Here is a 72089-nt window from a genome sequence, read left to right on the forward strand (position 1 = left end):
GGTTTTCAACTGTCTTTGTCTCTCTGCTCTGTCGCTACTTAGCACTTTGAAAAACTTGCAACATACGCAAAGCTCTAACTCTATGCATGAGGATTGTTAAGAGGTTTATTCTAAAACTCTGGAAGTTCCATTTAGCCTCCAAGACCTGGTTGACTGAACTCATAAGCATTCTACATGTGGAAAGACTGAGATACAAGTTATCCTGCACCGTTCTGAAATTTTCTGGGATACAAAATCCAGTATTAGATCATATGAATGCCCAATGATGCTCCCTTTATTCAACCACCTTACTTAAGTGTCTTACAGATAAGATGATCAGCTGTACAATTGAGCAGGTGTCACCGAAAAGAACTTTACTCATTATTTTATATTTTGCTATTAGTTATTTTTTTCTGTAAATGTTCAGGTACACATTGTCTTAATGTCCTTTGATATAATTGAACTTAAAAATCTTTATAAAGAAAGTGTTAAAAAAATTAATGTGGCCCTTCTGCTTCAGTATGTTTTCAATTATTAAGATAAGGACATTTGAGAAAAAATAAGAAAAAAAAACACTGGCAACTCCAGTGAATGAATGTTCATCAAAAAGCTGATACCTAAAAGGAAACATTGTCTTAGCTTCTGAACTGCTAAATTATTCAGAGGAAAAAGGAAATAAAAACAGGTTTGGGAATACCCAGGATGTTAGCTCTTGTCATGGCCAAACTTTAGGAGAGAGTAGGTAATGTTACAAAACTTTCCCTCAGTAATCAACGGCTACAGACTCTTTTTAAGGTGCCATTGACAATTGTAAAAAAAAAAAAAAAATATTTAAAATTAAATAGCAAAGGTTGTTCAATGAGTTTTTTATATATATACTGTATATATACTGTATATATGATTACTATATGGAACAGAAAAGTAAGGGGAGTGAGCCAAAAACCCTTCTGAGACAACTGCTCAGTCTTCTATAAAGCTTCTGTTTAACATAAAATACTTACATGGAGATTTACTAACCTTCTGGATAGTTTTTTTCATTACTGTGACACTTTTTATTGTAGTAATATAACAAACCTCAGCATCACATTTAGCAGCAAATAAGACAAGAGGTAAGTTTGCTTATAAAAATAACATTTAAATGGTTCAGCCCGGGCTGTACCTCTTAAGTACTAAGGTGGATTGATAGTATTTTGTTATTTTGTCAGTCCCACCAAGGAGTAAATGCATGGCTGTATCTTGATCCTCACTGTCCCCTGACCTAAGCGACAACTTAAGTCCACCTTAAGTGTGCAATGCATGTAAGATGCCCTCAAATTTCTCATAAAATGTAAATTTCTAAATATAATTGAACAAGTCTGTGTTAACAGCAAAACTGTTTAGTTTTTTTTTTCTGCTACAGAAATAAATAATAAATAATGACTATACAAACATTTTAAAACCGTTTTGTCATTTGTTTTATGGTATTTGAAAACTACGAATAAAATAAAAATGATACAGACAATATTCAATATTAAATATTGAAGCTTTCTTTTCTCACAAGAATTTTAGAAACAAAAACAGCTAGAATAAAGATTTCATTTTAAATCTTAATACTTTTAAATAGATCAAAGTTAGAGCTTATATGGAAGTTGCCCAACAGACATAATTTGAAAGGCATTGCCACATGTCCTGGTAAGAGTTTTGCCAAAATGTCATCATGTCAGTATTTCAGCAAACAGCTGTAGCTACATATGCTCGTCACAGACAGGGGAATATGTCCAGTGCGTCTTTACCCATCATAAACAGATGAGCAAACATTGTGAAGTGCATTCAGGATGTCTGGTTTCAAGTTTCAGCAGCTCTCATCCTGACTGGCAGTGGAGCTGAGTGGAGGGTTGGGGCACAGCACGGTGTTGGTGTTGTTGGAAGAGAAGGATGAAGGGGAGGAAGACAGCTGGTCATTAGTCGGCAGGCTGTCCTGGCTGTGGAGGACATTACAGGTTCGTCTGAGCCGAGGTCTCAGCCGGCCTCTGACTTCACCACCACCGACATCCCTCTGGTCCAGCAGGAAGGCAAGGGACTCTGCGATGTGATTCAGCGTTTGATCCATGTGTGTTATCTGTGAGATTTTCAAAAAAATATTGATAAAATGAAATATTTAGAACTAGATGGGTTGTTTTTGTTTCCATCACAAGATTACATTCAAGCATCCTAGGAATAAATGCCACATACCGGTAATTTTATTGCCAGAATGATATGCCAGTATGCAACAGTTTAATTGGTTAAATTAATTTATCTAAATGTGTCTAATTTATCAAAAGGTTAACTAAGAAATCAAATGATAAAAAAATAACACTCTTTTTGATACGTATTCAATGACAATATCCAAGTATCAATAAAGCTTAAAATTATGGATTGCACAATATATTCAGCATTTTTTTGTATGTTTTAGAGAAAATGTTAAATACAGCACATAATAAGACAGAGCATTTACTCTGGTAATAAACAAGAAACTTCATAACTTAAGGAATTCTAGAAAAATCTGATTTATGAATTATTTGTCAAGTATTGCTTTATTAAGTGTGTGTCCGTTAACTCTTGTAAGAGGAATTGTGGGTAGTGAATTCAATTCATATTTGTAAAATATCTACAATATTCAAGTTTGTTACTTGAATTCATAATAAAAAAGAGTAAACACACATTTCATATTTTATTATAACAAATGACGGAGAAAAAAAGCAACTGTTGGCATATCCAAAACCACTTTCAATTGTGTTTAACATTTAATAAGTTAATTGTGTTGTCAACATTCTCTCAAGAGGACATTCACAAGTTGTTCTTTCATAAAAGCCCTCAACCTATGAATACAAAATGAACATTGTCTGATTTAAATACAAGACTTTTATCTAAAAACAATAAATAAAAATGTGCAAACCACTTGAAGTAAAAGGAGGGTTGTAAATTTCTACTAATATTACACAGTTCTTACCTTGTCCTCCATCCTGTTGAGCCTTGATCCAATGGAGTTGTTTCCTTTATCTCTGGTGCGATCTTCAGAGGTTGACATTAGGCAATGAAATGTAAAAAAAAAAATAAATAAATAAATAAATAAATAAATAAAAAAAAAGAGAACATTAAGTGAAATGTTTTTTTTGACAGTTAATATAATCCATTTTCAGGTAGAAGTGTAGTGATTTATTACCTGAACCCGTCTGGAACAAAGTCATTTTCCCCAAAGACTGATCTAGTCTGAGAGAAACAATAGAGAGCTAACGTCAGAAGAATATTTATAGATTCCCTCTGTGTTTCCTCTGTCACCCTCACACTCTGCCGTGTTCCAAGATATTTTCGGAAAGGATTGTTTTTCTTGATATACTTGCAAAAAGATATACAGTACATCATAAACACATTTCATTACTCAAGGGAACTAATTAATTTAAGCTCATTTTACTTAAAGAGTATACCTTCTCTGAAGCTCCTTGATCCGCACCATGAGGTTGAGGTGACCCTGAGAGTACTGTTCAATCACATCTCGCACATCATATGGCTTACGGGCTTGCTAAAAAACAAAAACATAAAAACATTGACTAAATTATTGATTAAATGGCATTTAAAACCTATACTTTACAGGTTGATTAGTTTGGTTTCAGTTTTTAATTTTTTTTTAAAACAGCACTGTAAAAGTTTTAGTCTTTTTTTGCTGCCGAGACTGGTGTGCATTTACTACGTTGGGGACATTTCCAGCCCACACACTAAAGATTAATTCTGTACACACATCATTTTTTTTTATCAGTTTTGCTTTAATTGGCCAGTGTGGACGAAACCCTGCAAGAGCTCATTTACAATTTGCTGCTGATGAGTTCTTGTGATCAGAAAAATGCTGGTCATTGCTGTTTGATGTGTGGGCCCTGTAAACTGCTCACACAACTACATCGGTAATAGGGTTTTAAGTACTAAGATACAATAATGTGTTTGCTGCATTGTAGCTATAGAATAAGGCATTGCAAAATTAGGCCGAATATATGGAAGCAGCTTTGTTTAATTCAACTCTGCTTCTGAGAGATGAGACTTCACAATAAACCAGATAAATCACTAGTTTTGAGTTCAGTATTTCAAACTGATACAATTTGCAGTTATCTCAACATACACTTTAAGCTCTTTTTTTAATGCCAATCAAGTATGAGTATGAAGCATTCACAAAGTAGTTTATTTTGTAGACATTGCATTTACATTCTTCTGATGAGCACCTTAATGTTCTTTGTAAATTCAAGTTAGAAAAACAGATTCTTAATTAGTCAGCAACTGATGTTTCTCCAGGATTAGTTGACCTGAACTCAGTTCATGGCTATGATCCTAACGCCTTTATTCAATCATTTCATCACACGTGCTGCTCAAAATTAGATGTACTGGCTCTGGTTAATCAGTCATGTTTATCAAAAACAGAACAGTTCTTGAATAAATTATAATATTTCTAGTTTTAAGAAGAACATGTGTTAAAACTAAATTACAGAGTAGTTTTTATCATTTTCACTTTGAAGAACTTATAATACCTCTTTCAATAAGATTATATAAACTTTGGAAGTGCTTACAGTACTTTGGTTCCTAATCATTGTCATCCTTCACAGTTGTAAAGTATTAAGACATCAGCATTATTCTAAAAAACATGAAACCCTCTTCATATTTTCCCGACCTCTGTTTTTAATCTGGTTGGCTCCTGCATAGGGAATATTGTCACCCAGTGCTTGTTTTGTCTCACCTACACTACTTTTAGATCCCTTTTCACATGTGTCAACAAAAAGCCCTTGAAAACATTCTGCTGGTTAAAATCTCTACTGCAAGAAAACAACAAACAAAACAACCTACATCTCTCCTGTTTTTATTTTTTTACACTTGTCATCTGTTCATTTAAGAATTTGAAAATTCAGATTTTATCTTTCAGGATCACGCAAGGACAACACCTTTTCTATATTAATGAATAAAGTCATATACTTTTACTTCAGTTCTTAGGTCCTCAATACAAAATCTACTCGTAACCCCAAAGACCAGGTAAAGAAGTCACTGATATTGCTCTTTTCAGACGATTGACCTTCCCGTGTTCTAATATCTAGAGCCTGGACTCATTTAAAATAGCTGCTGAAAATATTATTTTTTCAAATAATAAACTAAAATAGGCCTTTTGGAAATCTCACAATGCTTTTTTAACTATCCGTTTACTTTGTAGACCTATTTTGGTAAAAAAATAAAATAAAAATAAATTATATATATATATATATATATATATATATATATATATATATATATATATATATATATATATATATATAAAACTTCTCTAATTATAAGGTATTCCATTATGATAAAAAAGGATACCAAGAGTTAAAAAGAAACATAGTATAGTAATTAAAAAAATATGCTCTTACCTGAAAATTTCTCTTAGCCACAAAATAACGCATTTTCTGTATGACACGAATGGCTTTTCGGTGTGATTCCGTCAATCTGTGACAACATGTTATAAAAAAGTTTAGCTTCTTAGTTCTGATATCTCAACACACCTTGTGAGTGGATGCATCACACAAAAAGTTCCTGAACAAAACATTAAATTAAAGCAGGATCCTTTGTGTTTTTCCTTTGATTTTCTTCAGGGAAATAGGTATCACGAAAAAGCAAAGAAAAGATGAACGTTATGCCAAAACTCATCAGGTTAGAGAAAAATATCAAGCATGCTCTTCTTCCCTGTACAGTCTACATCAAAGCTTCTCCCTCATTACCTTGCTTCCTTTTGGTGTTACCAAGGTGATGAACAGTGAGAACAAAGCCAAGTGAAAAACAGTAAAAAGCCCACAGTGATTATGATGCAGTTAGCCTGCATTATTAGGTTGTGGGAATTATTGAAAAGCTGTTACCCATCAGTATTCATTACTCTGTAAAAGCAGTCAGTTAGGATGTGTGGTGGGAGAGCTGCGCATGTTTTGTTGAGTTGCATTTGCTGTAGAACAAGGTCTTTAAGAGCTTCATTATGGACTTTGAAAAGGCTGGATTTTCACATCTGACTATCATAACATTTGGTCAAATTAACATAGTGAACTGTCAATAATTTAATCTTTGAGCTATTATAGAAACCATTTCCATCATAAAAAGAATATGGGTTATTGATATAATGAAAGCCCAGGCAGTGAATCCAATTTTCTATTAATTTAGTAGGGAGATATTGAAATGCTTTCAAAGTGCTGTCTGAATAGTAAAGGCATTTCTTTCTAATGAATGTTGTGATATGAACTTATTAAGCCAACATTAAGAACATTGTCATCCTTAAAGAAATAGTTCAACATTATGTTCAATAGATCTCCACAAACTTGCAGAGATTATGTTATGGATTGCCTAAAACACCTTATTCTTGTGATAAATGTGAAAATGAAATAAGAACTCATTTCTTTGTATTTATTTCATGTCTGCCAACAGGTTATGAGTTGGTTTTGTCTTTAAATAACCCCCCACAGTCTAATCAACTCCAGTCATTAGAGTTCGTCTTACATGCTGAGGTCTAATGGAACACTCAATTTTAAAAGTGTATATTTAATGATCAATGATAAAAGGAAATATCCATATTTTAAAAAATTTTAGGAAATTACATAGCTTCATTTTTTTAGGTAAAATTATACAAAAAGGTATATGTTTAAAGGCAACTAGGGATATACGATCATGACAAGTGCCTAGCCTTAACTAAAATAAAAATATTAAATAATATTTAATATTATATACAATGCTTCTTGAGAACAAATTGAATACTAGGTATACTCCAAAGTAGAATAAGCATCAAATACCTCTGCATCTTATATTATTTAGGTTATTAATGTAGCATCTAATTCTGACAATCAGTGTCGCACCACAAACAGGCTGTAGTGCATGGAAATAGTTCATATATGTTCTGATACGTCAGGATATAAAAGGTTGCTTTTACCTTTATGTTATTGTCTCATCATTTTTTATTTCATTAAATTTAGAGATCAACTGAGTATCTGGGAAACTGCTCATTTCTCTCAGAGAAAGAAAGAGAAAGAGTTCCCTCAGGTGGTTCAGATTATTAACAGATTTTATCACAAATGTCATCAGTTTAGCTTTCGGTTTCAAGCTTCTGGTATTCTAAGGTAAGTGAAGGATCTACAAATAGTGTGAGATTAAGCAAAAATTATTCTGTCACTGCTGGGATACATAACACACAGACATATCAGTTATGTATGAGTGGCACATATGTAACATATAAATTATTTGAGAGAGCTGTGGTGCTGATGCGACAACATTTTTTTGACTTATCTAAAAAAATTCACAGCAACCTGGCTTATCTAGTGATCAAGCGATGTCTGTTACAGTGTCAAATGCACTGCAACAAACAGACGACTAGAGATGCTGGAGCCTTAGATTCCTATGACAATGTGTCTTCTTCAGCATTGAAGCAAAAAAGGCAGCTATACAATAGTTTGACAAGGATGTTACAGTACATCACTAGGGGCAACAGTTATGTATACATCTTCCTTTTGCTTACTTAGATACAAAGAAAATGGGGATTTATCTATAGGCCATGCTTCACACAACACAGGCTTTTGATCATGATGCCATAGTTCATGAGATCAAAAACTGAATTGCTTTCATCTTTTTCAAGGAACAATGAAAGAGGGTTAACTAAATTACTGCAGATGGAACATCAAGATTGAATGAAAAAGTAAGGCTTTATAACTACAACAAGAAAGTTGAAACCTTGACAGAGCTATAAATTGCTACTTGACTGAATTAAACATTAATTTACTGAACACTGTCAAAACTCAGTCACAATTACCTCCCAAGACCACAATAAAATAAAGTATCATAAGTTAGAAGTTATGGGAAACTTTTCAGTTTTCTCTGATGTGGTTGCAACACATGTGAACAAATTATGGCTGTGTTTTTTTTTTAATATATATCATAGCCTTGTAAGAAGATGATATAAAGCTTTGCTTAGAACATTGCAAAATACAGACAAAAATATTAACGTGAAATAGTACAACAACTACTACTACTACTACTACTACTACTACTACTACTAATAATAATAATAATAATAATAATAATAACAATTATATTCCTGTGACATTGGAATCTCATATGAATCTAACGAGAAATTTGATTCTGAGTTCTAATTTATTAAATTTTATTTCTTGCACTTTTCTTGACTTTGAGTTATTTTACTTTGAGTATATGCCTGTGTATTTTGTTTTGTTTTTAGAAAAAGAAATGCTAAATTTCTCAGTAGCCCAGAAGTCTTTAATTTCAAAATAATGATATACTGCAATATTAATTGTAATAAATGTGATTTCTTTTTAGATCAATGCATTGCAAGAATTCTTGAAATTTCTGTAACAGACATAGCAAAGCTTTTCTTCTTATGTACAGTACTAAGCTTACATAATAGGGACATTTTGGAAATGTATGTTGGAACTAAAAAGAACCCAATAAGGATTTCATTTTCACTGTGTTCTCTCACCACAATTACTAGAAATAGTAGTTTGCCTCATAATGATTCAATTTAGCATGGGATTTGATGTGGCGTTTCTCTGCGAGAACAGCTGGTTACGTATTTTGGAGCCAGCAGAGCACAGTTATCGTGCCAACAACACGGCTGCGTGCAGTTCTCACTCTGCATCATTACACCACCATTTAGAATGTGAATCCCACGGGTCAGAACTGTCGCTCCATTTGTTTCACTTACGGTGCATCTACATTATACTGCCTTTACTTAACACTCACTTCCTTATATCAGTGGCAGTCTCTAGCTGTGTAAGTGCCTCAGAAAACACAAGGGATTCTCTCTACCACACAATCATGAGCCCTTTGGGGTTGGCATAATGCAAAGGTTAATTACAAATAGCATAGAAAATCAAATACAAGCAGACCATCTTTTGCCAGTTCATGCTTAAGATTCACTCACACATAAACACTGATTAACACTGTGTGGTTTGATCTAATGCAATAACATTGTAACAGAGCGATGGCAACTCACTGTGATACTGTGCTGGCTGGAGCCAAATCACTTTCTCGCTCAAACTCCAGCTCTAGGTCGTCAGCAAAGCTGCAGTTTCTTGGGAGTGGAATGGCCATAAGACTGGGACCTCTTTTTACTGTAAATTCACAAAAAACAAGTTAACTGTTTTTAATGGGGCAACATCTTCTGTACTAGCTTTGTTTAGCTTTGAAAGCAGATCAAATACAGGTGTATTTATAAACATTTTTCAGTATTTTTTTGATATTTTGTTAAGAGATCTTTGCATGATGTGCTACTTGAAATTACATAAAATTAGTGTGTATTTGCAAAAAAGGTACATAAAGGCAACAAGAACAAAAATGAAAGACAAAGAAAAACATTTACAGCACATTCGTAAAATCCCAAATGATCTGGGAAGGGACCTGTTCATTGTGGCAAAATTACGACTACATGTGACCTTGCGTGTTTAGAGCAGAGTTCTGCTTTGCATTATTCCAGAACTGCCACTGAGAAATAAGATCTAATTCAAAAAGCAAAACAAGGCAGTGACAACTCTAACCTCCGTTTGTCTTACACTCTTGTCACACTAATGCATATCTCTCTTGTGTTTCAATGACATAGGATGGGTCCTATCTTTAAACAATAAATCACCTGGATAATGCCTTTATTTAGCCAGAAAGATCTCACTGACATACAGCATCTCAAAAGAGGAAGTCCTGGACATAAATTTAAATAATTTCAGTGAAGACCGAAAACAACTTTCCAGCTTTGCTTCCCTACAGTTTCGACATTATAGCACACAATCTTATCACCAGCTAATAAGTAAAAACTAAAATAAAATCCAATGTTTTTGGTAATGTGGAAGCATTTTTCCGCAATAATAACATTATTTGATCTCGTTCTATGCCATGCATACTCTCTGTCTGCATTAATAAATATTCATTCTCCATAGAAAGCAGATACTTAAAAAAGCTCCAACTGACACATCAACTTTCTGATTAAATGCCGCTCGGAATTATTTGACAATGTGAGGCCCCACATAAACTGTCTCAGGTCCATTAAACTTGCATCTTAAAATGATCAAGTATGAAAAAAATTAAAATATATATAACATAGTGTCATTTGGCAGCATTTGGCATCTGCTGCATCAGGATGCAGCAATTTATGTAAACTTTGCTACTGATATCCCAATATACATGCACTATAAAAAACAAGTGCACATTAGACATAGCAAGAATGCTTAGATGTAACAACTTCATGTTCCATAAGATCTGTTCTTCTTGTCTGCTCTTCTGCCTTCTTTTTTCTGTATTTAAGATGTTGAAAATTGACAACGTTTTAGCTGAAAAGATTTCAGACAGATTTTCAGCTCCACATCTGCATTGAGCATTTTAAGAAAAAGGGGGTTGAATTACATTTATAACTCATATCTGAACAAATTGTAAGAGTTGTCAGATGTACTGAAGAACCCATACTGCATATCAATAAGTTTAGAATCCCATCAGTGCTGATCAATCAGTATGTTCTGCTACAATATGTAACATTACAGGGAAGTTTTAGGTGTAACAGACTGTGATAGCCTGTAATACTACTATTACTACTAATGATAACAATAAATATTAACAGTCATCAAGAAAAGTCTCAAATAATAAAAATAACATACAAACGTGTTATGTAGGTATAATAATGATATATTTTATAGCTACCATTCAAAAACGTAAAACGGCTGCTTATTTAAAAATGTCTATAGAGTGTCTGTGGCGTTAAAGAAAAGTTGTGTTTTTGATCTTCTGCTGACTGGTTTCCTCAGTAATTTGATTTTCTGACTGGATCTGCTGGGGATACTTTATTGTTCTGGACTTCTCCTCAGGGTTCTTCCAGAATGGTTGTGTGTAGGAACTAATCTGGCATGTCAAATGAGGTATTTGATGGAGTCCATGATATCATATATCCCATCAAGATATCTAGGTTCTGTTAATTAAAATCTGTCCTATCTTATGAATGTCTCGCACTAAGTTGGATGCACTGTTCTACTGCTCCATCTTAATTTTAAGAACAAACTTGATGCTATAGAAAGGGGAAAGCATTTTTATTTCCCATAGACCCTCTATTTACCATGAAATAATGCTGAAAATTGATCTTTTTCATCTCATATATCTCTCATTTGAAAGAAGAAGTCGTTGAGAGCTGTACTTATACAACTAATTCAATAACAAAATATGATAAACATTAGCTCAATTAATCTATTGATTTAGATACCAAATATTTTCCAAATACCAGCACAAAATACAAGTGTGTAATATTTAAAGTAAGTTATTGGATGAAAGAACAAATTTAACAGTGACTATGTTTAACTGTGTAAAAATCATCATGTTTGTATGATGCCTTCACTCTCCTTGGCCTTTTGCCATGCTGCACCACATCTCTGCAGCAGCCCAGAAGGAAAAAACTACACACACAAACACTGACTCTTAAGTGGTTCTTTCTATTTTTTCCCTTTTTCTGCATGTTTCACGGCCACCACAGTTTGGGAGTAGGTGGACAGCATTCAGCTACTTTCAATTTCCCATTTGCACTCTGAGATGACACCAAATCATGCATACTAGACCTTATGTCAACCTCAGTATTCAGATCAAAAGCTTCTCTGCAAATAGTCATTACAGAAATCTTTTCAGCAAAAAAAAAAAAATATTCATTTCATGCAATATTTTTTGTCTTTTCCAGCAATTTAATGTAGAATGTAAAATTCTAAGAATGTTTGGAGTCAAAGAGTAAACAACAAAGTCAATTTTTTAAAGCTTATTTTCATCCTAAACACTAAGTCTGTCAGTATGTCTTAAGGGTTCAGTACTTATGAGAAACCCTACTGAGAGTAAAGCACGTCTTTCTCTTTGATGAAGCCTAACATAACAGTTTTATCACAATAATTGGTCATGTGGGGTTGTCATTTTTGTGGGAAATAGAAACACAAAATAGTTAAGTATTAATTAATGCAGAGCTCTGACTGTTGCTGAGGAAGGCTGCAAAGAAACACATTGATTATTCAACTAAAAGCAACCACACCAGTTGGAGAAGTGTGACTCAACAGGTTCATGATTTTGATGTGTGAAGAATAAAATGGTGTGAAGTGCCTCTGCTTTAGCTGGGTTTGAAATGGAAAGGTCCCAATTGTGCTGAAAGCTAAAACAAATGTAACTTGACATGCTCTTTTCTCTTGACAAGCAAATTTTTACTCTCATTTACAGAGTCAAGAAAAACCGCATACTCTGCTTGTCAAGGGGTTGTGTTAGAGTCCTTAACATGCAGAGTTTTTTAATTATTAGAAACAAAGACAAACATTATGGGTCAAGTGAACCCACCAACCCATGTCTTCACAGAGATGTCATTGATGATGATGAATGTGAAAGAAAATACAAAAAGTTACCTGGGGGTGATGAGCTGAACTGCAGAGATGACAAAGATGTCCATGACTGCTGGCAGTCTAAGGCACACACAAACATGAGCATAACTGCAACTGTATTGCTTAAAAATATAGCATTTGCAACACTGTTCTATCTTTCTATTAGTGGTATAAATAAGAAAAGGGAAAGCAGTCAAAGCCAAAAGAAGAGGACACATGCAGAACATAGACACTAACAGCAGCTCACCACGTCCTCCAAGTGGCTGGCTTCCTGCCAAATGAGATACACAAACATAACAGCAGAAGTGTGAAGAAAGACAAAAAGTAAGAGAATGGAACAATCAGAACTACATTTAGCAAAAATAAATAAATAAAAATAAAAAATCAAGTGATACAGAAAAAGGACAAAAGGTGCCTCAACTCTCTGCTTGATTAATTCTCTTTAGTTATAGAAATAAAAGAAAAATTTCTACCAATGATAAAATACATTTTTCATCACTATTTCCTGAACCAAATTTTACACCAAAATAACCTTAGATGGAAATATTAATGAGGTAAATATAAACAGAATATATTACTGCACTCATCTAATAACATATAAAGTTTCACCATTTACTGCTTTATTCATATAATCTTTTGAATTGAGCACCAGTTTGATATCTTGACAACTGACAGAATGTGAAATTAGAGATATGTATGTTGCTATTAAACAAAAAAGCCTATGCAAAATACCCTAAACGGGTATTGCTAGCAGAGAACCATGGGAAGCTGATGCACATGTCATCATCCAGTCAGCATCCATCCTCACACAGCAGTGGTAATTTAGAAAATCCATTAAAGTTAAAAGCAGCATGCTATAGATGTTAGACATAGAGCCTGACCTCTTGCATCAATTTGGCTTCTTATCAAAGACAGTGATTCACTGTGAACATTCAGCCAGCATATACATCTGTACAACAGGGAATATTAAATTCTACTGTTTCACAGAGAACTGAGTGCAAAGCAAAAACCATTTGCAGTTTCACGCCGGTGTTGGTACCACAGTCAGACATCTAAGCAGCTTTTCATGTTAGCGCCTGGTATAAAAGAAAAAGGTCACCAGCTAGACACCACAAAGAGCATCATCCAATTAGGTGTTACATGCTATGGACGTGCTAAAAGTATCCATATTTATCTGCTTTTGAAACAGACAGTCCCCTCTAATATCTTATTTTATTCCACTGTGAAGAGACCCATCCATTAATTCCCTGTATGTGGGTTTGTGAATAATAAAGGTGATGTTTCCCTTTTTCCTTTTGGATCTTTTTAAAAGAGAGAAGAAATTCTTCAAAACATGATAAGAATGTCCATCCATACATCTGTTTCATAATCAAAGAACTGGAAAAAAAGAAATCACTTCAAAAAGTCATTCAAAGTGAACAGTGTCTAGCGAACTATGTCTCGAACTTTGCAACTTTGTCTCGAACTCTTTTAAAACATATAATGCTTGAGCTACAAAAAAATACAGCAGCAATATAGAAATCCAGAATTGAATGTCAAAGAAGAAGGGGGAAAACATTTCACTTTCAAAACTGCAGCAAATGGAATTAGGTTAGTGTCTAAATGCCAAAAATGATGTAAATAAAGAAAAGGTGATGAAATTCAGATATAAACATGTCTCTCTAGTGAAAGGGAGACTACAAAATAAAACATTAGTGTTTGTGTATAAAAGACATGTCATATGAAGTGTAAATTATGTATGAAAAACAGTATTTATAAATAAAAAACTGTTCTTTTTCATATTATTCAATTTATTTAGCTTTTTTATATATATATATTATTTAATGGAATAGCATAAAGAATTAAAACTGTTTCTGTAGCAGATTTAAGCTTCGTAGGGTCATTGTGAAACTTGAATATATCCTGACTACCTCAGAGCAAAGGCAGGGTACACTGACGGAGGCAAACAACAATGCACAGCATGCAGATGATTTATGACTTTTGTAAAGAATTAATGAGATTTGTATTTATGCTCTTAGAGATATTCAAATTAATATTCAAATTAAGTACCTGATCCTCAGTAATTATTATAGTAAGAAGAGTCCAAATAATATTGTGAAGCATAATTTGTGGAACCGTACGCCTATGATTTGTTTAAAATGTTCAACGTTTTGATAGAAAAAATAAAACTACATTTAATGGTATTTGAAATTGTTCATAATTCCCTCCACATCGACTAAAGCCCCAGTTGCACATGAACAAAATAGCCCTAAAAAATTATGCTTCCAACGTCATGCTTCATTGGGGGTTTCTTGGTGTAAATTGTGCACAAACATAAAAAAAAAAAAAGGTCAAAAAGTCCAACCTCGGTATTATCAGATCGTTACACATTTTCCCACATCTTGGTTTTATTTTTACATCACAAAACAGGCTATTTTAATAGATGTGTGTGTATATTACAATGAAAATAAATACAATTAAATTAATATTATTTGTCAAAACATTACGTTTCCAGTAGTAAATTGCCTGAAGTAAATATTCAATATTCTAAACTTGAATAGGGGTCCAACAATTTATTTTAGTGCTGTGGTGTAATCTTTATGTTTTCTATGTCCCGTTTAAGTACCTGTGCCAACAGTGCTGTAAACATCTGAACTTAGCTCCCTTCCGCTGTCAAAGACAGAGTCACAGGTGATGCTGGGGACAGTGGGAGAAGATGGACCATTGTCCTTGTCAGTACTCTTCAGCTTCCTCCTCATCTTCACCTGCACAAGTAAAAAATGTGTTTCTCTGACATTTAAATGACATAACCCCAAAACAATGTTGACCTTGTGTCAAAAAATAAGCTATTTTGCTTATGCTTATGTATTGGTGACATTTTTGACCCCTGGAACAAAAACACTCCCCACGGTAGTAACATTTAATATATATATATATATATATATATATATATATATATATATATAGATATATATATATATATATCTATATATATATATATATATATATATATATATATATATATAGAAGATCACCCATAACATTAAAGCCATTGACATATATGGTGAGTCTGATATATCTTGTTGCTTAGTCAACACTTCTTTTTCTTTCACTTAAACATTTTTGAAGATAGGTCACACCTCTGACTTTTACAGTACTCGCCTACAGCAGTTGTAGTCCCCTACCTGTCCCTCTCAGCAGGACATCAATGAGACATGTGAAACTGCTTAATAGCTTAGTCTGATGGGATCTAATGACAGAAGCTGTAAGTAACACATTCACTGAGAACCCACCCAGGCGCCCCCAGGCAAAAAAGATCTATAGAACCAAACACTTTATGACCCATCCAGATGTTCTTTTGACACGTCATTGCTAGTCAGAGAAATTTTGGTCACTAAAGGAAGAAAAAGCAAGAAAAATCATCAGCATTTGGCTTATATATAAGTGAATATACAGTTGTGAATGTCAAATTATTTTGTAAGAAAAAAAGCAAAGTATCAAGGCATACAAAGACAAGTTGAAGGTTATTGAGTGAGTTGGTGTCAATAGTTTTCTTCACCTAAATAAAAAAAAACCATTTTGTATCTACTCAGTGTATCTCTATCTGACAATAAGAACTGCTTGATGAACTTAAATAAGTAATTAAGACAAAAAAGCAAAACCAGAACAATCCTATATGACATGTTTTCTCTCTTTTTGAAACCTATACAAACATTGCTCTCTTACATGCACCTACCTCAAGAAAAAGAATTAGATGTCACAAGTCATCAGCATAATCCAGTATGACTTTTTTTTAATCCAAGCCACAAGAAATGGAATGTATGACACAGTTTGAAGAGTATCAAGGGATTTGAATTACTCAGTATTTTTATTCAACCCCCTGAAGTCTATGTAATGTAGTTGGTGATGGTGCTCTACTTGCTGTCCTATTTCTTTATCTTATTTCACAGCACAGAATAATATTCATGAAGTAAAATAAAAATATTCAGCAAAAAAAAAGATACACCTTCACAATTGAACTGGTCTTAATTTACAATCCACAGCATTCCAGGGTTATTCCCTTCAAACTGCATTATTTGCCTTTGTGTATCTGAAATTATGGTAGGAAGTGAAGAGGAGTGAAATCCTTAAAATGATTACTAACCGATTTTTTTTGCTTGGGGCTGGAAAGAGAGGAGGCAGGAATGTTGGATTTCTTTCTCAAAAACAGCTTGAATGTAGCAGAATCAAAGTTATCCACAGCAAAACATCTCCACGATGTCTGCAGAGACATGGAAATAGAAATGTATTGGAATGATGGATACACTTCATCCTTGACCATATTTTAAAAAAGACAGAAAAAGATGCAGAAAAGTTTGCTCTCAGTAAAAAAAAAAGTTGGGCTGTGAGACCATTCAGTCTCCCAGGTTTTCTGAGGTTTCCTTTGATTTTTTTTTTTTTTTTAAATACCTGTATGAGACAGGCAGCTGCAGGAATCTGCCTGTTGAAGTGTTTCTGTCTTTGCTTTTGCTGCACCTTCAGGGCAAAGCCAGAACCTAAAATTCCCTGTGAACAACAACAGAGTGGAGATTTTTTTTTTCTTTTTGCTTATTAATTTCATTTTAATCCCACAAATATGAGCATGAATGTGGGCCAAAAACATGAAATGTTTATTGGAAAAACATCACGTGTCACAATTCATTCGTGGCTGTTTTCACGTTTATTGCGCTGTTCATTAGTCTCGATGTTTGCAGTTTTCTGGAGCGCAACGCAAAGCTCAACGTCATTCACAGGTAATATATTAACAAAGACACAGCAGGACAGATCATCTGGGAGATGATGGACAGGAAGAGTCTGACTAAAACTAACTGGATATCAGACAAATTCTGGGGTTTATGTCTGCTTATTTCCAAGCCCCAAAACCACAAACTGCGACTCATTAAACCTGCAAGCGACTTTAGAAAAAAAACAAGCCCAAAGCCGCTTATAATAATCGGACTTGGCGAGCGAAACTCAAAATACTTCCTGTTTTTCCAGCAACAAAATGAGCATCTCCTTTTTCCCTCTGTCGTTTATGTTTCTGTCGCTGCTGATAACTGTCGCATAGAAACAGCGGTCACTCATAGAGGAAATAAAATAAAATTACAAAAGATAATAGTAACGCAAAGTAATTTCGATAAGTAACTGTAGTCTGACTACTGGATTTGAAATAGCAACGCGTTAGATTACTCATTACTGAAAAAAGTGGACCGACGTCAGTAACCAATGTCAGCAAAGCGTTACTGACATCACTGATTGTGAAGATATACCTCTTTGCTTTTACCAGCCATATTACACTGTGCAATACTTTGATCATTTCTTTTCTTTAGTCAATATTAAGTCATATGATACTGATTTGCACATAGGAATGATTTCTAAATACCGACATATTTCTGTTAGTTTCTTTGCCTTTTATAGCTTTTTGCATATTATATTCTTCATGTGTTTAATACTTAATCCATGTGTTATTAAAAACTTTTTACCCAAGTCTTAATTTGTGGATTAATTTGCTCAATTCTTTTTTTAAGAGTGAATAGCTTGGAGTGTTCAATAATTATTTCAGTTGCTGAACAGAAATTGCTCTTAAAATTCCTGGGATTTAGAAACATGGCTGTGCCATATAATTAATTTCTGGTCATAATGGGTCAGCAACCAGTCAGTCACAAATGCCTGAGCTATTGATTAGTTTCAGCTTATTTACTGTTCTTGTTCAATATTAGTCTACTTCAATAGACCTTTGTTCATTTTGTACTAAATAAAAAAAAGGAAATGTGTGTTTACATGCAATATCTCAAAAGCACAGGCTCCAATTTTCAACCATAAGTTCCCATAATGAATGTCAATACACTTTTCCCCCAGGTAAATTTCTTCTGATCAGTGTTATAGAGAGCAAACAGAGAAATGTTTGGGAGCAAAGCTGGCTTGATTGACATGCCTGGGAGTCTATAATTTAGTGACTTATGAGTCACAGAGAGACAAAACACCTGTGAACTTCAGTTGCATGTAAATTATTTTGACTCATGGCTTTTATCTTGCTGTCATCTGTCGGTAGAATAGGCAATCCATCTCTGACAGACAGTTACACTGTTGTTAGTTATGTTAGCTGTGTTGTCTGTTGTACTCAATTTTCTTTTCTCCATAATTATGGCTTATGGCTTACAATAATTTAACTACCAAACTCTCACAATGAAGATATCCATAATTTGCATTTTCACAAAACAACAAATCATACTGAGTGCATCCACTTACTGCAGGCAGAGCAAAAAAAGATATGGCAAACACAGAGAAGCAGGAGGCAATGGTCTTTCCAATCCAGGTTTGAGGCACTTTGTCTCCGTAGCCAATTGTAGTCACAGTCACCTTTAAAATAGAAAAATAGAAGAAAAAAATGTTTGTCCACTATAAATACAAGAGATGTTTGTTATAAAACCACTAATACAATCATACAATCATGCAAGTAAATTCATTGCAGTTCTTATGTGCCTGTTCTTCACAGGTGTTCAGTTGTGTGACAAACCATGTGACATGTAACGTGCGACAAAGTGGTTCAGTTTTTGTTTTCCTCTTGCCCCTTATACATATTCCTGATTTATTTAATGTGTGTAATTGGTGTGTTGCCAATTTGGAATAAGATCAGTAAGATTTCAGATGATTGAGATAGATTTGAGAGCCTAAAAAATGCTAAACAATAAAATTCATAAGAAGATCCTGGAACTGCCAGCTGATGCTGTTTTCCGTTCACCTGTTTTGACCCTTTGACTGTAGTCCTAGTGTGACTACACTACCTCACACTAGGACATTAGGTTTCCTATGTGAAGATTAAAAGAACAGCTTATATTAGTTGCCGATTGTCACAATACCATGGTTGACCTACAGTGCACCGCCCATGGATTCCCTTGACATTTTTTCACATTCTGTGAAGATCAAAAACTTCAGTCTCTTATCTTTTGATTGTATACGATAAACTAACTCCCACAAAAAAGTGCATAATTGTGCATTTTAGTCCATTCTTCAAAACAACTCAAGCTGACTTGAATGGCAGAAGGTACACATCAATTCACATGTCTTGCAACATGTTCTCAGTTAGATTTAGACTTGGCTTTCTTATTCAAATACATAAATATAGATTGATATGAACCATTTCATTCTGGCTCTGGCTTCATGTCCAGGGCCATTGTCCTGCTTATATGAGAACGTCTGTCCCAGTTTCAAGTGTTCCACAGCCTCTAATACCTGGTAGCTAAGTCATCATATTCAGCTCTGAGAAATTTGTCCAGTACTATATGCTGACATGATCATGTCCCACAATTATAACATTATGTTTAGGGTGACCTGTAAACTTAGTTTACTCCACACACATGACTTGCAAATAAGCCAAAAAAGTTAAATTTTTCTGCCATCTGACCAGACTACAGTATTTGTTTGTGGCTTTGTTTTAATAATGGATTTGTTATTTGTTGGGTCAACATTCATAAGATATTTTGATGATGATCAAACGTTTTTGGTTGTTACATCACATTTTTTTTAAATATTGAAGGGTCAAAACACTGCATGAATGCTCTGTAAATATGCTGTACCTTTTCTCTCTCAACAATCACGTTGTTGGCTAGATCAGAAGCACACATCTAGTTCAAGGCGATAATTATAACACCTGAATATCCTTCCTCCTTAAAATATCTATGCTTTTAGTACATCTATGAATTATTTAAATTGATTTTAAGAGGCAATAGTCCTGTCCTATCTTCATTATAATGCTTATGTTCTCCTATTCAATAAAATATTTCATTATTTAGGCATACATGGAGCATTTACACATGTCATGAAGAGATTTTTTGTTTTTGACTGCTTCCATAACAATGTCTGTGAATTGAACTGGATTTATTAGCTGTCTGTCAGCAGTTCTTCCATAGCTGACTAAGGCAGTGTGCTGAATAAACTGCCTCTTGATATTTGGGAGCTGTAACACAGTAATCTGCTGGGAAATACCCCCACCCGTTGGCCAGTACAGTAGGTAACAATGCAGACTTTGGACACAAGCCACTAGAGAGACACTGCAGTCAAGCAGTTTGCATGGGAAATTCCCCTGCTGCTTACATCTGGCAACAACCAAATAAAATAATAATGGATAATATTGTAATAACTGTCAAAAACATAATCATGGCCGACTTAAACATAACTAGGTCACTGAAGTAATAGCTTGCCAATAATGTAAAATGCTTTTTGAACAAGTAACATACTAACATGTCAATACACCTGCAAGTTATAGCTGTACATTATATAACTTTTTTATAAAAAAATATATATATATATATATATTTTAGATATTTGTTGAAATTGTCACTGTGTCATGAGAGTAATCTATGAGATAGATAATCTGTGAAAAACAAATGTTTTATTGCATTTAAAATGTAATTCACTTTATTCCATTTAAATGGGCCAAATTATTACATCATGTGCAGTTATTACATTAAAGGTTTTTGTTACATTAATGGTTACAACACATACCTCTTCATCAAAATTTCCAGGATGAGAAAAAGTTGGTTTCAGTAGATTTCTCATAATTGTAAAAGCACAACTTACTTGTTACTTGGTTTGCAGCCATAATAGATAGATGCCTATATTTTAAAAGGAATAAAGAAGCAAGAGTGGAATCTATAACACCTGTGGTGACCTGATTTCAATGGCTTTCCAACCATTACAAAGATACTCAATTGTCAATTTTGTAAAGGGTTAAATTAGATGGCTTCATGTTATCTACAGGTTGCTCTTTGATTTTAAACTGTTTTTTTTCTCACTGACCATAAAGACATAAATACAAAATATAAAATATTGTATTGATGGTCAAAAGGCAAAAAACAGGAATAGTTTATAGGCCTTAGGCCAAAACCTGTCAAGGTCTAGCATGGGTATTGAATTATTAACACTCCTTTTATGTTGTATGGCTTTGCTTGTTTGTGTAGCTTACAGTCACTTCCTGAAGAACTGCAGAATAACTTATTTTTGAGGAAAATACTCAAAACAATTCTTGCTCTTTGTAATAAATCCCCAGTCTTCCTGACCACAATGTTGAACTTTTACCTCGTTGGTTCTCTCTCACATGTTTCTGCTGTAGAAGAACCAAAAACAAAACCATTGTGTGTGAAAATGGATAAAATAAAAATCAATCAACCAAAACTTTTATTTATGTAAGAAAGGTTATCGACTCAATTGAACATGTGTGTGCTTTTAAAAGAGTCCCTTAAGTTTTTAGAAAGCTGAAGTTCATCCCATGTTCTCTTCACTATTTGTGTTAGTCCCTGCATTAGCAGCCCACTGGATCTACCCACGAGTTTACACACTCCTACTTCAACAACAAAACCACAGAGAGAACACAGACTGTGTTTGACCTCTCACAGTTGAAGAAATACAGCCCCAGGGTAGTCAAGGGTTCTTTAAAAAGAACAATATTTTTAAAATATGATCATAATCAAAGATTAGAAGTAAATCTATTATTCAACAATATAAGTGAAGCCATTCCCAGCTATCAGGTATTTTCCATATGAAATTAGACATTCAACTACTCTTCAATCTGCCTTTAGCACCTAGAGCAATCCTGAACTAGTGAGAAAGAAGCAGAAAATACAATTCATTGAGCAATAAAAAGCAAATTTTAATGGGGAATTACCAAAAAATAAAAGAATGCCTCACTGCAGCAAAGTGACATAATCTGTTAGGCACATATTTAGCAACTTGGCATTTTATCTGCTTGCTCTGCAATGTGAATCGCACAAGTAACCAGCTTGTTTATGCAAAAACTAAAATGTTATCCACACTGCAATAAATCATAATTTGGACAGTGGACACTGTAAAGATGCAGCTTCAATATTTCTTCAAGTGGTTAGTTAATGTGTGTCTTTTTAAATGAGATAATAATGCAGATGAATTTTACATTATGACAGGAGCTATTAGTAAATGAATTACATTACTTTGCTGCTGCTTATCTTTATTTAAATCAACCCATTTAACTATGGGTCATATAGAAAAATGCCTCAATAAAGATTAGCAGTTTCTATGTTTAAACTGTTGTAAATGTTAAAAGGTGTTACAAATCAATGCAGTCCTAATTACAACATTTGATCAAACATTGTATAAATATAAACGAGTTTAAAATGTAGCTCTCTGTGTTCCATTATCTTGTTTTTTACACTGAGTGAATATGCACCAGAGATGAGACTCTGACTCAGTAGAGTCACATGACTATTGTAATGATGAGATGGTGTTTGCAAATTGAAGACTCTGTGATTAAGCAGGTGATGATCTCCTATGAACAACACCCTGCTGCCGGGTTTAGAACTGGCAGACAAGAAGTGTAACATGGGAGCACAAAATCTCCAACAGATGAGTAACTTAAATAACATTACAAATGTTGAAAATACACTTTGAAAAACAGTGCTTCATGTGTTTACTTCTTGTAACAAGTGTCTGATAACATTGTCTTGATCGTTTTAAATAGTAATGTGAAAGGCTGAATTTCATATTTATGTACTCTTAATTGATGTGATCATCAAAACTGCCATAATCGATCAAAAAAATTGTTTTATGACAAAAGTGACTAAAACCAAGGAAAAACCTTACATCTCACATTGTAGTTGGAAACTTTAGTCCACTATGTTAAAGTTATTTTTTATGCACATTTCTCTTTTGGTTCCATAGTAGCAATTCAATCAGGTTGAGATCCTAAGTTTAGTTGGGCCATTGCAACATCTTGATATGTTCAAGCTACAACAAAGCTGAAACCTTGGCTTCTGCAGACTGGTAAAATACTATTAATTTGATTCAGATGTGTTGAGCCAGAGATAACTGCAAAACATTCTAGAAACTGGTTCATTAGGCCAGTGGAGTGATAAATTCCAGCCATAGAGTCTTTTGATGTTTTTTTCTTTTAATACTACATTGTCTGACTTTGCCGTAAATTTGCTGAGACATCCACAGAAATTTTTTTTTTAAATCTCCAAAATGATGAAATAGCCTAAAAGCATTTCTTAGATTTATGGACAACAACAATTGTTGGTCACCTTAGTTGATGATCAAATAATCACATGCATTAACTCAGCTACTTTTCTTCATATGTACCACAGGGGAGTGATTAAGTTTTCCCATAATTATAGACATATACAAACAGTCATAATCAGTAGAGGTAGTCTTACCACTCCCCACCACAACGCATCTGCATAGTTTCCAAAACCAGTGGAACCTGTGCTATCAGCTGCATCCTTTTCTGCCAGGTAGACAAAGTACGAGGAGAAGATCAGGCTCAGAAACCCAATGTACAGAGTGGTGATCAGCTCCTGAAATACACATGAAGCAAAACAATAGTTATTTCAATCTTAAACCAAATATCTTTTGAAGGTAAACTACTCTCTGATAGTTATCACTTCCCAGAGGTGTCAGTTTTATCAATCTTATCTGTTTATGGTCTTTCATATACAAGTGTTATTCAAATGGCATATGGATTTGAATATTCATGTAAACATGGTATGTGAATAAGATTAAAATATCTCTCTATCCCATGTGCTCTCTTAATTCATTCATCAATTAAAAAACTGCCCTTTCAAAAGGGCATTTTATTCACTTGCCAACCATTAAACATCAGACTAAAAATCATCTTAGATTTTTAGACAGTCATTCTGTCCTGATGACAGAATAACATCAGGACAGATGCCATTCTATTGTTATTGAATATTGTTATTCAATATTACCTTGAATAACACTTAATAGACAAAACTTCTCCCAACTATTACGTCCATACTTTTACAAATAAGGCAATAACACCCTCTCACAGTGAAATTTAGTGTCTGCCTTGGGAACTTTTTAAAATTGAAATATTAGTTGTTGGGTGTACGATAGCATGGTTTTGAAAAATATTTTTGAGAGGCTGCTAAAAATGTTAACCTCATGCAATGGGCTGCTGGAGTCTCAACTTTCTATAAGCTTGCGATTTGGCCAGGTTACGAGAAACTTTCAAATTAATGCTTTATTTATGACAATCACATTTTGTTTTTATCTCAACCTACCTACAGTCAAGGAAAAATATACAGGACGGCTACTGTATATGTTCTGTATATAAGTTTGAATATGTTCTGGTATTATGCCAACTTAATGGTGCAGAACTTAGTTCTGCTGCAGAAAGACGAAAGATAAAACTGTTATTGTTCTAAGCTGGGTTGTTTTGAGGTTTGCTTATTGTGTTCCTGACTCTCCTTCTTTGTTTGATTTGATCAGTCTGATGCATAACTTGTCCCTAGTTATTCCTCGTTACTCTTGTATAATTCTGTTTTTATGTCTAGCTATTCTTTAGTGTTAGATTTATTTCCTAGTCCCCTGTGTACTGTCGGCTGCTCTTTCTTCTCACATCTCCAACCTGTTAGCTAATCAGTCCAGGTCTTTTGTTCCAGCGGTCACCCTTGCAGTTTTTAAACCCCTCTCTTGCTAACACTCCTTGCTGGTTCCTCCTGTAATACCCTGTTGTCCCCCCCCCCCACATTTCTTCCTGTTAGCATTTTTCTTGGATTTTTGATTTTTCTTCTGCTCTAACTTCCAGTGCTCCTTTGTAAGTTTTTCATCATTTTCTTTCATAATAGAACAGTCACCATGACCCATGCTCCCAGCCCCTGCCTGCATTTTGGAGTTCACCAACAAACGCATCATGATAAAAACAATGCTTTCAAATTCAAATATATACACAGCTTTATGAAGAAGATTCTTCCATTCGTTGCTTTATTGTCACACATAAATGATTATTTGATTTATTAAATTAAATGTATTAAAGGCCTTACATCAAACTTATTGCTACCCTTGCTACCCTTCAATATGGTGCTACCCTTGGCATGTGAGTGTAAACCACTACTAGAGAATAAGAAATGTAAAGTTAAATGTTTTATAGAATCCAAACGAGGTTTCTCAGAATGATCTCATTTTATTAATTCACCAGGGAGGAAAACTTGTGCATTTGTTTGTACCGCCATCATTTCCATCAATGAACTGAATAACTGAGCCTCCTTGCACTCTTAAAAACAGAAAACTTTCCACAACTGTTTTTTCGAGCTGTTGTACTGCAGCTTGAAAAAACAAACAAAAAAACTGTGGAAGGTACCCCACACGACCAATATTGCTCATTGAGTGGATAAGTATTTACTACCACTGCTTGCAACAGCAGAAAATAGGAACCAAATGAAAAGAGGGAATAGTAGAAACACAATATCTACCCCTGCAGCTTTGCTTCATGCCCTCAATTAGCCAGAAACTTTGAGCACTCCTCTCTCCCCATGTGCTGCATTGAAAAAAAAAACTTAAGCCATATTCACAATAAACAACTAACTACAATCTGCCCAGGAGGCAAAACTCTTGTATATCGTTGATGCATAATCACTTACTATGCAATTTAACATCTGCTTTAAAAATCATGCTCCTCAGTAGTAATTATTTAGAATGACTTCCTGTTGAGTAAAACTATTCCATTTGCGTTAGATGGAGTAGTTTTATCTGGGTAACAACACAAACCCAGATAAAACTCTTCTTGTCATAAAAACAAACCAAAAAAACATGTAAAAAATTAATGGATTAAAGTATTGAACAGATTTCTAACCATTATTCAATGTGTAGTTACCATTTTCACCTGGCAACCTCTACTGAACAACACACATTTCCATATGCTAGAGACCAAACTAGACTTAAACCATAAAAATTATATTTGCAAGCAAGAAAAACATTATAATGTTATTGTCAGTCTAGAAACTGCAGCTTTCAACACCAACATGGCAAATAAATTGTAAGATTGTGTTGCAAGGTATTAGTATTCATAAAATAGTACAGGAAGAGTGCAGAACTCAGCCGACTTCTACGACATATCCAATCACACACTGCATTGTGGTTTTTGGAGGTTACATGGGGCTTTGGAATATCATACAGTTATGTTACTCTTAAAAAGGTAATTTGAAATGAAATTATGAGTAAAGTGCAATTCTCACAGAGACAACACCTTCACAAGACACAGATGGACTGCTGATGCCTTTAATCAGAACTGAGTTTTACAAGGCCTCTCAGAGAGTCACTCTCGTAATCACACTCCTCTATTAGACTCCACTGGTGTTTATGTGTGAAGGCTGAGCCCTATTATTGGGTCCAGCTCATATATGTGAGAGTAATTTGATGCTGAAGCCCTCAAATTTCCTTTTCCACAGCCTTGAGTCCATGGCAAACATGGGTTGGATAGTGAATAGCTTCTGTCTGTGGAGAACATGTTTTGAATTAAATGTCCATGTTTTGTGTGACCATCAGGTTTCAGCTGTTTTCAAAAGAAAGGAGGAAAACTGTGATGGATTTATATGGTAATTAAACAAAAATATATAAAAATTGTCATTAATATGAATTATGTGCAATATTAATGGCATGTGAAGTCCTTCAGTGCCTAATGAAAGTATTCATACTGATTTACCTTTTATTTACATTTTGTCACATTATAATCATAGACTTAAATGTATTTTATTCATATTTTTATGATACACCAACACAAGGTGCATGATGTTGAAAAAGTCTCTTTAAATTTTTTTTTTTTACAAAATGAAATCTAAAGTGTGCCTGTCTACATTTTCATTAATCCAGAAACACATTTTGTTGCAGTTGTAGCTGCAAGTCTTTTGTGTCTTGATCAGCATTTCATATGTAAAGGCAAAATTTTCTGTCTTCACAAAATAGTTCAAGCTTAGACACATCAATACTATTTACAAATATCAACTTTCAAGATCTGTCACAGATTCGGAATTAAATTGAGGTCTTGACAATGACTGGTTAATTCTAACATAAATATGCGCTGATCTGATCCATCCATTGTAGCACTGGTGAATGGCTAAGTGTTGTAGCTGTTGTCCTGCTGCAGGGTAAGTTTCCATCTTAGGCTCAAGTCTTCTGCAGCTTCTAATAGGTTTTCTTCCTGGACTGTCTTGTATTTACCTCCATCCATCTTCCCATTAACTTTGGCCAGATTCCTTGTCCCTGGTGAGTAAAAAGCTTTGCTGTACCATGATGCTTACATTACCATGTTTTACCATAGTCATGTCATGTTCAGACTAATAAACGACTAATAATATATGTTGCTAAATTATCATGGACCTTGGTTGTTTCTTTGATTAATGTGCTTCTTGCCATGTATGTCACTTAGATGACAAACATACTTGATGTCAATGTCTTGTACCCTTGCCACTAAGATATACAATTTAAATTTTAATATGATGGATTCAACAGTGCTCAAAACTTGAAATATTGTTTTATAATGTAATACTACTTTAAACTTCACTCCATTTGTTTCTGATTTGTCTGGTGTGTTCTTCATCTTTATGAACATCTTTGTTTGCCAATGTTTGCTCAATTTTTCCCAACCAAAATGCTCATCTGTATAAATACACCTGCTGCGCTCTTCCCTTCGTTCACCTTGAACCAGCCACCAGCAAGTTCCAGGAGGAGAAAGGCTGTTGTACTCCAATTATCGCACCAGTCAATTTAAGGATGCTTATTTGTTCCCCGAAAAATGATTAAAAAATAAAATAAAAATTAAAAAATAAAATGGCAAATTGGACGTTATGCTGCTAGCAACAACTCATAGGTGGAAGTGAGAACGCTGCCCAACACAAATAATGACCCAGCCGGAACACAGTATCCTAAATAATTAAACATGATTTAACGAAGCTTTGAGGCAGATAAATATTCTTTGAGAAATTTTACTAATCAAGTAAGTCAAGGTACTCAAATCATTCGAGGAAACATTACAGCCCTAGTATCCATGAATGCAAACCCTAAGTGAACCCAGGTTGACCCTCATACCTAGGCAGATCTCCATCACTCCTCAGCAGTACCACTAACTGTGGCACAGAGCCATCCTTCTTGTAACATTTTCTGAAGGATGATTATTTTGAAAGTATAACTTGAATAACATGAGTATATAAATAAGATTAATAGACAGTGTGCTTTTGCTTTATCGTACATTGGCTTCATATGCATTTGCTTTGTATTTATACTGTTTTAATAAGTAACTTTTAACAACCTATAAAAATGCACCAGATGAAGTTATTACTCAAGATTAATAGAAAAGTACAACAATGTACTTATTAGATCACCATCTGGCATTGTCAATTTTAAAAGTATACTCTTTGTGAACATCTTGTTTTATCTGTTTAAACGTTTTTACAAAGCTGTCAACATCACCAATCACTGTTTGGAAAAGGTCTCTGATATTTGCCCTGCACCAATATTAACTGCCTTCATATCTAAGGTCAGCAGCTGTCGATAATCCTCAGCAGCTATAAGTGATATATTCATCATGAAGGCAAGGAAGAACAGCAGGTGGCCCTGAATGAGTAAAATTCCTGACACCCTGCTCATCACTCATCACTTTCATATGGACATTAAAGGCAGCTACCATGGCCACTGGGGATAATCACAGCCACCTCTGTGTCTCGGTTAAATGACACCCTGGAGAAAGACATAATCCTTTCCAGCTAATGTGTCTATAAAACTAAAAACCCAACCATGTTCATAATTGAGCTTTTTCTTGTACTTCTCTGCTCTGAATACTGTTTTGACCGTATGATGTATATTCACGTGAAGACCATCTATTTCATTGCACAGTGAGAAAAATAATACATGATGTGGAGAGGCTATTACTCCCCAGATGGTGAGTCCCCAGTTTATTTATAATAGTCTGAAACCCCAGTGACAGGAATGACTGTGGACTTGAAATATACAACACATTTAGAGCTGTGATTTTGTACCTGCCGATGGATGAAGACAACTGAGCCCAGGAGACGCCAGGTTCCTCCCTGCCTGTCAACATGCAGCATTCGCAGGATCTGCAGGAAGCGAATCCCTCTGGAAAAATGCAACACTTTTTACCTGCTGACAATATATGTTTGCCAAATACAAGTAGACATCCCAGTGCAGACAATAGAATGGAAGTAATAATAAATGTTACATAAAGTAAGCTGCTGATGAAATGCACCAAATGATTTTAAGGTTAGGGTCATGTGGAGGACAGCTGCCACTCTGACCTGGGGCTCTACAGTACATTGCCTTGCAAAGCTATTCCTACAACATAATCTTGCCCACAGTTTGTCAAGTTACAACCACAAACTTTTCGGTAATGATGTAGGATTTTATGTTATAGACCAATGTAAAGAAGAGCCAAATTGTAAAGTGAAAGGAAGGTTTTACCTGATACTCATTTTTTACAAGTAAAAATCTGAAAATTGTGGTGTATTTGTGTTCAGTTAACAGACAGGTCAGAGATAACATTCTGAAGACGTGCAAAGAATGTTTCGGTTTTAAAATAATAGCCCAGATTTCAAAGATCTTGCAGAGCATTGTCAAATCCATCATCTTAAAAGAGTATGGCACAATTTCAAACCAAGACTTTAACTGAAAGACCAGACAAAACGACCAGCAGTTGAAAAGCCAATAAGAACAGTGGATGTAGCTCCACATGTCCATAGTTCAGGTGGAAGAATCTGTTGACAGTACAAATATTGGTCATGGATGCCACAAATCGGATTTTAAATTCAGAGTGGCAAGAAGAAAAGAGTTTTTGAAAGAAAACCGATAGAACTCCTGTTAGCAGCTTGAAATACTGTTTGACAAATAGAGGAAGCACAGCCAGGATGCAGAACACCAAGCACAGAGTGCTCTGCTCAGATTTTCTGGTTTTTATATGCTATATGAAGCTGAAAACTGACAATGCACATTGCCCTGAACACATCATCCCTACAATAAAACATGGTAGTGGCAGGATCATCCAGTGAGTAAGCTTTTCTTCAGAATAAACAAAGAAACTGATCAGATTGGAAGGCAGATCAAGCAAAATACAACAGTGGCAAGTTTTGAAATAATGGGAAAATACTTCAGCCTCTTGATATGCAAATCTGATTGGGACATGAATGCTAGATTATCTTCAAAGTATTGACTTTAAAGTATTGGGGAGCTGCATATAGTTGCATTCCAGACTGCTCAGATTTATATTTGTTAACAGGCTTGTTCTTTTTTATTCACTTCACAAATTTGTTACTTTGTGTTGATCTGTTGCATAAGAATCCTTCGAAATACTTTCCAGTATGTGGATGTAATCTGAAAAACCTGAAAAAGTTTTGGGGAAATGAATACTTTTGCAAGGCATGCCTGCACACAATAGGACTAAAGTATTTACAAGTATGGTATAAATTAACAAGGTAAGTTTATACCTTGTTGATTTATACCAAGGTAGAAGAGAGTTTAGGGTCTTGGCTGGGACTCAAAACTGGGACTCTAAAGAGTTTATGTCTTACATTTTCTACCTGAACACACAGAATTACTTACCTTACAGCAGAGGTGGCGAAAACCTGGCCTTTCGAGCCCACTGACAACACAACTATTGAAGCAACAACCACTATCAGATCTGTGATAATGAAGCACATGAATCTCTGTTTAAATTTGGCATAGTTAGGGACATGAACATATTGGAGTTGTTCATCAATAAGACAATAGAGGTTTATTTTAGGATAGAAACATATTAGAAAAGGAAAACACTTGGCTTTTTTTAAATTCAAAGTAATTATATTAATCAGGTAAAATGTGAAGGTGTGAGTAATAATAATATTCACAGTGGCACATTTGAGAATGAGCACCTGGAGGCACAAATCTCAACAATAGAATCTAAACATAAGAAAATATTGCAATGACAGTTTTAATTTCATGCCGAATTTGTCTTAACTATCGCATTTTAGGAAGAGGCTCAGGCTACATTGCTGGTTATTGTTTAAAAATTACAAGAGTGGGTGAGGAGTGACATGTCTGCTTGTGTGCATGGGTAGAGAAATACAAGTGTATGGGGATTGTGTTTTCACCTATAATAGATATTGGCTTCCTGGCAAAGCGTAGTCGGCCCCAGATGCCAACATATTTACTGCGGCAGCCTGCGGACCAAACGCGGACGAAATATTCCACACCGAAGAACACCACAAGGACGATCTCCTGTTAGACAAATGAGGCAGAGAGACAGAAGGACAGAAAAACAAACATCAGATGTTGTTACAGGTTACTTGGTGCAACAGCACCTGAACAGCTGTTCAGGTTTGTGCCTCCTTTGCTTTAAAACAAATATGCTTAAATTATAAATGTGAGCACTCTGCAAAGCTTTTCACAGTGTCTTAATCTTGTCAACACAATTAATTAAGGATTATTGATTCTCCCTCAGAAGAGACGCCATTTGTTAATGTTTCATTTGTGTCACCTCATTGATGAGTTCTGACTCGGCTGCAGTGCACTTGTGCCTGATTAATATGTGATTAAGACATACTTGTTCAAAGAATTTATCTGTATTGTGTTGTTTTTAAAGAAGGGTTCTTCAGATTGTTATTCTTCTGATTTTTCTATCAAATTATTACCGTTGAAGATTGTGATTTCCCGATGTAAACAGGCATAGATTTTTATAAAAGATGGATGGAGCAACAGAATATGACCTAATTATTGAGTATACCTCTGCAGATAAGCAATTTGTTTATGTTTAACTGGCACCAAATTATGGAATTGTCCTTTGATTCATCTGCTGTCTATATGTAGCTAATTTTGATTTACTGGTGCATAATATCTAGTGGCTGCTTGGTCATTTTTAAAGGTGACATCTATGGTTAGGTGCCATGGAAAAAGGCTTAGCACTGTATTTAAACAGTGCAAATATGTATATATATTGACAAATCAGGAACAAATTTATTTTGGAGCAACCTGTATAAAACAAGCAGGCCTAGTTCATATCTGGTAACATGCAACCTATTCCATTCAAACCAGTTATTTCAATTTCAATCCAATTAATTAAAGAATTCATAATATACACTCTAATTTGATCTAGTTCAGTTCTGGATCAACTTTTATCTGACCTGGATTGGTTTAGTTCTAATACTTAATAACAAGGAATATAAGTGTTAAACTATAAAATATCTTAACCTTGGCCATAGTTGATTAAGAGCTTTTATGGCATTGAGGACAAAATAATATTTTTAGTAATTGCACCTTATAGATAGTAACCTGCACATTCAAGGTAAGGAGAACACATTCACATTCTAAAACAAGATGGTTCTCTCACTAAGACTTCAAACTTAAAGTTACGCTCCCCAGACCCAATTTCTTCATTTTTGCGATATGTTAGAGAGCATTATTCTGCTCAAAAAATCCATGAAAATCTCTTTCAGTGTGAAGACCCGGACAGGTCTCTAGCTGTGCAGAAACATATGCAAAAATTGTGATGCCCTTATATGATTAACTTATTTGGTGATTTAAGCTGAAGAAGCTAACGTGTTGGATCAGATCACATGGGCCAGCTTTCTCTCCCCATGTGCCGCAGTGAACTTTGACTTTGTCAGGTCACCATTGTATCTTTGTTGAGCTACATTTGATACTGAACGCTACAGACTGGAAACACCTCACAAGATTTACCTTCTTGTTTTAGAATGTGTTTTAGTTTTGGAGCTGCTCTAACCAGCTATCTCTGGTTGGTCCTATTGGTCTAAGCAACGCTACGATATGTTAGTATCTAGGCCTGACCACACATTACTCTTGGACTTGAAGTAGAATATATAGGTTTTTTTCTTCTGTAGGCAAATGATTAACAAGATGTCCTAAACATTCAGGTGGATAATTTATCTGAGAAATTAAGATTACAGCGGCTTTCTGTTGTACAATCTTACTAACTGCATATTTCAAGTCCTTCCCAGATGACTTTATTGGATAGAAGTAACTTTCTAATTGCTGGTCTTCTCTCAAAACTATTGTCCAAAAGTCTTCACCTTGCTGATGCACACAGCTCCACCTGCTGCCAGTGCTGAGCAAGCTCTGCGTTGGTGGAAACATGATTCATTAGTGCCCTCCTCAGGTGGAAATTAATTATTCTGTTTGATGGACACTTAAAATCTTAAGCCCTTTCCCTACTGCAATTTAACATCTGATGTTGAACGTTTTGATATTTCTAGGAACTGTTTCTTTCAAGGAAATATTCTTTGCAACATTCCTGTCATATATTAGAACACTTTGGTGCAAAACGGCAGATTTTCATTTTTTCCCTAAGCATAGCTAAAATAAAAGGATGATTGAAAATGACAAAAATTAAAAGACAAACCCCTGCATATTTTTCCCTAATTAGATTGGAAGGTCTTTTCAGTAATGGAAAAATATAGGTAGTCTGTCCTTTTTATTCAATAACAATGTTATGATTTTTTTTTTTTTTTAATCTTGCATAGAATGAACATGAATCTAATCATTCTACACAGTCTAAAAACTTAACCCACAAAGTTTGGAAAACATGTTTGTGTCACTTACAAATATTACTTCTATACTTCAATGTAATTCCACCTGTTCATTTTTTTTAAATTCATGGTGATTGAATACATTCAACACAACGGTCTTCAACTATTTTATTTTCATCCCAGTTTATCGCCACCTTACAATAAAGAAGGACCAAGAGATGAGTCCAGTGAGTAGAAATTAATGATCTTTTGTAAAATGCAGTTTCATCCAGCTATGTCTTAATATTTGACAGCCATAAGGAAAAAGAACTGAGAGAAAGTCAATAGCCTCTTCGATTTCTTTTTTATGATGACACTATCTACAGCGTGAATGATGGGAGAACACTAAAGGGTTCTGACAAATGATGTTTCCGTGTTGAACTGCACATTTTTCTCAGCAGTGTTCTTATAGTGCTTTCTTTATCAGAGTCAATGAATATAAAATAGCACCGTTTGAAAAGAAAATTGGATGAATAATATGTTTAATTGTACTCCCGGAAGCTAATGTTCAACCTACTGCTTCATTTTCTAATTTAATCACTGGTGGTTTTTACGTCGCGGTTGAAAAATAAGCTGCCTTTCCAAAGAAAAAGCAACAAACCAACAGTGAGGGATAAAAAATATGCACAAACCGTTTTAAGTGTTAAAGTCATGTATCATCTTCTTTTCAATTCATTCTAATGTGCTGATTGATTTTTTTCTCTTTTTTTATTAGTTAAAGTACAAATATAATTAAATCTTACAGATTTAAGTGAGTCAAAGGAAGCTAATGTGTAATCACAAATTGCCAAATTAGTCAGACCAAACAGTGACGTTTTAGCTGTATCTTCATCTGTATTTTATGAGTTTTTTTCCATAATTTAACACAGAAGGTTCAGAAGGAAAATGTTCTGCAAGTGTGTGATGAGCTATATAGAGGAATACCTTTGAACTGGAAATGTTGCTTACAGCAGAAGAAAGACAAAGGCCAAATATTTTCTTTGCTTTCTTTGCAAGTTACGACTTAAAAGCAGCAGCAGTTTTTGAAAAAAAGGTTAGCAACTCAAAAATCTCAAACCCATTTATTAAATTAGTGACAAGATTTTAGATAGAACCAAAACACATACAACATCATTTAGTCATAATTGAAAGTCAAATTGTATATTTTAATAATGTAAGTTACTTCAGATTGTTTTGAAGTTTATTTTAGGCTTCCTGTGTATTTAACATCCTAATAGTTGCCATAGGAACCTATATCATTAAAGTTCCCCGTCTTATTTTATGGCAGTTTTATAGATACTGTATATGGGGAACTATGTTGCATAAAGACATGTCTGATTTCCAAAATCATAACTTAAGATGTCGATATGAAATTGTCTTCAAGTGTGTTAAAGTAACAAACATAATCTCCACACAAACTGAGAAATAGGTGATCTAAGCTATGCGGCTAACTTTTGTAATGACTGAATTTCAACTCACATTCAATTGAAATTATTTTACAGCTGTGTGAAAAAAGTCAGCTTGAGGGGACATCTTGCTGAAAAGACTGTGAAGACTGACCCATTTATATGATTTCAGAGGAAATCTATTTGACAGATATACAACACTGGTGCCCAAGCTACACTAATGCCCTGTGAAGCCAGTTTCATAGATAATCGAGGAAGTTGGAGCGGAAGTCACTGCACATGTTTGCTGCAAGGAATCTAGTAGATTTTCTGACCTCATTTTAATCACCATACCATCAGGGATGTGTTGTGTGTTCCTTTGTATTTTGGGCAAATCATAGTCTGATGTTCATCCACGGCAAAATATACAGCCATGCTAGTGATTTCACTGTAGTGATCAAGTTGGAATAAGTCGTGCAATTAAAAAAATCTCAAAGTCATGTATCATATTCTTTTCAATTCATTCTAATGTGCTGATTGATTTTTTTTCTATTTTTTTATTAAAGTACAAATATAGTGCATTTAAGTTTGTGTTTGTGATTTGCTAAATGTGGACATAAAATAAAGTTTTAGAATGTGCCAGAGAATTCTTCAGAATTCCATTAAAAGACAGATATTTGAGAATAAAGATATAACAATTAAAGAGACTAAAATCAATACATCTTTCTAACCTCTAAGTCACATAATGATCACAGGCCCACCTTTTACTGCTCCTGCTCTTCCTTTTCTCTCATTACAGAAGCCACAAGGAGAACAATAAATCTAGGATTCCTCCCAAAGTCATTTCCCCCACACAGAGTCTAAGTCCCAGGGTTCCTCACGGCAACATCTTTGACCCAAATCAATCATCATTTTACATGCAAACTTTGTTTATACTCCCACTTATGTAATTTCTTAGAAGACAAGGAAATCAGCAATGGGTAAAAAATATATCTTTATTACTAATTAAAATTTGAAGTGAAACATCTTATATCTCACCAAGGCACTGGGAGTATAGCTCAGAATTACAATTCACTGTGAAATTTGACTAATTTATTTAAATGGCCCATATTTTGCATCCTAAAAAGTGAAAAAAAAAAAATCTTTGGAGCAGACTGCCAAGCATCTGACCAAAGGCACATCAGCACATCAGCCAGAGCTGCATCTCAAAGCACAGGACAGTGTGGTCTCTGTTAACCTTGAGTGTGAAGGAAGAAAGAAGGAAGACAAAAAGAAAGGCTTATGTCGCAGAGGAGGAACGAATGAAAGGGGCGGGGGGTCAGAGAAAATCTCCCAACTAGAAAGCACCAAGTACTAAACAGTCCCCCTGGGTCAGAGAACGAAACAGATGAATGTCTGGGATTTCTAGAGGTTCAGTCGTAAATATTAATTATTCATTATCTGAGTCGAGAAGAAGAATAGGAAGATTAAACATCTCCTGGGGGGAAACCTAAGGTGGAAAATATTTTTGCAAAGGAAATGTCTATTTCTCAATTGTGTGATAATGATAAAATTAACAATTCTTCATTTTAATTACAGATCCCATTCACACAATTAGTTTTACTGTTTTCCTCATGAAGCTGATAATATATTTCTAGGATCTGGCACTCTAATATAACATCTCATGAAGCACTCGTTCTCGTCTCATCCAAATATTCTCAATCCAAGGTGAACTTGTCACGTGCAGCACTCTTTATTTCTACACACAGCAAATCCTCAGCTCCTTTTTATTCCTTGAATGGGTTTTCTTTCATCTGAGTTAGAGGGACTCCGCCACCACCCAACAATTCTCTGGCTGAGAAGATTGGGGTTAAGTTTATCCCTTTAAATATTGATTTTAGAGGAGTTGCGTTAGCTCTGTTAAGCCAGCAGGACACACTGAAATAGTTTTTAAAAATCCGTTATGCAGTTCCATTTAAACAGTTTTATTTGAGTCACATTTTTGAACCTGTATGCAATAATATTACTTTTAAGGACATGAGATTTGACTTTTGTGATTTTTTTATATTAAGCATTTAACCAATTCATTGACAGATTTTATATTATCACAATTACAAAATCAATTTGCACCAACACAATTTGTAAGTTGATATTCTTCCTTCCAGATTGGCTTTAGTTTTTGATTCATGCAGTGCAGTTGACAGACCTTCACACTCTAAGTGTGTATTTTTTGTCGCTGTATGCCATGGTATTTCAATAAGATGGAATGTTATGAATAGTTCATTTATTTCAATAGCTTATTGATTTACATGAAACACATCATATAGATTAATTGCACACTGATGTTTCCATGGCTTTGTTTCCATTGATTTACAATGATTTTCCACATACAGTTAATGGGAAAAAAAACATTTAATATTCAAATATTACCTATTAACAACCCAGTAACAGAAGTCCAAAATGAACTTCATCTTAGCTCAACTGAGCAAATAATACTTACAAAAACTAATACTGAAATTTACATCCAAGGAATAGGTAGTTATTATTTTTTGTGAGGAAGAAGAGTCAGTTTTCTACCTGCCACTGGCATACTCCACATTGGAATTTAGCTTTATTCAATCCCAGAGGAAGTGTTCATATTTACATCATATTCATCCACACATATTTTTTATTTAGTTGATTAATCCTATCCAGAGTGTAAAGCAGGATAAACTCCAAGCAATGAGAAGACAAACAACCGTCAACACATGCATAATGGCAATCTGAATAATCAAATAGTAGTCTTCGATTGTGGGTGGAAGCCGGAAAACCTCGAGAAAAGCCCACAAATTTACAAACAAAAGATATAAACTCCACACTGAAAGGCAAGTTCTTTCACAGAATGTTAAAATCTCTGTCCTTGCAGAGATTTTAACATTCACCTTCAAGCTCTGCTTCAGGAGGGTTATTCTTTGCTCTACAACACAGCCTTACATAGCATTTAGTTAGCGGTGATGCTAATCATCTAGATGAAATTCACAAAGCTCGATGATAACGATGATATTGGTGGATGTGCAGATCGAAAGGAAATCCTTCTTTGATTTTATCACTGATTGAATCAAAAATAGCTACTATGTGCACTATCATCACTCCAGAGAAAATAAACTTGCTGAGCCAGTATAATATGATGTTTTTGTCACCTTTGTTTTAAATGCCAATGATTACTGCTTTTTAGGGCATTTTTAACTTAGAGTATTCCATGTAAGTTGAGTTTATCACAGTTTGTAATGTTGTCAAAAATAGTTTAACACTCAGATGGAGATTGCACATGAAGGATTTGTTGCCAAGACAAAAGTGATATTTTTATGTTATGACTGTTGTGTTTTTATGGTTATGGGTTGTTATTAGAAGCATCTTCATGTTTTGACATTGCATTTACATTACAGCCTTATATTCTTCCTCCTTTATGTTTCATTGGCACTTGACTTGCAGTTTCATCTTGCTGTATTTTTCTATTAGGAATGTCAGAATATTTGAATCTAAACTTACCATCCAGAAGAGAGTTGTGTAAGCCAGAGCTTGGAATTGGTCGATGGTAGAGAGGACACTGAGGATCAGACAGGCCAGAACTATGAGGAACCTGTATAGATCAAAGCAGAAAATGTCTTGATTGAAATGTTGTTTATGTTAGAAGTCACTTCCTATATTCCTGTGGGAGCTGAGTCTATAATTAAGCTGAACTGAACCTTCTACACCAATAAAAAACACTTCTCAAATCAAAGCTCTATGTTGCTTGCAGTCTGTCAGGCAAACATGAATCTCCTCAATCCCTGCTCATATTTATGTCAACGTTTCAGATTCTGATCAAAAGTGAAAAGCCTTAACTCAACTTTGGTGTTTAGTTCAAGTATCTGACAAAAAACTGATGAAACTGTGCGCTATAAGGACAACTGAACTTTTAGAAAATGTATGCATTTAAATGCAATGAACATGCAGAATGTGTCGCATGTTAATATGCTGAATTTTACAACCCACTTACACTATCTCTAAGTACTAAATTACTCTTTGACCAAAATCCCTCTCGAGTTGAAAAGTGCTTCAAATGTGACAACAAAAAGATGTTCAAAACCCTTCAAGCTACTTATAAGAAAAAAAAATGCAATTCTTCAAGTAGAGGCTTGAAGCTGCTTTGACACTTCACCACAGAAAGAAGTAGCATCAATATAAATCCAGTTCTGACTCTTAGAGATTACAAATTTAGGGATGAACTGGATTTCACGAGTCTTTTATGAACATGTTTTTGAGATCTGAATAAAAAGAGCAGTTTGTTTTTGAAATTCAGATGTAGTAACTTGCAACCCAAAATAAAAGTCAGAATACAGTCTGCTACCCTGTGTATATCATTTTTCAGAGCTGTTCATAAAAGTCAATATGAGGGATCCTTTTCAATTCCAATCGAAGAAGAGGAAGTCGGGCAAGCAGGGTGAACTGCAATATAACTCACGAGCCCATCTCAACTTATCTCCTTGCTCTCATGTGTTTCAACCCATCAAGTAGGGCCAGAGTTCCTGTTTTCATTTCATTTGCTTCAGTTTTGTCTCTGTTATCACGGCTCAATTTGGATGAAGGTGTTTCAGCGGTTCAGCTATTTACCAGGTAAAATAGGAAATGAACTTTTTATGAAATTTTGCAGAAAGGTTGACATTGAAGGAAGGACAAACTCATTATTCTGCTGGCAAGAGGTGGTGAGAAATGTGAGGATAAAAGCTTGAACGAAAGTGAATGAAATAGGAGATCGTGAATAAATCCAAAGGCTTGTTTTATACTTGTGATTCATTGACCTAAATAGAAAGCAGCATGCAGTTAACATGGAATTAGAAGTAAATGTAATTTGCATAACAGCCGACAAGAAACAATTTGCCAGATGCTTTTCTTCGTCTATTATTGACAAGAGTGTAAAAGAAATTACTGTAATGACATCATCAATTCTTTTTTATACCCATCTAATCTTTGTCAAGGTCACAAGGAAGCTGGAGCCTATCCTAGCTTTAGGGTTTCCACACATCCCTTAAAATGTGGAATCATCCAATACTTAATGATGTGTGTCCCATATTTCTGAGTTATCATAAACACAGGATCTTCTTGGACATCATCTTTATCATATCAACACGTGGCGTAGCTAAATACACTGACTTTTTAGATACACCTCACTTAGACTCTCTTTTGCCTTCAAAAGTGCCTGAATCCTTTATGGCACAGATTCAACAAAGTGTCAGAAGCATTCCACAGAGATTTTAGTACATATTGACTCGATAGCAAAATGCAGCAACTGCAGATTGGTTGCTTGCATATCCCTGATAGGAATGTTCTGTTTCACCACATTCCTAAGGTGTTCTATTGGATTGAGATTTGTTGACTGTGGATGTCATTGGAGTACAGTGAACTCACTGTCATGTTCAAGAAGCTGGCTTAAGGCCATATAAGCTTAGACGTGGAAGTAGTCATTAGAAAATTGTCTGATCTGTCTGACTTTTTAGGCAGACCTAAGAAGACACTGTTGCAGTAAACAATGCAACTAAAGAATTGATTCTTTGGTTAATTGACTGTGTTCTTCTAATTCTGAAACTGAACACAAAGGCAGATATTTCCCAACATTAATTTATTAGTAAGTAATACTACCAGGTCATAATCACAAGCAGGTTTCTTTTTCACAAAGTAAAACAAATATGTGCAGTACATATTTGCAAAGTGGTTATATAATATATTTGCAATCTAATAGACTTCCCTGCCTTTTTAAATCTGCAGCAGTGAACTAGAAACATGCATCACTCAGCAATTACTTGACAGGTCAGAACTTTTTTAAATTTATTCTTACCCCCTTCCTCTTTCATCATTTCAATACCTGCTTTGTTTGTGGAATAAAAAAGGCTGGAATTTTAAGCATTGCATTGCATCTTATCTGCATGTAATTAGTGCAATCATCTCTTAGAATCAAGGGTAGAAATTGAGAACATCACATTTTAAAAACAGAGGATGTAGTGTATTGCTGTGTTGAAAAACCCCAAAAGAATTGATAGGGTAATTCTAAAAATAAAAACAAAATCTTCATGAACCCAAATTTCAACATAGAAAATGTAGCACAACCCAGAGTTTACTCCATGCTGCAGTCTTGGTAGTGTTAAACCCAAAAAAGAGATTACTAAGCTATGGTTGATATGGAAACAGACAAGTAAATTTACAGAATTGAACGTGAGCGTGAATTTTTTATGTATAATTTTTGCTACTGTTTTAGTTGCTGCCTGTTTTAATACTTGGTCAAAATTGACCCTATTCAGTGTTTACAGTAAGCGTTGGACCTCTTGTAATCGTTGCTCCTTCAGACTGGGGTCTTAGGAAGTAACAGTTTTTAACATTATCTTCAGGCAAAATAAATCCTGTATGAATGAAACTCAGTGAAGAGTTCCATTGTAAAAAATGAAACACTCAGCCAGGTTTCACCCTGATGTAGCTAAAAAGCTATAAGCTAATGGAACATTATCAGATTCTGTGGATCATGTTACTTTCAGATGAATATCTCATACTGCTATAAGATTCAGGATTAATAAAGAGACTATGTAGATTGCCTCTTTGATCCCCATTACTCCTGTTAACCCATACAGTAGATAATGGTAATTTACTGAACAAGTAGAATAATCACCATCTCAATGAGTTGCTGCTCTCCAGAGCAGAGAACATGTGGCTGTTAAAACACTGCTGAGTTTGGAAATGATAACATTAACTAGATTTACTGCAGAGTCACTCTGTGTTATCACTGCAGAGCAGACAGACATGGATCCCATACATAACTGTGAGCATCCAAATTGTAACATTTACATTATCCTCTCAGTGCACCTGGATGATATCTGTGAGCAAACCTTAAAATGGTGACAGCTGCGGACTGAATCTTCACAATTAAGACTGAAATATCAAGGTAAAAAGTCACAAATGTCAAAATGCCTGGTGAATTACAGCGAGTCAAACCAAGGGAACAGCTTTAAGATGTGTGAAACGCCGTTAGTTGAAGGTATAGCTAAAATAAATTTCAGGAAATTGGCACCAAATAAGAAAAGGCAACAGAAAGGCTTAGAAAAGAAAACAATGGAAAAGACAATGAATTCAGAAAAGCTTCAATGCAGAACAATGGAGAAGTAGACAATTCAACTTTGTGTCCATCTCGTGACACATGGTGATACTTCAAAGTCAAGGAATTTTACCCAACACCAATTTTTTACCTGTTTTTTTTTTTTCATTTAAACACTTCCAGTATGTCAAATTCAGAAAATGCATAAACTTTTGCAACTGTAATAGTGTATGCTTAAACCAAAAAGTGATACTTGCATAAAGCATGACATTTTATGACATCAATAAGAATTTGGTCCTTTGTCTTGTCTTTGAAGATTTAAACTTTTACTAAAGAATCATAAGTAATCACAAAGTTAATCCTATTTGAGTAGACCTGATGGAAAGTATGTGTAGCAACAGTTTTGTTTTCACCACGAAGACCCTTATCACTTCTTGCTACTGCTTCCCGTTTATTGAAGTCCAGCCAGGAATCCAAATGCCCCCCCTCTGAGCCAACACATACACACACAGTCAAAAACGTGCACACCACACGTCAACACAGATAAAAGACCGAGGAGGGATCTGCTCAGGGCTGCTGGATAACACCACTAAAGCAGATGGTCCTGTCTGAAATGACTAAACATGGAGACAAAACAACACAGTAAAAATGACACTGGAGTCCCCTAAATTCTGTCCCCAGGATGTTGCATATGTAAATGAAAGTCTGTTTGTCTTCTGGAAAGTGAAAAGTAAAATAGCTGTGATAAATATTTAATCACTCGTCAATGCATGTTTGTGTCACTATATGTGTGACAGAAGCAGTGGAAAAAAAGAGACTCGACAGCAGAAGGAAATCTCCAAATAGTCATTTTGATACGGCAATAGCTATTTTTTCAGTGAAGCCCTATCTAATTTATTTTATGTCATTTGCAATGACGATAAACATAAACAGTAAAACAATCCTGAGCTTTGATTGTTGCTTCACTATTTATTTAGCAAAGACTTTCTAACTTGTCTTTACCTCACCACTAACTGCTCCATCATACTACAATTCCTTTACCTCAAGGCCCTTAGAAAATACAGCCTCTGTCTCTTTTTAGCACCCAAGAGCTTGGTGTAGCAACGGACAAAATAATACATTGGCTCAGCAGCACAGGCTCCACTGAACTCTAAACAAAAGCTCAAAGCATTCCACCTATCTATTATTGATGGACAGGTTCACTTGCGCTCTGTTGTACTATGTGTGTAGAAAAGCATAAAGTAAGAACTGGGAGTTGACCATGTCACTAGCTACTATTATGTTTATTCCATCAAGAAATAATTACTAAATTGATTTAAGGCTTTAACATAGATGGTGTAAGTCTTTGTCAAATTATCAGTCCAAAGTGCAGTCAGTATGTAAATAATAGGCGAAAGAATGTTGTTATTGTGGTTCACTGAAAATGTGAGCATCTGTTGAGTTAAATTGCAGATATTTTGGGGGTTAAGTTTGACAAGGTGTGGAACAGCTGGAGCACCTTGAATTTGAAAAGAGAAAATCACACAATTGCAGTAAACAATAAAATAAAATACTAACAGTAAGTCAAAGTGTGTCTTTAATGAAGACGGATAACACTGTGATCTCTTAGTCTTTTTGTTAAATCATTGATGCATGTCTGAACTTCCTCCCTCTGACTGTTTGTCAGAATAAGTGGTTTAGTTTAACAGAGCTGAGTCTGGAAAACACTTTGAGATATCCGTTTTCTTTTAACTCTCCCAGCTGACGCATCTACGCCCAGCATGTGGGGTGCATCCATGCTGCTGCTGACCAAAACATCCCATTTAGCTGTTTGTGACTCGCACAGAAACACAAAGAAAAAGTTTTGCTGAAACAAAAAGAGAACAAAATATGTATAACCATTCTATGTTGCAGTGTTGCAATGGATTTGATCTGTTCCATGAAGCTAAATATGTACTTGTACATATTTACATATTTTATGTACATATATTGTACATAAAACATGTTATTCATAATATTTACCATAATGGAACAGATCTAAAGCCCAAGGTATACTGTATCACCAAACCTTTGTATATTCAAGTGCAAACACACAAGAAACATTCTGATAAGGTTTTGGGTCACTTTGATGTTTGAGTTCTGGGTCAATGACAAGAGCATGGTTGTTCATAGCTGCTGTTCTATCAAATATTTGCAAAACAAAGTTCTGTACTGAGCCCCAGATACCTGCAGGAAGATTTCATATCACAAAACTGTATGCTGATCAGTCACACTCAGAATGTCCAGTACCTCTGATTATGATCTAGCTACAATTTATATAATAAGTATTTGCACAGTGCCTTGCTAAAATGTTTTTACCATTTGAATTTTACCACATTTTTATCACAAAATATTCTCAGACTCTATGCAACTTTGGTGTATTTTATTGGAATTTTAAATGATACACATGCAAATTAGTCTATGATTGGGATGTAAATCGAAAGTAATGCAATGCCTCAAAATGGTTTTACTAATAAAAGCAAAAATGAAGGAAGCTAAATACAGTGAAATCCTGAGAGAAATGTTCAAGTATGGGAATAACTTTAGAATGGGACAGAGGTTCACCTTTTAGCAGAACAACCACCTTAAACATATAACTATAACAGCAAATAACTTTAGATGGGAACATGTTCATAGTCAGAATGGCTTAGTCAAAGTCCACATCTCCATCCAGTTGAGAAGTCATTCAAAATTTATGTTTCCAGATATTCTAAATCTGTTTAAATGAACTTCAACTGTATTGCAAAGAAGAAAGGGTAACAATTTAGTCTAGACCTATGCAAAGCAGGGAGTTTCATAAAATAAGTCAAAAGACTTGAATTTTTATTGTTGAAATGGGACTCTAAATAATATTGATTCAAATGCATGCTATACTTTATTCATAAAAAACCTTTTAAGAACCATGTGTCTCCATATTTCTTTATCTATTTATCTTATTATTTTACAGTTATACAGTATTTTGTGTTGAGTTATCATATAAAATTCCAAAAAGATGTATTAAAGTTTGAGGTGAGAAATTGACAAAATGTGGAAAAGTTCAAGATATATAAATGCTTTTGCAAGGTCCCACATGAGGTTTCATATGTTTCCACAGAAAATGTGAATTCAATTGTATTGTCCCTCAAACCAAAGCTGCATTTTCCCGTAATGTCAATTGAAGGGGCCATGAAATATATCCTTTATTTAACTCTGACCTTGTTTCTATCCACAGCCGGCTAACACAAACACATTTGGAAATATGAGACGTAGAAATCAGCCATGTAGACCTTCCATCACCACTTTTAGCACAAATGTACAATTTCATGCTACAACCTGCTGCATCACTCTCACCAACCTTTTACAGTCTCTCACACTGCTAAGCGTCTACAATCAATACAAAAGCCATTGACATCATATTTGTTTTAGGGGGTGCAGGGAAAGGCCAATTTCATTAAACCCTTAGGCCAATAAAGTCATAACATTAGTGAAACAAGAACTTTCCAGTAACATGGCAAAGAATGCTGTGATGAAGACAGTAGATGAGCTGCAGCAAACAAAAACATTGGACCCCAATAATGTAATTAAACTAGTCAGTAAGCACAGTTTTTCTAAACATAAGCAGATTATACAAACACAGAATTGAAAACTAACAACTATATGCAACAAAAGCGGGAAGACTGTTTCTCAAGAAATATCATTTAAAAATCCAGTAATTCAAGGTCTCTCTTGAACAAAGACAGTGTTTAACCATATAATTCCCTTACTGAAATGCTCTGTGAACTTGCCGTTTAAATATGCTGGAGTTGCATTGCGTTTGCTCATGTTCCCTTTGAGTCACTCAGATTCTAACCCGCTCCGACAGGCCGCGTTCCTCTGTGTCCCCACCGACACCAGAGGGTCACAGGGTAGCAGGGCGAGACCGGGCCGCTGCCTCCTCCACAGCATGCACCCTGCCAAGTTTAGCTGCCCGCTATCAGTGCCAGCAAGCAGGGATGGACAGCACACATGGGGGTGAGCTAGAAAACCATATCCCACATTCCAAAACCTCTGGCTGGTTACCATCAAATGCATCCAGTTTAAAGCTTGTGAGTTTCATGGAAGTGGATTGCATCAATTCAAAACATAAACAGTGATTTTACTTGATATTTCATCTTTGATGTGCAGAAACTAGAAAGAAAAAAAAATAACATTGCATCTGGCAGGAGAGATTATGTGTGTTTTTTAAAGGATCTCTGAATACAATGCAGTAAATCCTCAATGCATCTCTGGATAATTAAATACAGATTGGTGCTTAGACAAAAACATGTTTCCAAATTAAAAATATATGTAATAGTGTCATCTCAGTGTCCCCAACGTTTCATAAATTTTAATGGATCACTTTTATTTTCAGCCTAGTCCTTACATCCTTCCCAGTGGAAACTGGAGATGCATGGCTATCTGATCACCATCTTCCTTAAATTCAAAAGATTAACAGCTCTTTGTTGTAAGACCTTCCAATGCAACACTTTGCAAGTGCAACTAACTCCCTGTTTAATTTGAATCTGTTTGTAATAATCCCACGAAATACCCCGCGGATCCAGAAGCTTATAGATAAAGAAGATTTGAAGAAAACACTTACACTGTGAAGTGATACATGAAGCACTTCCAGCCAGTCGGCCTTTCCAGAAAGTTGTACACTCGTCCCTGGACGTAGGCGCGGGTAACAGCTGGGCGAACCCCGGTGCTGTACACCGACATCCGCACAGACATCCGGGGATGAGACAGGTAGGGGTCCAGGTGACCAGGGGGAGCTTCAACACGGGAGCTGCCTTCTCCTTGTATTGTGTCGTTGCTCCCCGCAGCTGTTCCTGATTCATGCCCATTGAATGCGGTTTCCGAGAGCTCCAAATCCGGTGGTCTCTTTCCACGTGCCACTCCTGAAAACTTCCTGGAGTTCTTCGTGTTCTCCCGCCCGGGAGTAGAAGAAGTAGACATCTCGATCTTCTTTCTTTCTTCTATAGCTTAACTTTTTCAGTTGTTTTTTTTCCGGTCACTGAGTTAAAATGACAAATGTTTGCTCATGTGCGCACACCTTCTGTTGCGCGCCTGATCGCACCAAGACGCATAAAACTAGAGGAGGCTATAAACTCTGTTATTAATGCTCTAGATCACAAGGACGTTTTTTTTCTCTTCCTGGAAATAACTTCCCAGTTCTCTGGGTTGTTCAGGAAATGACAGGTCCCAAACTTGAATGGGTGTCCCTTACCTCTTTAGAGCGCTTATCAGCCCGGAGTTCTGTCACCAGGCGGTGCGCTATGAGCCGCCAGCTGTTCGGTCATTTACCAACTGTATGGCTGTACTGTTGAAAAGCAATGCAGAGGATGAACTCTGACCTCTCCAAAGAATAAGCATGAAATACTTCACTTTCCTCCCAAAGTGTAGACGTTTTTTATACGATGTTTGTAGTAGGCTAAATAAATGAACATTTCAAATTTGCTATTGAACTCACATTTTTGTAGCGTTAAATAAACTGGCAAGACTTTTGTAAAATCCCTTAACCTCACTTTAGATATAATTTGTCACCTCTAAAACAGCTTGATATGGTCAACTCTCATATTTGTTGTATTTAGTTGTAGATCATTATTTGATCACCCTTCCAAACCTAATCTTTCAGGAACACATTCCTCTGCTGACATCACAGAGGGAACAAGGCAACTAACCAAAGTTGTTTTATTTTTGTCATGAATTGCAGTGGTGTGAGGTGGTGAGGTAGACGCCAGGAGATCCAGGTAAGTGAAATAAAGAATATTTAATGACAGAACTAATCCAGAAATGTAGTCCAACAACCAAGGCAGCACTGCAGAGCGGAAACCAGGGCTCTTCACAGGTAGCGACAAGGAGAAATGAATGGACTGACACAACATCAGACAAGACGCCAAACGAGACGAGGACCCGACAAAGACACAGACACACAGGTGACACTAAATACACAGGAGGGAACTAGAAACACCTGGGAACTAATCAAAGGGAGACAGGATAACACGGAGACACAGATACACAGGAAACTCAAAATAAAAACACAGATCCTGACAATTTTTTCCTATTTATTCACATGTTTTTGATCAAATTTCTTCTTCAAATGTGTTAAGTTCTAAACCCCATGGCTGCAACAAGCATTCATTCTGCATTTAAGAACCAGTCATGGATTTCATGAAGATTTTGCAGCAATAACATGGAAATGTTTTTTTTTGTTTCTTTATAAGAAGACTAGAGGACACTGGAATGCCTATATTTCCTTCATCATTAGATCTTTAGCGATAATTTGTAGCCAATTGGTTGTGAAAATAATAGGGCCTGACTAATGTCTTTCATTTAGATACATTCTGAAGTCCTAACAATGTTTCATACATTGTTAGGATTGTACTAGAGTTTGGGGAAATTGAATACTACAGGCAGCACATCTGGATGTCCACTGATTTTTTTTTTCCAGTATCTGTGATGTTATATTTAGCTTGCTACTACATGCTACCACATATACTGTATATCTTAATCCTATTGATAAACCTTTCTTTCCTCGTCATCACTGTAGTTTTATGATAATCCTTAATGTTCCCAAATAGTATTTCTCCTTAGACATAGTGAGGAGTCCTCTCTGTGTAGCTCTGCACCAAAATATTCTGCATGTTTTCAGGTTTAAAACAACTCATTATTTATTCAGTATGCATGCATACAGAACCTATGCACTGTAGGTTCTGTATATTTAGTGAAAACATGTCTAGTGTTACAACTTCAATTTCTGTTCAGTGGTTTTCCGATTAACAACTATGAGTTAAATTTTCTCAAAAACTTCAGAACTATGAAACAGCTCTTAAGTTAAAGTTTTTGACATGGTTAAAAGACTATTGTAGATTTAGTTTCCATCTCCGAATCTTTCACCTATGGAATTCACAACTAAAGTTGCAAATAAGCAGGAAGATCATGGTGGTCACAAATGTACAAAGAATTCCATCTACATGGCTATGACTTTTATCATTTTATCACATTTTCTCTTCTTAGCCTGGCTCACATTCAAAAGCAAAAAAAAAAAACAAATAAACAAAAATGGAAAGAAAATCTTCAGTTATCAGAAAAGTAAAAAAATGTGATCCTATTTTGAGCTAAGTTAATGTTATATATCATTGGTTGTCCCAGTTTGCAGATTTATTTGCCAGATAACAATATTGGTAGGCAAAAACCCATTGAGGTAAGTTTATCAAGGTTATTGTGTGGATTTCTTCCACTGTGACCTTGGCTCAGGTAGTCTAACGGAGAGGAAACAAGCTCCCCCGGAGCACATTTTAATAGGAGTCGAGTGTCATCTATGTGATGACAGGATCTGTTGCCAGGTAAGTATTAAGCACCACACATACGGACTTTTGCAGCAGGATGCCTTCCCTATCATTTGAGATTTTGTCTGTTGTACAGAAAGGGCATTGGTCTTGAAAGTCACCATTTCTATCACAGCTAAATGATAGAGAAAAGGGAAAAGCTACAATGGTCATCTGGTCAGGGATTAAAAGCTGGAATCTCATCCAATAATCTATAAGCCCACTTGAAAGGTAAAAAGTGTCACATTTCTTTTAAAATAAAAAAATTCTACAAGAATATTGAGTCAGGGTTTAAAAACATTATTACTTGGTAGGGCCGTTGCCATAGTGAGCACAAAATAAATGTTTTTAACTGTGCAGTTTGTATTCACATTTTATCCAATATTTGGTTTTGAGTTTAATACATCCAGGAGAGAAATGCAGATATAATTTTTTCTTGTTACAGCTTATTCTGGGGGATCCAAACACCGTCCCAAGCCAAAAACAAGAGACAGATGAAGATTTGTTTTTCCGGTTCCAGGTCTTTTCTCAGTGGGACAAGCTTGGAAAACCTCCAAATGGAAATATCCTGAGTCAATGCCCGAAACACCTCAACTGACTCCTTTTGATGAGAACGAGCTCATGCTCTATGCCAAACCTCCTGCATGACAAAGAAGAGGTCCCTTTCAGAAATACCATCCTCAAAAAGACACATAGCCACAAATCCCTTTTTGCAGATCTTTCTTTATTCATATTATACAGGATGATCTGGTGAGTTCACTGGCCCTGTGTGTTTGCATATCATTCCCATGGGATGAACCGAAGGGTCATAATCTGCAGTTGAGCAGCATTCACCTGAGCAATATACTGTATATTCAATCAATGTTGGGCATTTCACTGTTTTATGGTCCCATTTTTATCCACATCAAGATCTTTTGATCAATGTATTAATGAGATCAGATGAACACTGGATGATCATCTGACATGTCTTGTTTGCACCCATGGGCTGTGCTGCTATTGCAGACTTTGCTTTGTCACTACACCACTCTTTTTCCTCGTCTTCCTGTCTTAGCCTTACAGCTCACAGTTGTTATGGGTGTGGAACAACTTCCTTCCACTCGTGGTGAAACAAAAATATGTTATTGAGAATTCACTTTGATCCCCTTATTCTGTATCTGATCCTTTCAGTTGATTGTGATACATAAAGTACACAGATATACAGTGAATCAAGAGTATGATGTGAAAGGTTTTTTATGCTTACACCAGCCAGCCTCTGGATTTTGTGTACTGAATAGAGGTACTCATGTACAATCATAGAGTCAGACATTTGTGGGACCTTGCCAGTGAGCACCTGGTGGTTGGGCTTTGGTTCTTGGGAGATGGCCAGGCTCAGCCTAAAAAGACAACAGGAGGCTTCTAATTGGTCCTGTCCTTCACCGAGAGGGGAATTGCATTTGGGTATCATTGGAGCCTGGTGCCAGGTCAGGCCTCGACCAGGGCCATTTGTATAATTATACTAACATTTTCTATTCTTCTTATTTCTTTCCTCTCTGATAGATTGTAACATTCTTAAGATGCTTTTGTATTTAAGATTCTTAAGCTTTATTTTGTTTACACCATCACTCTTATTTGTTTGGGTTTGCACTACACCTTTGCAGTAGAGATGGGCTATGCTTTTCACCTTCCTAAAGGACACAAGGAGCTGAAAATGTGATATTAACTTGTATTTACACTGTATGGTTCAGGTGAGATTATGGGATTTCATATGCCAGCTGAGACTGCAGCTCCTAACTTAGTTTAGGAAGTAAAAAAAAGAAGAAAACAACCACAGAAACAACAAGAATAGCGTCATTTTATACAACAAAAACAGTACAAATATTAAAGCACAATTTCTATTTATGTTATCTAATTTGAATAATTTCTTTTTAAAAATTATTTTCACTTACTAACATGCACCATGTAGAAATGTTTTATTATATTCAGAGTAAAGAGTCTTTCTAAACAGTCTCTATCCAAATGTTCAGTACAGCCAATAGAAATTAGTCATGGGATCTCAAATTTTATTGTGCCTGTATTTCTGAGTAATGGAAACACATTAAGGAAATGGGATCTATCCTTCCATGGCCATACAAACAAAGTACCAGTGACTAAGCCTATTCATGTAAAGCTATAACTAATAAAGCTGAGATATATGATGTGCAAAGATGGGGTTTTACTGTAGATTATTTATTTTGTCATATAACCCAGTTAATAATGATAGGGTCTCAATCATGTGCATCACAAAATTCACTCTGTTGTGCTACAGTGGCCTTGTTCAGTAGCTGTTTTCTTTTAACTCTCCTTTTCTACACCAGAAATGACAAGACTATTCGTTTCCAAAGACTTTCCTGAATGCAGCTTGAAACTGTTCTCGCTTTTGCTTGAATCTAAAGCGCAGAGCTGTTGTATCCTTTGCAACCCTCATTCAGTGTGCAGAATCCCCAGGCTAAAAACACATTAGAAACCTGAAAACAAAGAGTCAACCTTCATTGATTTCCATTTGAGCCTGATGAAACAATATTGCAATACTGTACAACTTTATCCTGCTTTGGCCTGCATGAGATTGGAAATTAAGAAATGATTTTTTTCTGCTGTTAGTCTGTGTTGCATTCATGTGACCAGCCTGTCACTACCAGTCCTGAACGAACACAACTGTTCTGAGTACTCCACTGATGTTTCAATCCAGTTGGATTGTTTATCAAATTATATATTATGTATATTTGAAATTTATTCAATCTTTGTTTTCTGAGAAATGTGAAAAACATCCTCCAACATTGCAAGTATGTATTTAAAGTGTAAACTCCTTCTAAACTTGGATTTTTCAAATAAGTTTGAGATAAGACTTGGCTTAGGTTAAAAAGTGTCTACATTTTGTTATAAATAACACCCATCAAAAACTTTAAATGCATGAGAAACACCCTTTTCAAGGCTGTATAACACATTATTGTAATTTATAGGCTTGCTTTTCACCAACTAGACATGAAGTGCCAGTGGCAACAAAAGTCCCTCCTTTTATCTCTCTTTCTGTTGTCAGGGTAAAAAATGGGAACCAAAAACCTCAACACAAGGCAAATGCAGCATCAGTCTTGTAACTATAGAATACAATATACAGTCTTGAGGGCACACATGTTAGTACATAAAATAGAATATATCCAATCATCATTCAATAATTAAAAGTAACATACTGTAAAAGATTATAAAGTAAAAATGTATCAATGCAGTAATTCCATAAAGTCGCATTATTATTGATTTGGCTTCACTAGCAAAAAAACTTACTGTTCAGAGAATCAGTGCATAAAAGTATTTATCTACTTGCTTTTATCAATACTACTAATCTAAATCTAACTCTGATAAAAAAAAAAAAAACTGTTCCATCATGACAATCACAAATACTGTAGAGTTTGAAAACCTCTTTTCTTTTAGATTTCTATTCTTTTGTCAGAATTATTCATAGATGTTTTTTAGGCTTTTGTGATACAAATTATTTAAGGTTGAATGTAACTCTGATTTTAAAACCAGAGCTCTATTACAATCAATTTTTTCAATTAAAAATTCTTTTTGCCTGAAATAATTGAATTTAGTGTGTTTTCAAACGTTTTTTGATTAATCATGCCATTTTTCATTTATTCAACAAACTAAAATTCTAATAGATGTAGAAAGAAGAAAAGATTTACCATTACAAACGTGGCACCATGTTGAGGAAAGGAATTTGCTCAATTACGTTTGTGTTTGCTTAGTTTGTTACACTACATAAATGTTTTAGCTAATCAAAAAAAATTATCAGGAAAAAATGGTGAGTAAATAGTTAGATATGTCAGTTTTTAATTTATTTTTTTTTAATCAGGGGAAAACAACTATGAATAGCAGCTTAAAAAGTAGCTGATAGTTGGCAACAAAATTTAAAATAAGACATTTGCAATAACTCATAATGAGCCATTTACATTGAGGATTTACAAACCACTCTTTTTGGCAGGAATGTTTTATATAAACACACAAAATAAATTGGGAATTTGTTCTTTTCTTTGGTCTGATCTTATGGAACTTTAGCTTTACATGATACTTCACAGCATATTATTGGTGTGGTTTGCATCACTGACATGCTGCATAGTCCAAGTACTCTTTCACCACTCCATATAATATTTTCCCAAAATCATGGGGGTCATGAAGACTATTTTACTTTTGCAAATGTGAAACAGGTCTTTGTGTTCTTTTTGATAAGGGGTTTTGGCCTTGGAAGTCTTTCCTGGGGGCCGTTTTACCCAGTTTCTTTTCCTATAGTTGACCACTGATCTTAGTTGAGACAAGTGAGGCCTGCAGTGCTTTAGATGGGAGTCTGTGTTCTAAAAGTTCTTTTTTTTTAATTATCTGAAACATGTAAGTGTAACAAAACAGCAAAATCTGGAAAAAAAAATTGCCAAGGATAAAATCATTTTTTTCCAAAACTGTTTGTCCAAAATTTTTTAAAATACTGTAGGTATAAAGAATTGCCACTGGAAGGAAGCCTTTTTGGCTTCCATAGGAGTTGTGAAATGAAACCAAACATACACTCCTACATTGATCATTAACAGCAACTTATGGCTCCCACTCTTTGGGCCTTCCACAATAGCTCTTAATAATTTGGCTAAGCATTTGCATAACCAACAAATTTTTAAATTTAGATAGATATTTTATGGAATCAACATTCCATAGAAGAAAACCTATCTATCCTCTTTTTGAAAATGGTTTACATTTTTCTTTATTTTAAGATCTAAACATAGAAGTAAAATGTTGGTTCTTTAAAAATGACCACAATTAAAAATTGCATAACAATTTATCAAAAAAAGTTGTCTCTCAAAATGTTATATGACATTGTGGCTGACAAGGAGTTTCATTTATCTAGACTAAGGGCAAAAATGTCTCTTTGTTTTGTAAAGGTTGCAGACCCCTGACTTAGAAATTTGTACAGTTAAATTACTTTTCCTGCAGTAATAATAGTAGTAATAAGGTTATACTCACAATTCAAATAAAAATTGCATCCTTTGAGTTTTTACCTTGAGATAATTTGAATTGCAAATTATCTCAAGGTACAGTGGGGTTAATTGTCCTTCATAATACGTTCACACATTCAAGTTGATGTTCTTCAATAAAATGTAAAGTGTGGCATTCTAAAGTCTGCCTGCTGGCCTGAAACCTAACAACTGCAGAGACCACTGGAGTAAACATGAGTCAATGTCATGTTACATTTTCATCAAAAAAGTATTCACTTGGAAAAATGGTAAACTGTGTCTAGAGGGAGATGCTCCTGGTCAGCAACAAGGTTAAGGTATGGGGTTGTATTCAGCTTCAGAATGTCTAATAAAAAGGCAAGACAACCGCCGCCATCATCAGTCAGGCTTTGTTTGTGCAGCAGTATTTCATGTGGCTCAGTCAGGTTTACACTTGTAATGACTTTATCATAGCCTTGTTCTGTTTCTCCTCTTTTCTCTGAAAACAACAACAAATGCTGAATGATTCCATTACTAAAGGATCAGATTCAGAAATGAAGCAATCTCGCAGGATCAGAAAGGTTATTTAAAATAGAGAAAAGGGTTGCATACACGTACACAAAGAAACCAACATATGTTATTAATAATAAATAAAAAAATATATATAAAAACATAAACTCAAGCTCATTACAAAAACATAATTTCAAAATTCTGCTCACTTTGTGTCTCTGAAATAACATTGACATATAACAACAATAGATTATTAGTTATTTTATTAGCTACCACTGTTGTATTTTGAGGGCCACTCCCTCCTACAAACGCATTTAGGATTACTACATAATAAGTGATTGAGACACAGCAGCATAGAAGTACCAGCTGTGAATCATGCCAGACGCCAGAGAAAACATAGAGAGGGTGGCTGGTGGACAGGTGGGAAATGTCAGCATCTGAAAGAGACATAAACAAACACACAAAGGGAAGCTGGGGATGAGGCTGACACAGGAGCAGCTGTGACAAACACAACATTTGTAACTGTATGGAGGAAACAAAAGGGCTTAGAGACGTAATGAGTACCTGTAAACATTTGACAAGGCTCTGTCTACTGTTTGAGGGTTGTTCAAATCATGTTTTGCAATTTTGATAAAGTACATTTACTTTATGTTGGTGTGACATATGTCCTTAATTCAGTTCTTTAAAAATGTGTTTTAATTGCATTTCTTTTGAATACAGCGTAAATATGATTTAATATTTGTGTATTTAGACAGCTCTTCAAACTACAGTACCTTACAAAATTATTCAAACCTCAACTCTTCATTGAACATTTGCCTACTTTTGAAATGTTATGTCGTAGAAAGCTAGAATTGTGCATCCTGAGCCATGGCTTCAACAGACGGGGTAAGATCTGACTCTAAGGATGATGTGTTTGCGTGGGTGCAATTAGAGGGCATAGCTGTATCAAATCCCAATAGAATACACTGGAGTTAGTGTTTATAATACCAGGTCTACATACTTTCAAAAGGCTTTGTGGATATGTTTAATATCCAAGCCTGGTAACACTACAATCAATCTACAGCTAATGAGCATAGTACTATTTGTACTACCGAACATTAGTTTTTTCTTTGAGACATAAAACAACTAATACATCTGACAGAAGGGCTTCACTGCCAGCAAACTAAAGAAAGGCCTAAGCTCAACCCCCTTTAGCATGAGTTCTGAAATATTTTTTTATTTGTAGAGCTATTTTCATAAGGTCAGTTGTGACACAATGTCCCTAGCAGAGCCTAAAAACAAAGAAACATTTTGTCCAAATTAGTAGTCACACCAGAGACTCAAAAGCTGACATGTTGTAATATCATGGAAAATGTAGAACTAAGGGAAATCCATTGGAATTGGAATTGTACTGACAAAACATTTGATGCAGAAAGATATAAAAATTGTGACAACATTTAAAATATTATTGATTTCATATTGTGATAAAATCTTGAATGAAGAGAATAATTTCCATAGCACTATTATCTCATCTAGTAGAGTCAAACAAAAATAAAACAGATCTTTACAATATTGAGATATTAGTAAATACAAAACAGACTTACTGAATTCTGTAATTATTGAATTACTAAAGGCCAGTCCTAAAACATGTGTTTTGCTTTGCTTTTAAATAGAAGCTATACATTGCACATGTCAATAGAGAACATAACCCCCTGTGTAGTTAGGGACCTAAATATTTGATCAAGGTATTAAGGATACAATTTAAAAAGAACTCTGAAACACTTTGCCATTAAAAGCAAACCTTCACAGCTGGGGATTTACTGGTGAATCTATACTCCATGCTGATTTGTTGTCTCAGCTAGTTAGGGTGTTGTTTCTCAGCAAGCACATTGCTGTATGTGTTGCAGCCTCTGAGAAGCTTGAAGGAGAGTTGTTTCTTTTCAAAATAGTAGCTCAACTCAGTCGTCGTGTTGGCCCAGCTCCCTGATAGCTCCCTCAGGCAAAGATTTTAGCACTTAACACTTGTCTGTGCTACAGGTTATTTCTGAATCGGTTCCCTTGTCACTCAAATGCCAGGAGTTAAGTGTAATTGCTGCTGTTGTGTCCTCAGGGCACTAGTGATCCCCACGCTGCGAATGCCGTGTGCCCCTTCGGAGGGCAGCCTTTCATTTACGATACAACAGAGAGGCGGAAGCTGTGGGAGCATATTTATGTAGGGCAAAACATGCTGCAAGTGTGAGAAACAGCAACAAACATTGAGAAATTAGAGAGCTTTGTTTTCAGAATTTTGTACCCAGGCAGCATGGCTTTGGTTAGTCGTTAGGATAGTTTCTGTTTCCATAGTGTGAATATTTTGACACAGCCTTAGATCTATAGTTCTGCAGTAAAAAGTCACAAGCGCATAAGGCGTATTGTAGAGTATGTTTTTTCATGGCTGGGAATAGATCCAAGCAAATGCAATATTTGCTTGTGTTTTTCTAATATGTGCAGAGACTTACAGCGTAGCCCTGTTTCAAGATGTTTTTCAGCTCTTATAAAATATACAATTGAGGATGTACATCCACAGTGGAGACAAAAGGCTTGGAGTGCTGGAGACTTTTGTAATATACTTAGACGTATTCTAAAGGGACTTTTAAGCCTTTCATTAGTTTGTTGACTTGGAAAAATGGATAAAGGTGTGATAAAAAGAATAGTAATCTGTAGAAGAGGAATTGGCTTCTTAAATTTATGATCTCTGAGAATGAGGCCGACATCTTCCCACTGTTCAGTTAGTTGTGGATTTCCCCCTTGTGCAGTCAACTGAGACAATATCTCTTGTCAGCTGATATAATCTTTTTAAAAAATATATATTGATGTGCAACACATGACATACTTTCTTCAAGTTATTATTATACTGTGTAGTCTGCAGGACCCAAATGCAGTCTGGCAAAAAGAAAATCTGTTTCTAGAAGCAAATAGACCTTGATTACTTGAAATAAGATTCAAACCAGAATGAAAGAAACGGTAGAAGGCAAGAAATAACCAAGGAATCCAGAGAATCTGACAATGGGCAATGAACCAAAAGACACATAAATCAGTTTATGAAGGAGGAGGTTATTACAAAATGTTAGACAATCTTAGGTGTGTGGATAAACAAATAGAGAACTGATAAAGTGGATGCTGGAAGAAACACATGCGTATATAGAGATTTATTTTTTTTCATTGATGCAGTCCAAAGCTTCTAAGTAACTACTGGCTACCATCACAAATGGGAATGTGTAAATAGACAAATTATTAAGACAAAGATTATCTGGTGATTGTCCCAAACATGATTCAGCACCACACTATGTCTATGTTTACTTATATGATATAAATATCAGGTTAGTTACTATTAATGGTAAGGGCATATGTCTGGAAGAAAAGTGTTTTAATGTTTTTTGGACATCACCAAGATGGTGTTGGGCTAAGTCTAGAGTTAAACCAATCAAAAATACGTTGTACTGACATGAACATATAGTTCCAAGGCCTAATTAGCTTGAAAACATGGTCTTACCCCATTTACTCACATTTACCAAAACATATGTATGCTAATTTACAATTTTACTGTTTCAGACACGATGGGTGCATTTTAAAATTAGGCTTACTGCACTGTAGAGTTGTAGATTTTCATGTTAAAAGTTAATGGCTTTTAACATGAAAATCTACAACTCTACAGTTTATCAATATGTCAATATCAATAAGTCAATATTGATATTGACATACTGATAAACTCACATTGATTCTCATTCTCACATTGATTTTTAAAATTCTGAGAAAAAATTGCCCTGTTCTTCTCTATAGATCTTTTTAATACTTGCTCTCTCCAATTTTTCTGCATGTATTGCCCTGCTTTTATCACAGTGTGTCTTCCACTGTGATGGCATTGATCCACCCAGGCATATTTATATTCATTTCAAACATAAATAAAATCAAAATAAGAAGATATTTTACATTTTTGAAAAGTAAAGTACAAAGAAGCTTTCTGAAGTTTCTAATCAAGTACAACTGATAAGATTGCAGGCGATTTTGAACACATGAGAGATGAACGGAATAAATGTACTGTAAACAACTTCTGCTGTCTGTAATTGAATGGATTCTGAATCTGGCATCATTTATTAACTGTTTTTTTTCCAAACAAGTTCAATGATTACTTTGTCCAAAAGTCTTCTGCATAATTTAAAAGGCTATTTATGGTGGCATATGTTGTTTACATAGTGGATACATGTTGTAGCTATTTAATCTGCAGGGGTAAAACAGTCCTGCAAAAATTATTAATTCTTATTATCTGGATCTTGGGATCTAGGGCTCCTTCCATCTAAGTTCTTGATTTAATGCCTCATATTCATTTTATGTTTGTCAAGAACGACACTGAACATGTAATAATACCTCATTCTGATGATTCAAAATTTGCTCAGTGTTTTATTTTTGATCAATTTAATCAAGGACAGAACTGAGAAGTATGCAGATACATTATTTAAGTCAAATTGAAAATTAAATTCTAAATATAAGCAGTTATTAATAGTTCTGTGTGACATACTGAAGGCATTTTAATGAATAAAGTCAAAAATACATTAAATGTGCTGTAATTGGGCGTGCTGTGGTGGCGTAGGGGTTAGCGCGACCCACGTTTGGAGGCCTTGAGTCCTCGACGTAGCCGTCGCAGGTTCGATTCCTGGACCCGGCAACATTTGCCATATGTCTTTCCCCCTTTCCTGTCAGCCTACTTTCATATAAGGGACACTAGAGCCCACAAAAGAGCCCCTGGAGGGGATTTTAAAAAAGTGCTGTAATTTTTAAAAGGTACAACTAATACTGAGTCAACTGTCGATCGATTTCCACAGTGGCGCAAGGTTGTTTTGCTTAATTAATTTTTTTAGAACTTAAATTTGATTAATTTTTAACAGAACAATTATACAGCCATACATCAGAAATAATTGACATAAGTGCTGACAGTGTGAAGTTTTCCATAAATTAGACATCTCAGCATGAAATTTTATAATATCAGCATCACCATACAATCCTAAAATAAGAATTCACTTTGGGTGACAGAGTTAGGCACCATAAACAAAAACCCTAACTTGTTAGACTTGTTTACATGAATATAGCTTCTGCTAGACTTCAACATAGGCTGAAAGTAGATTTTTGAAGTCTGAATAAATATTGTATCTTTTTCATTTGGTAAAAATCCCTTACTTTTTCAACCCAGGTGTTGTAGGAGGGGGGCTCTAAAGCTGAGTTAGTTTTTGATTCTGCCCTTCAATGCTCAAACAAGTACAAGTGCATCACCTTGAGAGAAGACACATATAAAGGTTGCTTGTTTGTGAATCCCTGCACAAATAATAAAATGTTTGCATCAGAGCACTGGGTCATTGCACACCAACCTTATTCGATAAAGCTACGCTAAGTCTGAATTGTATGGCCTGTGCAGTTACACAGTTACAGCTGAAATCAGATGTTTACATACAAAAAAGATACTTATTCTATGGATCATTCATGCATCATTTTAAGTTTGCTGCCTCAAGCTTCTCCCAATATTAAAACATTCTGAAAATACTTTCTAGAAATTTGAGCATTTTATTTTTCATTTTGCAAATAGAAATAATAGTAGTAACAATAATTGCCCTTAAATAGGAAAAGCTTTTCCTGAATTAATGTCAGATAATGAGGGAGAAATGTTATCTTTTTTTTAAGAGTGCATCTAAATAACTGGTTTCAGCAATATTTACTTTTCCATATTTTTGACAAAATAGTATAATATATATTATTGGCAAACATTACATACAAATACCTAAATCTAAAGACTTTTTACACTTTAATCCCATCTAATCAAATAAATTTTGCAGAAATTTTAATGAGGACATCCGTGGTAAATCATGTCGTCAGAAGTAACGCTGTAATGTAATACACAGTATGCATTATCGTATCATGTTAGATATTCAAGATGCACTATGACAAAGATTTTAATCCTAATCCTGTTTGCAAGCATCACCCTAAGCATGACACAGATTCCATTGCACTGTGGTTTTGGCACAACTAAAAATTAGATAAGCCATGCCTCATTGACTTTGCAAAGCAAATAGCATGACTCAGGGCATCAGTCTGAAGTGAGCACTGTAAGCATGCTCAGCCCTTTGAGTTTTGCATTGTGTGGAAGGTTTTTCTTTTATATCTTGTCTTGTGCTGTAGATTTGGAGTTCTGCCTCTCTGTCCTGACATCACAGAGCACTGCCCTGCTCAAGATGAAATAAGTAGGAACAAAAATGTATCTCCAAGCTCAAGAAAGGAAAGTAAGAGATGAAAACAAACTGCAAAAACAAATAAATGTGAGAATGACATGTAATGAAACAGGACAAAAAATTAGTTGAGGTGAGTCAGTACTTTATCTTTTACTGCAGTAAGTCACAGTCAGAGATTCACACTGAAGCCAAACACTGACTGTGGCTCACAGTGTTTTTACTAAGACCCCTTTATGTGAATCTGCTAAACTAATTGGATCCAGTCTATAAGTGGATCGCCTGTGACAAACCCTGAGTGAGACTGTGATAATAGAAGGAGCTACATACAATGTTGTGAATATTTCAAACCCTCTGGGAATCCAATTTTTCTGCTTGTGCAATTCAGTTCTAGAGCTGCCTGTAAATGTGATCATCATTCTAAAAAACAAATCAGTCCGACCCATAAGCCCTAAGGGAACAGTGAATGGCTTGGAGAATGTATGATGAAATGGTACAATCAAGACAGAAGCAGAGGAGGAGGATGTATGGCATGGCATTGCTCCATTTAGTTTGATTCCCGTGAATGTTAGTAAGGTGAGAATGTGTTTCAAATGTAGTTTGGTGTATATTTTGATTTGGGAAAAACAAAGACTCTGCAAGTAGGGATGGGGAGAAAAGCAAAGACAGTTGACCTAAAAATATAAAGCTGTCAATAGTTGACTGAGGATGCAGAGCAGAGGAACTTGGCTTCACACACAAAGATACAGAGGCGCTGCTCCATGTTATAAACGAACAAGATAATATTAGTTGGGCCCCCACCCATGGTATTGTACTACTAGTAGAAAAAAAAAATAATATCTACAACTAAAAGACACGATTTAGAATGCATCTTTTCTGATTCTTTTTTCTTCTACATTCTCTCTTAATTTCCTCTTTTCTTTTCCCCCTACTACATCTTCCATGCTTTGAAATCTTTAGTTTACTGCTCTACTCAAGCGCCAGGTCACTGATGTGAGCCAGGACAAGTGTGTAGGACCAGATGTTTCCCTGGTCCTAAAAGCTTGAATTAAAAGGCTAACCTGCATCCGTCATTAGCATGCAGTCAAGCACTGCAGAGATCTGCTAATGAGCCAATATTGGAGCCAGGTGTGCTGAGGCAGGGTGACATCTAAAAATGGTAGGACACCAGCCCTGGGGTGGAGCTTGAGATCACTGTTCTAGATTATATTTCATCTGCAGAAGACTAGTCTCTATGGTATTTGTACATGTGAACTACCTCAATAATATATCCCTTAAGAGAGGACACAGTGGGGGTCATTTGAGGCACCTTCTTGGTGTTGGTAAAATACATTTATTTAGTCTTGTCAGCAATGAGTACCACATTGTGGAAGTGTGTGCTGTACCACAAACCTTTCTGCAGAGATTTCATAGCCATAGTGGGGGTTAATCCAAAAAATGAAATAACTGTATCATCAGCGTAAAAATGCATGCTAGCATCTGACATATTTTGTAGTAAACTTGCTAATGGACATAATCAACAAGAGGGTACCTAATATTGAACCCTGTGGCACCCTCTTGTGGACACTCACAAATTCAAAACAGACCATTAGATTATACACTGTCGCCTGTCACTCAGGTATTAGTAATTTGAAAGAAGCTCATTTGATTATAAACATTGTTGATCATAAACCAGAGATTCAATTTTTTTTTTGACAAGACGCAAATTTGATATTGGCCTGTAGTTAGCCGAAGCAGCTGAGTCAACTTCTTTTAAGGTGGTGACCCAGAGTAACATGAGGAATGAAAGCTGATTTCCAGACAAATGGGATTTCCTTGTTTGGATTGAAAGGTTAAAAATAATTGTAAGGGTCTGTGGTACAAAAGCAGATGCCTTTTTCAAAAAGTATGGCTTTACCAAGTCTGGTCTGGGGGGTTTCTGTGATCTTACGCTTTGAGGGCCTTATGTATTTGTTGCACAAATGTAGGAACAAAATGAAAAGAGTTTGCAGAAACCATTGGAGAGACTGTGCAGGGAGTCACAGAGGCTACTCTTGAAGAGTCAAACAAAGAACCAGATGATACAAAATGATTGTTAAAGCAATTTATGACCTCATAAATAGTAGACTGGGACCAAGTCTTTTAAAACAAATTCTGAAAGAGCCTGAAGACTTTTATTAGCAGATAAGCATCCAAAGCTTATTTGGGTTAATAAAGTTATCAAGCAATAGTAAAGTGATTAATAGCTTGAGACTAGCATTTTACTTACTTTGATGAAATTTATCATTGATAAATGTTGATAGGATCTACTTCTCCATACTGACTTCTTAAAATGTCTAATTTGAAACTTAAAAAGAATGCCTTTAAAAAAATGCTATTATGTCTAAATCACACTTCATGCAGGATTTTTTGAGGACAAAAAGCAGCCGTGCTCTTTTCTCAGTTGTCTACGTCTATTTGAGAAACAGTTCACTTTTCCTCTTGGAAGTAGTTTGTCTGACAGATGAAAAGGTCACAGAGGAAATTAAGACTTGTGAAGCTGAAAGCATGCATCTTGTCCACAGAATTTTCTGATTCAACAGTCCCTAACAAAAAATATGTGATCCTAATTTATACTCATTTGTCTTTAATGTTTGCTTTGTTGTTCATGCATTAGTACAAGTAAAAAGTACAGACACAAACAAGGATGTAATTACCATAAAAATTGTCTGCAGTGGCCTTTTATCGTTGAGTAGAGCTCCTGCTCTTTAGAATACGCTCACATTTTTCATTCTGATGTAAAGCTATATGGAAATTCTGTCTTCGGTCATAGTGACGGTCATATATATTACCCCAGAAACGATATATCATATGAATAAATCAGCAGCTCTGATGGCTCATATTAACTCACCAATAGGCATTTTGGGGTAAAATGGAAAAAATTAAATAAATATGTTATTAATTATTCAACTTACAGGAACTGATTCATGACATACTGAGACAACAACATCATGCATCACATTTGTTGAATGTTGGAAAAATATCTGGTCCCACCGGCAAATTAGACACAGTACAACCATAAATAGCTACAGCACATGTGATACATTATAGCCTATTTACAACAGAGAATGGTGCATTGAATGCATCATCAAACATATTTATTATGGACCTGTTAGAATAAAATTCACAGCAGATGTCAGTCTCAATCCAAGTAATTCTCACAAGCAAAGAATTCTAAACAAATTAATACAATAATTAAGGTATGTGTAGTAAAGTGGAATAATAGAGAGAATGAGTGTTGAACAAATGTGCAAAGTCAATACAATAGCTGAAATCTGTTTGTAATTAGAAAGCAACCATTCCCCCCTTCAGTGCAAATTAATATCAACTTGTTTAATTAAAGTTGATGGTCTATAAAAACGTTTCTTATTTCCAAGGTATCACATTAGAAGTATTTCATGGTAGGTAAAAGGAAAAAAAAGATTTTAGCAACCTTAGTGATGCAAATACACTGATTGTATTGGTTTCAGAACCACTGGAGCTTCTAAAGTTTCAATGTTCACTTTTGGGGCCATGTTCTGTAAAGGGAGACGAAACAATTTCACCATAAACCAGCAATGACCAGGTGTTCTTCACAAAATTTGTAACAGAAAAATTAGAATTAGAATATAAAGACAGTTTCTTTCAAAAAGCTTCAAGAAGATCTGGATTTAGATTCTGCAATTTTCAATGAAAACTACATGTAACACAATACATTGAAATGACCCCTCTGCTCTATAACTGCACAATACTCAATTTGTTAATTCTAAACACCTGAACATTTTTTTTAATTTACCAATAATTTACTATGGGAGTTAAAAAAAAAACTTTAGGAGCAACTACACATAGTTTCTTATGTGTAGTTACATTTAGTCTTAATGAAATGTAAAGGAAAGTTATGGGCTTATTTTTGTTGATTTGTTTTTAGGAGTGGATCACTTAGGTTGCTGCAAACATGTTTTACAGATTTTACTCTATCCTCACTAAAAAATTGCTAAAACCCAAAATAATAAGAGAGGGGATTACAGAATTTTCAAACCTTTCAAATTTGGAAGTTCACAGATACAGTATTTTCTAAATATTTGGCATGATTGCCTTTATTTACACATTGGGTCAAATGTTTTGGATATCCTTCCATAACCTTCTTAAAATAGTTTGCTAACAACATACAGTAACTCCTGACAGAAGGGATGGAACTGAATCAGGCTTACTATTAGGCCACAGTATTCATACACATCTTTTCAGCTTGGTCCACACATTTTTTGTGATGGTAATCTCCAAATAGTGTCTTTTTTTGGGTCCTTTTGTAACCATATTTTGGTATGCTTTTGGTCATTTTCCATTTTGAAAGAGCCTTTTGTACCTAAACTTTAACTTAGTACAGTATTTCCACATAAAGATCTTTTCTCTTGACAATATGTATTTTGTTATCCCTCCTGCACCCAAAACCCATTTTACCCTCACAACTGCTTCCATCCTTCTCGTTTGGTGTCTAGATAAAATGACTGAGATTAGGACCAAAGACTTTTTTTTCAGTTTAACCAGAAAAAGGGACCTGTCTCCAGAAATTAAAATATCTGTCCCAAGAGCATTTGAGAACTGTAATTGAACATTTTATGTTACTTTTTTTCTTGCTCTTTCTGTAGACTTTCAGCCCATGTTAGTACAGGACTCAGATCACTGTGGATAATGTTTCTCCCACCAGCCTCAGAGAGAATCTTCACAACGTCTTTGTCTTTTGCTCTGTGGTTTTCAAGTATATCAACCAAGACACATTTATTTTTGAAACGGAAAACATATTTAATTCGATTTATTTCATCTTATTCATAGCACCATTTCACAACATGTCATCAGATCTCAAGGCACTTTAGAAAGAAAGTAAATTCAATCAAGTAGTATTATTAATTCCATTTGATGCTAGATATCAAACTGTACAGTCAAATTTAGTGTATTATTCAAATTGTTTTCTATCTCAGGAAACCTAGCCGAATACATCTAGCCATTGACTGGCAGCATTCATTTATCCTGAGCATGCAGGTAACGAGAGTGAACAATTGATTGCCTTGTGCCGTTGACTTTGTAGTAATCCCTCATACCGTGCTTGCATGCAGTGACAGTTGAAAGGAAAGCTCCTCTTTAACAGGAAGAAACCTCTGGTAGAACCTGACTCAATGGGAGCAGCCATCTGTCATGATCGACTGGGGGTGTGAGAACACAGAACATACGCACAAACAAACAAGAAGCACTGATCTAGAAGTATTTTCTATGTTAAAGATAAATAAAAGGGTAACAGCAGGAGAAGGGGAACATTAAGTTGATGTCAGCACTAGCTCAGCAGGAAGGTGTAACAACTAAATATAATGCCAAATCAGATGAAGCAGCTACAAAGAGGAAAGAACCAAGAGAAAATAGTTAAAAGACAAAATAACAGGAAATAATGCTGACTAGAACCTAACCAGAAGAATACAACAAGGTGACACAGTTATCTGTTTTTCCCAAATTGTTTAAAATCATTGTAGTCTTAGAGTTTTTGACCTTCTTATTTAAAGAAAGTGTAGTACGTATATCTATATATTGATATATATATCAATATTCTGGCATTTGTCAGATAGAAATTATTTTGGCCAACAGACATCAAACAGAAAATGTTTTGTCTGATTTAACACAGTGAGGTAAAAGAAATATGTCTATTTTCATGTTGTGTATATAAATGTCTAGAGCATCAAGGGTATTTCCCGCCCGTTAATGATAATCAATCTGGCAGTTGAAGCTTGGTCCAATCTAGTTCCTCCGATATGACAGTGAATCAGATTGGTAGGTGTGTAGTGCAATGCCAGAAACTGAAAAAATGAAGCTTTAACTGTGGGCACATGAAAGATAGACTATGGTCTTAACAAAATGTAAAGGAAAGTTATAAACCAACGGATGTTTATGGAGTTCAAGTAATATTCCGAAGTTGAATAAGGAGAAAGTACTTCATAATGCATCTTTGGGTGAAGCACTTTTTGATTAGAAAAGAAAACTAAGATGTTCTACAAATAAAGCTATACATTTTCCAGCACTATAAAACAGAACCATGTTCTATGCATTCCAATGGGACTATTGCAGAGGAGCAGGGTAAATCCAGCAGAAAGCCCTGCCTGGAGTTTTGATCGGTCTTCAAAAGAGAATCTGTACAGCTTAGTTCAGCACAAGTGGGTTTTTTTTGTTTTTTTTCTGACAACTCAGCAGCTTCTACTTTTCTTTGATAGATATTTGCTTGTGGCCCAAATTTCAATTTATTATTAACTATTATTTTCCATAGCTTGGCAAAAGAGTCTGTCAGACTCCTTGCTCAAAACTGTTGCCTTCAAGGCGCTTTGGTTTCCAGGGCCACCCATGCAATATTCAACAAGACATTGCAAAATAATGCAATGTCTATTGCTATGGCTGATAAGAAAGGCACGACTACAGAAGTGGGCACGAGTATCGAACTGGTTTGCCTGCACCCCTGACTTGCTATTAGAGAGTGTGTGAATATTTTTCAAAGGAAAGAAAATATAGAAACATATCCCCCCATGCAAGTATGGAGAAATAAGGGAATAAAATAACATGTGATACACTTAAATGTTGGGACAAGAAATTCAACATGAATCCTAATGTTGGTAGAAAGATAGAGAGAAAGGCATAGCTAAAGGAGATGCTTCAAAGGCTGGGTTTTGGAACAGCATGATAAATCCACCGTACTGCAAAAATCTGTAATATTTTATCTGTTTCCTTCAGGATGGGCAATTTGTGGTGACAAGTTTCAGAGTGACCTATTAGCAACTCTGAGCAACTTTGACTAACATTAACTACTGTAGCTCTTTGACTGTTTCAAAAATCTGTTCATTTTGATGCCAGTTCTCTGGACACTCTGTCCTTCATATTTTAGATGTTTTCCCATCTCAGCACACCTGATTAAAACTGACTAATTGTCATACTTGTTCTGAGCTTTCTGACATTATGATGAAATAATTAGATAGTTTGAATCAAGTGTGTGGGAGCAGTTAGAAACCAAAACATGAAGAACAGTTGGTACTTAGAAACTGGAGTGAAAAACTGTAAAATAGTAAATTATGCATTTCCAAGTATCCAACTATATCAGGTTATTTTTATTCATATGCAGGATTTGCAAGTTTAATTACAATTGTTGTTGTTTAGAAGGTAATCATCTTGCATGGCCTTTGTGAAGCTCTTTTTCTGTACCATTAAAATTAGTTCCATAAATAAATTAAGCTAAATAGGTTTTCTACATAGATTAAGAAATATAATAAATGTGAATTTATTAAAACATTTTTTGCTATAGACTCCCCCCAAAAAGCCTTGACAAATTAATTTAGAAAAATGGGGCTTTATACAGAAATTCAAAAAGTTGCCTAAGTTATTTTTATTTTTGTCATTTTTTTTACAAAAGGATCTGCCTGAAGCCTATTCAAGTTCACTCTTGTCCTTCAGTACTAAAAATAAACCTATATTATGATCATCATTGAGTCATTGTACACATTTATGGACAATGTACATGAAGAGGGTGTATATTGTACATATTCTTCTAATATGTGTGGTTTGTAGGGAAAATAAATATTTAATAAAAATTACTGTGTTTTTTTTCTGAATGGGTTAATTGAATTGATATTAATCACCTCCATAGTTTTTCTAAGTTGGTGCCAGAAGGCCATAAATTATTAATGCTAACCATGATAATTTTCTGAAAATAGATTTTTTTGTCAAACTTAGTGCACATTTTATTTAAAACATGTGTTATTACTATGGGGAAATATTTAAGCAATTCCTCAGAGCAAAATTATTATTTAAAAAGACAGAAATCCATAGATATGAGATGAATTAATAAATGATGTGAACAGGATATTAAAAACAGAAGTCACATCCTGCTTGGATTTTGGCATTTCTATTGGGACAAAAAGTATATTGACATATAGGTGACACTTAGCTGAAGTATAGCTGGTGTTATGCATTATTCAATGAATCATAATTTTCAGAATTTTTTTCAAGGTTTACGCTTATTTTGTCGTTACCGCAGTGGTGTTACTTGAGGACAGACCTAATTTTGAAAACCTTGTGAGGAATACTAATGTGGCACAATGGCCTTTTCAAGAGAGTGGAGCAAAATGCAGTTCTTATGTGTCATGGCAGCAGCTGTAGCTGACAGAACTATCTATTTTCCCCCCAAATATCTTAGTTGATATTTAATTTATTCTCTTAAAAGGCGTCCATGGGCAGAGTTACACGACTGGGAAGAGAAAAAAAAAACTAATTCTTTCTTTTAAAAAACAAAACACAAAACAATTACTTGCCTTTCATTAAAATAACCATGACAGTTTAGTCTATACATATGCTAATCTGTCGTCCTTCAAGTCTGAGTGCTCTTCCAGTGCCAGATTGGATGTGACAGCATCATATGACTATACCTACATCTGAGAATTTTGCTGCACGCTTGAGGGTTGCACTCCTGCTCCTCTGAGTTGACTTCACTTTTCCGCTTGCCATAAAATGAGAGGTTAAAGTGATATGAGATGAAACCCTGACTGAGACAGAAGCAGGACAGAGCTAACCAAAGACATTCCACCACCCTGACAGCTACAGCAGTGGCATAATGTGGCTTGAAATTTAGCACAGGCTTCTTTATTTTCAGGAAGCTTAGCTCCTTCTGCCAAGCGCACATATTTTCATCCAAGAATTGAGAAATTTCAGTTCCTTTAATAAGACGGGTTCTTTCCTGCAGGCTCCCTGCTGATAACATGAAAATAAAGTTATAACTGAACTATAAAAGTGGCATCCAGGATTAATTATTACAGACTTTATCGAGGACAAAAATAATTCATGGATTAACATAATGACTGAATAATCTATATTTTATGAATCTTTTTAAAAATGTAATCCCTCAAAACCAATCAGTTCTCTAAGTTAAGAACATTTATTTGACAACTTTCATAGAAATCATGGTTAACTATAAAAAAACAATGAAACTGGAAGCAATCCTCTAAAATCATCTTTGTAGAAAATGGGGTATTAATAAGTTTATATCATAATGGCCATATTGTGAATGAAGTAGAACAGTGGAGTGGAAATAATTAGTAAATCACTCAAAGTTAAAACATGACATTCCCATACATTGGAAATATTCACACATCTGAAAATAATTTGGAGACTTTTTCTGTTTCCAAATTATTTCTGTAAACAGTAAAACATTGCCAATTAAGACATGAGATTTTAATTGTCATTATGTTGCTAGACCATCACAAAATTGCAGTGGTGCCCTCAGTGATTAAGAAAAAATAGAAATAAGAGGGAATAAATAAAAAGAATGTAAAAAAGTATGAAGACAAATATGCAGATAACTTTAAAGTACATAAATTGTACTGACTTTTAATGTTGCATTTGTAGTTACTCCACAGGAATGACCAAGGGTGAGAAGGAACAATATCAGCAAGAGCATGTAACAATGTGAATATCTGTTAGTGTAAAAACTCTCTAGCAGTCTTTGAGGTGCAATGAATGGGTATGAATGTGAGAGCAGGGGGTCCATGAGTCTGTGTGAGTGTGTCTGCAGGGGAGCCGAGTGGGAGCAGAGTTGAAGCAGCAGGAAGGTGGGGTGGACGGATGGCTCTCACAGCTCTTGGAAAGAAGCTGTCCCTCAGCCTGGTGGTTGTGGTTTTAATATGACTGTAACATTTCCTGAATAGCAGTGGTATGAGCAGTTTCTGTTCTGAGTGGGTGGGATCAGCAGCAATATGACTGGCCTTCCTTTACAGTCTGCCAGCGGATGAGTCCAGATGAGGTAGCGAACTCTCTACGATACGCTGGGACCTTTTCACTACCAAGGCCACATTCTTTTTGTCCTGGACTGACGAACCACACAGTCATACTGAGGCAGAGTATACTGCCTCAATGAATACTATATGTAGTTTACTTACAGACCACAGTTCTTTAAGTGTCATTTAGTCTTTATCTCACTAAATGACATAAAGACAGTTAATATGACTAATGACTAATTTGAAAGAAGATAACATTATGTTAAGTCTTAAGTCTTTAGGGTTCAAGTTTAAATCAAATTTGAAGTCTTTATTATTATGACTAATAAGTGGAACCCAGGTGTGGCTGAAACTAGAGTCCACATCTCTGAAAATAGGCCATGGGAGATTGGGGGTATAATTTACTGGGGTATAATGGAAAAATTCCTTTGTAGAGCGATATAAAAAGAATACTAAACTCCATTGACTTCAGAAGTAACTTTGACTATTCCTCTTGAAAGTGAACAGAATAATTACCACCAGTCTTAAAATGTTTTAATGTTCTTCATTTTAATTGTCTTATATTGGGGCTTTATAATAGATATAGATAGTAGAGTTGGGCTGTCGTAATGTGGATGTTAACTCTGGAATCATCAATGTTAACAGAAGTGCCAAAGTCAAATCTAAATATACAATATTGAATATATATTGCAATAACATAGAAGAACCATGTAAGCAAAATACAGAGATTAATTTTTCATTTCACAATGACTTGTGCACATACACTTTTGATGCATGTCCACAGTAAATTACATTTTTCATGTTGAATGTGGAAGTCATATAACAAGAGACATCTTCATTTTAAAATATGATCTGTTGCCTTGAATCGACTTAATCATTTTTCTCATCTGGTCCTCAGTTGTGTGTGCCTTATATGCATGTTGTGTAGTCAAGTGTAACATCTCACAATGCAGCTATGCTTTCACTGACAGATTATGATCTACTGCTGTGATGAAAAGAGCAGTGCTTGGATTTCACGTCGACGGCATGCAGTAGCGCTCACGCAGTGACTGTTCAGCATTTTTCCTGGAGCGATGGCTCCATTTTTAATCTCA

General features: G+C 35.2%; 1 protein-coding gene across 2 annotated transcripts; it reads right to left on the reverse strand.

The window, feature by feature from the left end:
• Positions 1 to 1552: 1552 nt before the first annotated feature.
• kcnq1 (potassium voltage-gated channel subfamily Q member 1) lies at positions 1553 to 47219 on the reverse strand. Of its 2 annotated transcripts, XM_014473323.2 has the most exons (18): positions 46758 to 47219; positions 38572 to 38662; positions 31271 to 31397; positions 30744 to 30822; positions 29171 to 29267; positions 23555 to 23695; positions 18618 to 18728; positions 16800 to 16895; positions 16495 to 16611; positions 14977 to 15115; positions 12619 to 12642; positions 12396 to 12452; positions 8990 to 9107; positions 5379 to 5454; positions 3423 to 3517; positions 3161 to 3207; positions 2948 to 3009; positions 1553 to 2077 (listed from the first exon to the last, which is right to left on the reverse strand). In XM_014473323.2, exons 1-18 carry the CDS (start codon positions 47111 to 47113, stop codon positions 1811 to 1813), a joined length of 2100 nt encoding a protein of 699 aa, XP_014328809.1. In that variant the 5' UTR covers positions 47114 to 47219; the 3' UTR covers positions 1553 to 1810. The 2 variants fall into 2 exon arrangements, with proteins under 2 accessions (XP_014328809.1, XP_023187812.1); XM_023332044.1 differs by lacking the exon at positions 12619 to 12642.
• Between the last annotated feature and the right edge of the window lie 24870 nt (positions 47220 to 72089).

The sequence above is a fragment of the Xiphophorus maculatus genome, chromosome 4 (genome assembly GCF_002775205.1).
Source record: "Xiphophorus maculatus strain JP 163 A chromosome 4, X_maculatus-5.0-male, whole genome shotgun sequence".
Lineage (NCBI taxonomy): Eukaryota > Metazoa > Chordata > Actinopteri > Cyprinodontiformes > Poeciliidae > Xiphophorus > Xiphophorus maculatus.

What these genes read in the sequence shown, in the direction of transcription:
- kcnq1 (XM_014473323.2), bottom strand. Translation starts at nt 47,113, where the DNA reads ATGTCTACTTCTTCTACTCCCGGGCGGGAGAACACGAAGAACTCCAGG. An exon ending in GCCCCAAGCAAAAAAAATCG is followed by an intron (nt 15,116 to 16,494) that starts GTTAGTAATCAT and finishes TTACTTGTGCAG; the next exon opens with GTGAAGATGAGGAGGAAGCT. An exon ending in TTTGTTCCAGACGGGTTCAG is followed by an intron (nt 3,010 to 3,160) that starts GTAATAAATCAC and finishes CAACCTCTGAAG; the next exon opens with ATCGCACCAGAGATAAAGGA.